Here is a 72,089-nt window from a genome sequence, read left to right on the forward strand (position 1 = left end):
CTGCAGCACAGCAGGCCTCCCTGTCCATCGCCAACTCCTGGAGCTTGCTCAAATTCATGTCCAGTGAGTTGGTGATGCCATCCAACCATCTCATCCTCTGTCATCCCCTTCTCCTGTCCTCAATCTTTCCCAGCATCAGGGTCTTTTCCAATGAGTCAGCTCTTCGCATCAGGTGGCCAAAGTATTGGAATTTCAGCTTTAACATCAGTCCTTCCAATGAACACCCAAGACTGATCTCCTTTAGGATGGACTGGTTGGATCTCCTTGCAGTCCAAGGGACTCTCTAGAGTCTTCTCCAACACCACAGTTCAAAAGCATCAATTCTTTGGTGCTCAGCTTTCCTTATAGTCAAACTCTCACATTCATACGTGACTACTGGAAAAACCATAGCTTTGACTAGATGGACCTTTCATTATGGAATGAAAAATATTGCCTGCCATATCAGTAAACAAAGGATGTTACAGCCATTGAGCCATCACATTACAGCCCGTTCTCTGGTGAGCCCTGAGGGACCTCAGGACGGAGACAAAGAATGCCCACCATCTATCAGTCAGCTGCTACAGCCACCCCCAAGGGTGCACCCTGAGGAGACCCAGGATGAGAAAGCACAGGATGCTGGCCCCAGATAGCTTAGATGCCTGTCAAAGGAATGGATTCAGACAGCCTAGACTTTGTGTGTCTTCCCATGTATAGAAAAGTAGTGCTAGCTTCATTAATTTGAGATGCCTGGTTTTCTTTAATTAACAGCAATATTCTGATATTTTGATTACCTGTTCATAGTTGCAATAACTCCTATAATCCCCTGACTCCTCCCCACCTCTTGCCTCTTCAGAACAGTCTCTCAGCGTTATCTGAGATGCTGTGTCCTAGGCTTGAAGTCCTCGGAATGTCTGCTGAATAAAACATAATTCTCAAATTTTATGCTGTGCAATTTTTTTTTTCAGTCAACATTCTTACTGCTATTGCCTTCTTCATCCACCCAGTGACCTTCAGAACATTTTATAGGCTGATACTCTGTGTATATGTGTAGGGGAGAAGTTAATCCTATTTGAAACGCACGAATTCTGAGTTGGAAATGTATAAATAAATCATAGGAAAAAATGTGATATAAATAGGCAGTCTGAATTGCATCAGTTCAGTCGCTCAGTCATGCCCAACTCTTTGTGACCCCATGGACTACAGCACTCCAGGCTTCCCTGTCAAGCACCAACTCCCAGATCTTGCTCAAACTTATGTCCACTGAGTCACTGATGCCATCCAACCATCTCATCCTCTGTTTTCTCCTTCTCCTCCTGCCTTCAATCTTTCCCAGTAACAGGGTCTTTTCAAATGAGTCAGCTCTTCGCATCAAGTGGACAAAGTATTGGAGTTTCAGCTTCCAATGAATATTCAGGACTTATCTCCTTTAGGATGAACTGGTTGGATCTCCTTGCAGTCCAATGGACTCTCAAGAGTCTTCTCCAACATCACAGTTCAAAAGCATCAATTCTTTGGTGCTCAGCTTACTTTATAGTCCAACTCTCACATCCATACATGACTACTGGAAAAACCATAGCTTTGACTGGATGGACCTTTGTTGGCAAAGTAATGTCTCTGCTTTTTAATATGTTGTCTAAGTTGGTCATAGCTTTTCTTTAAAGGAGCAAGTGTCTTTTAATTTCATAGCTGTAGTCACCATCTGCAGTGATTTTAGAGCCCAGGTAAATAAAGTCTGTCACTGCTTCAATTGTTTCCCCATCTATTTGCCATGAAGTGGTGGGACCAGTTGCCATGACTTTAGGTTTTTGACTATTGAGTTTCAAGCCAGCTTTTTCACTCTCCTCTTTCACTTTCTTCAAGACACTCTTTAGTTCCTCTTCACTTTCTGCCATAAGGGTGGTGTCATATGCATATCTAAGGTTATTGATATTTCTCCCAGCAATCTTAATTTCAGCTTGTGCTTCATCCAGCCCAGCATTTTGCATGAGGTACTCCACATATAAGTTAAATAAGCAGGGTGACAATATACTTTGGCCACCAAGTGTGAAGAACTGACTCATATGTACTCCACATATAAGTTAAATAAGCAGGGTGACAATATACTTTGGCCACCAGGTGTGAAGAACAATGCTGGGAAAGATTGAAGGCAGGAGGAGAAGGGGATAACAGAGGATGATTGTATGGCTGAGAAGGAGAAGGGGACAACAGAGATGGTTGGGTTGCATCACCAACTTGATGGACATGAGTTTGAGCAAGCTCCAGGAGTTGGTGATGGACATGGAAGCCTGGGGTGCTGCAGTCCATGGGGTCCCAAAGAGTTGGACACAGCTGAACGACTGAACTGAACTGAACTGACAATATACAGCCTTGATGTACTCCTTTCCCAATCTGGAACCAGTCCATCATTCCATGTCCAATTCTAACTGTTGCTTCTTGAACTGCATACAGATTTCTGAGGAGGCAGGTAAGGTGGTCTGGTATTCCCATCTCTTGAAGACTTTTCCATGTTTTGTTGTGATCCTCACAGTCAAAGGCTTTGGCATAATCAATAAAGCATGTGTACTTTACTCCAAATATCTCCCTCTGTCTACCTGCCAAGATTCTGCCAATATTAAGGTGTTCAAAAATCCATTGCTGAAACATGAATACATTTTGGGGAGGAAAGATTTAAGGAGATGGTGGTGAAGTTAAAGCCCAATTCACTATTTGCTCCAGTTTAGAATCTTAGAAACTTCTAGGAGAATGATACATAAGAGGTTAGCCTCTTCAAACTTTCGCCTAAGAACAACATGTCTTACATTTGCTGAAATTATTCATCCAGCTTCAATCCAAACAAAGCAAAGACCTTGTAATTCACCATGGAAAGAAGTAATTCCTTCCATAATTACATCATAATAATGGTTTTTATCTTAGTAAGTATTGGGCTATACAGTTTTCAGCACTCTTTTATGCCTGTATTTTCTCATTCATTTAATGTAGTCATATCAAGACAGCTTCTGAGTGTTGAACTATAATCTACCTGCATATAGCTTCCATCCTGTGATCTCATCTGCCCAGAACAGTACATAAAATATGGTTTTCATGAATACTCTTCATATTAAAGATCATTCTGAAGACTTTGTAAGACAATCTGGAGAAAGAAGAGAAAACACCAAGGGAAAAGAATTGTTGACCCACCAACATCAGTAAGTGTTTAGAGAAAAACATGAAAAATTATATATGTATAAGGTTGCTTCTTGAAATTCAAATAGAAAAGAAATCACCAGTTACTAACCCTGGGAGATTAGTTAAGAAAATCACAGTGTGTATATCATGTGCTATGATGTAGTTATTGACAATGATTATCTCATGATACATTTTGACTAGGAAAGCTATTCATGGCATATTGAGTGAAAAAAAGCTGCTTATAGAAAATATATATGATCCCATTTCACAAAATTATAAACATATGTACTTTTAAATACGCATGATGAGACAGCAAATGAATGGTTAATAGTGGTTGTATTTGGATGGTGATATCTGTAAGATTTTTTAAGATTTTTGTTCTTTAGATTTTTCAACAGGGACCCTTTATCATTTTCCCCACAAATCAATATTTCAATACAAAATAAGAATAAATGGCTGACTGGTAAATAAATTGGTATTCAATATGTTTCTTTTTTTGCTTTGTGCCATGCAGTTTATTTTATTTATTGTGGTAAAAGTCACATAATACAAAACTACTTTAACCATATTTAAATGTACAGTAAGTGGAACTAAGTATAGTCACATGGTTGTGCAATTCTTACCATCATCCATTTCTTGAATTGTTACCTTTCCAGATTGAAGCTCTACACCCACTAAACACTAACCCCACTTCCCTCCTCCACATTCCCCACCCCTGACATCTACTACTGTACTTTCTGACTCTATGAGCTTGACTTTTCTGGGTACTTCATATAAGCAGAATAAATATTTGTCTGCTTCCATGCATGCTCAGTTGCTTTAATCCTGTCTGACTCTTTGCAACGCTATAGACTGTAGCCTGCCAGGCTCCTCTGTCCATGGGATCCAGGCAAGAACACTGGAGTGGGTTGCCATGCCCTCCTCCAGGGGAACTTTCCAACCCAGGGACTGAACCCACACCTCCTACATCTGCTGCGTTGTAGGTGAATTCTTTGCCCACTAAGCCACCTGGGAAGCCCCATATTTGTCTGTACTTAATATATATTGGAATGAACTTTTAAAGTTAACTTAATATGTAGTACATTTTTTTGAGTTGAAACTTGAAGGTATAAATGAAACATTGCCTAAGTCTTTTAAAATCAAAGGGAGAGAAAGAGCAAAAGAGAGAAGCATGTGTGTGCATGTGTAGATGAAGACAGAAAATACAGAAAAATATGTTCTGGGTGGTCTAAAAGAAGCAATAAATTAAATATAAAAATAAAAAAAACAAATTAAGGAAAAAAAATGTCAAAGCTGAATTTAAAGAAGTAGAATTCCCAATGAGAGACGCATTGGATGGAGAACCAGAACCACAAGGGAAGTGGCAGGAGTCATTATTTGAGTCATGTTAGAAAAACACACACACACAGAACCCAAACCCACTCTTTCGTCTTTTCCGGTTTCTAAACATGTTGACCTTTCAGGGACCCATCCCCATCTCTTCTTTTCATTATGAGGAAGTTGAAAAGGGCTATAATTTCATGTTGGATTTCTCCTAGGTGACTGAAGCTTTAAGGTGAAACATCTCAGTGTTAAAGAGGGACCACTTATTACTCAGCAGTTCTCACACAGTGTGACTAGTTCTTTGTAAATTTCTAGCCTGGAGCCTCTGCAGCTGGCTGAGCCCCCACCCTGTGGGGGTACATCATGGAAAAAGAGGGCCTGCATTAGTGACACGTGGGCTGTATTTAAACAGTATGTTATGGCCTCCTGCCTGTGTGTAGGTTTTGAGAAGGTTACAACACATCTGGTTTTAGTCTGTCCCTACAGTTTGAGCAGGAAGTAAGTAGGCTCTGAAGATGCTGGCTTCCAGCCAGTTCAAAGGGGGATGTGAGGCTGCCTTTCACAATGAAACTGAGTCCAAAGAGTAGCTGAGCCTCTCTTCCTTCTCCCTCTTGTTAATGTGAAACACATCCTTAAAACTCATCATTTCAAGCCACAAGCATAAAATCAAAAATCAGCTTACAGCAGTAGACCCATTACAAGGTCCATCACGGCACCTTAGACTACTGTATTTCAAAATAGGTAGCCTCTCAACTCCAGGTTCAAAAGCTTTCCTGAAAAAAAAAAAAAAAAACAAAACAAAAAGCTTTCCTGAGCCCTAAGAATTCTGAGTCCTAAAATAAACACTTTCAGACTCCCCGTAGTGGCAGTCTCCTTCATACCCTGCAGTTTCTCCCTTTTTCCTTGTCTCCTCCCAGTCCACTTTCAACTGCTGTGTTGTTTTTTTTTTTAAACTGCTATATTCTGACTTCCACTCTAACCATTCCACTAACTGCTCTATCCAAGGTGACCAATTCTTAAATTTCATGTCCTTGACATTGGTAAAACGTTTGACTCTGGTATCCATCTCTTCCTACCTGTCTTGTTTCCATTGAGTCACACCATTCTGTTTCTTTCCTACCTCTCTTCTTTTGCCTTCACTCTGCTTTCATGGCACATTTTTTTTTCTTCAATTCAGGGCCTTTCTTTTTCCCTCTGGTCTTCTCTCTCATTCTAATTTCCCTGGAGAATTAACCACTATTGATATTTTTATCTAGTTGACTAGCATACTCCTCACATAGTCAACTGAATACAACCAGCTGGATGTCCTACAGTCATCGCAAACTCCACACTCCCAAATCAAATCAGTTTTCCTCACCTAAATCTAAATGCAAATTACAAGCATTTCCAAAGAGCTTACTCTGTCCACCATCTAAGTTTTGAAGGCAGGAAGCTTTGCAGTTATGTTCTTCTGTCTCTGCATATGCCTGTATTTCCACCAAAGTTTTCCTCTTTCTTTTAAAGCTTGAATTACTGTTCAAGTTTCTCTCCCTGTCTATTCCTCCTCTTATTGCTGTACTTCTTGTTGCTGTTGTTGTTTAGCCTCTAAGTCATGTCCAACTCTTTGTGACCCCATGGAGTTTAGCCTATGAGGCTCCTCTGTCCATGAGATTTCTCAGGCGATAATACTGGAGTAGGCTGCCATGTGCTTCTCCAGAGGATCTCCCCAGCCCAGGGATGGAATCCCAGTCTCCTGCATTGGCAGGCAGATTCTTTACCACTGAGCCACTACATAAGCCTACTGCATTTCTGCTTAATCCCAATTTTGTCCTCTTTGTACACAATTCAACTTGCATACCCTTATCAGGCTAATTATCTCAAAATGCTACATGTATTGGGTTATTTCCTTTACTATTGATGGTTTCATTTACTAAGGGATGATTTACTATTGATAAATGAAAAGCAGTAACTTTTCAGTCTAGTTTTCAAGGCTCTCCAAAATCCAAGCCTGTTCCCACCTTTTAACCCATCACCCCACCACAAAAATCAAGTAAGACCAGTTACTGGGTTTCTTGTCTAGTCTTTCTAGCCAATGTCTTATATACTCTCTTGCCTTAGAGACTCAAACCTTCTGCCTAAGCATCTATGGTGGTCAGATGGGACTGAGTCCAAGTAGAGGGCACCCCTTCCATGATTTTTTCAAAACTCTAAAGTGATTTTAAACTCAAAAACCACAGTGAGAAGGAATTTTACTTATGAACTGTGGAAAAGAATTCCAAATGGGGAATGAAGTACTTTCATCTTACTTATTGCCCGAAGCACCCAAGTATAAATCACTGCTTAGATTTCATATGAATAAAGTATTTTCTTCCTCACATCTGAATTCACATTGACTTTAAACTGGAACTAACAGTTATAAATGTGAGTTTTTGGAGAAAAGAGCCCAATTCAAAGAGATTTAATAATAAGGTCCCTACTCATCTATATTCTCAGTAAGAAATGAGTATAAAACGAGTCTAATAAAAACATTCCTGTTTTTATCCTTGAAACTATTCCCCATTGCAGGTCAATCTCAAGGGGTCTTTTTTCACATAAGTCAGGGGAACTTTCTGTTTAGAAAATAAATAGAATGCCAAACTTCATCCACCTTGGGTTTTTATAAGCATTCTACATTGTTTCTAGAACAAAGATTAATTTCAAATGTTCTTTGCTTTTGAAAGCAAGGGAGATGAAAATATGGTAAGTATTCTCAAGCTAGATATCTTAAGGTTATTTTACAAGTTGGCAATAGTTTTGAATTTGCATTCATTGAACTATAAAATTTCCTGTTAGTGATTAAGGACTCTTTTAAGAAGATAATAATTACTTATTAAAAACACTCTTGGCTCACAAATTGATTTGAGATAGCAAATAAGGATGTTTTGCAAAATGAAAAACCACAATCTGGGCAATCTTCCCCAATATTTTTTTTTCTGGTTACATTATTTCCTAGAATATTGCTAGCTAATTTACACCACTTTCCCACACTCCTGACAAGATCTGAAATAAAGGATGAATCTTTCTATCTCACAATCCTAGTCTGAAGATTACATAGCAGAGAGTTCATGGTAAAATAATGAGTTAGTAAAAAATTCTGCAGAAACAAGTCTTTCCAAAAAGGGGGCTATTAGGGACACTCTATTTATACTACAAAGACAACCAATTGCATTCCTTATGGTTGAATGTTACCTTATCTTCCCCTCTACCCAGAAACGGGAACATTTTGGTGCTTTTGTCCTCTTTGAATCTGTCTCTGTCCTTAGACCCAACTTCTTTCTACAGTCTTTCCTTCAAGAAAAAAAAAAAGAAAGAAAATAATTTCTTCTGGAGTTCCATAGTAACCAAACAGTCCCTTGGATGGTTTATGGTTCTGACACATTGCATTAACAAAGAATTTCCAACAGCACAGAAGGACCAGTTCCTCTTAAAACTTGAAGATAGTCATAAAAATAAATCATGCTAATCAGATACCAGCAACTTAACAAGTCAAGTGTCTACTTAAATGTAATGTAAAATTGGAAAGTTGAAATGTCTAGAACAATCATTTTCTTTTGGAGAAATCATGGCTTCCTAATAGATAGTCTCTTAACAGTCTCTATCACTTACACTTTCATGTCGAGTGGATGGATTGTTGAGAAATGTTTTAAACCCATGGACTTTGGGGCTCAGATTTTAATTTTTTTATTGTGGTATAGTTGATTTATGATGTTGCATTAGTTTCAAGTGTACGGCAAAGTGATATAGATACATATGTATATGTCTCTGGGTTTCCCAGATGACTCAATGGTAAAGAATCTGCCTGCCAAGCAGGAGACCCAAAAGATGCAGGTTTTATCCCTGGGTTGATCCCCTGGAGAAGGAAATGGCAACCCACTCCAGTATTCTTGCCTGGGAAACCCCATGGACAGAGGAGACCAATGGGTCTCCTCTGCAGTTCATGGGTCAAAAAAGGTCAGACACAACTTAGCAACCAAACAGTAGCAACAGCAAGTTGTATGTGTTTCTGATTATTTTAATTGTAGATGTTTACAAGATAATGAGTATAGATTTCTGTGCTATACAGTAAGACCTAATTAAATTATTTTTGTAATATTCTAATTTAAACAAGATCTACCATAGGGTTGTGATCAAATACCTAGCTTTTGGCCTCAGTTGTCTCAAATGTAAAACGTTACTGAATGATCTGACTGTCTCAAGGAAGGAGTCAGGACAAGAGATTCCCTTCAGATCACTTCTCAAAACCCTGTGAAAGTGACCCTCTGGTCTGCCTTCTTCTGTTGAAGAAGCAAATCTCGTTTCTAGTATGGCTCATTTGCTGAGTCAGAGTCCAGCTGGGGTAAGTGAACCAGGAGACTCTTTACATCTTATAACTGTAGCAGAACACTTTTAAAATATCTTTTTTTCTCTTTAATAACATACAAAGCCGTGATCCAGCCCACTGTTACAAAGGTATAAAAATGCTAATGTAATCTTTATAAGCCTGTTATTGCTTCTTTGGGAGTAATACAAGGTAAATCAAACCTATAGTGATACAGCGAAATCCAAGGCATTTTGACAGAAGTTAATTTTCCTTGGTTGCCACCAACAATAATGGTTGTAAACAGCATATGGCAAACAGCTGCATCTTATGTTTGGAGGGTCTGGCCTACTTTTCGTCTCTATTTTTGATTCCAAAAATGAGTTTATCAGCTTTCCCAGAGAAGTTACCTTTTAATTGTTGTTAAACATAAGTAGCACAGAATTCAACTACCCGTTTTTTTTAATTTGACTTAATTTATAGAAAGATGAGACATTTTTACACTTTTACTTCCAAGTCTGAGATTGAAAATGTGTGAAATGCCTAGCTTTCTTTACTTTTTAAAAAGAGTTTGGTTCCCAAAGGGGCTTAGAAATTTCATCTTGAATTGAATACACCCTCCCATCTGTACTGTTTTCTCATCTTTGAATATCAGAGTATAGAAAACTCTCCCTAGCTTACAAAGTTATTATGAAACTCAGTGGAATAATAAAGTTAACCAAAAGTAGCTAAATTTATTGAACCTTGTTGTTTAATTAAAAGTAGCTAAATTTATTGAAACTTGTTGGATAATAAAGAATTTGACTGGTATTTGTCCCCGGTTATACTTTGGCAACCTGATGCGAAGGGCTGACTCATTTGAAAAGACCCTGATGCTGGGAAAGATTGAGGGTAGGAGGAGAAGGGGATGACAGAGGATAAGATGGTTGGATGGCATCACCAACTTGATGGACATGGGTTTGGGTGGACTCCAGGAGTTAGTGATGGACAGGGAGGCCTGGCGTGCTGTGGTTCATGGGGTCGCAAAGAGTCGGACCCAACTGAGCAACTGAACTGTCCCCGATTTCTGGGAGGGAGACTCTAAATCCTTGGACATTTTCAAGTGATAAAAATGTGTTTGTTATTTGTGGTAGAGCCCCTGGGATCAGACATAAGTGACTCACGAGGACCCTCTAGTTAGTTTCATAGTCTATCCATCATGGGGCTGGACATGAGGGAAAGATCAACCTTGAGATTATGAGCCAGGTGAGGCCAGGCCAACCTCCCGACCTCAAGAGTAAAGGGGAGCAGAGATTCAGTTGAACCATATGGCCAGTGATTCAATCAATTGTGTCTGTATAATTGTTACAGAGCAAGGGCCTGTGTGTCAGAAGTCAGAAAGTCAAACTCTGACAACAGGGGTTTGTAGCAAAGTCAGGGTACCAAGCAAATAGAAGGGTCAACTTATGCTCAAAAGACCTGAACCCCCTAATGGTTTTCAGGCAAAGGTTTTTAAAGACAGTGTTAGGGGGAGGATTGTAGGGTGGATGATCAGTTTATGGGCCTTCTACTCATTGGTTGGTGGTGAGGTAACAAGGTGATGTTTCAGGAACCTCAAACTTCTGGTCCTAAACAGTCTGGGGTCTCTTTGCTTGTGGTCCTCATGTCAGCACCATCCTCCACCTGGGTCGGTGAGGTGGGGGGGTAATTAGTTTTTACTGAACAACTGAATAACTATATGCGATAGATTGTTATTTATATCTATTAGGAGGAACTAGGCGTCTTGTCTGCTCCCCTGGTGGCTCAGATGGATAAAGAATCTACCTGCAATGCAGGAGACCTGGGTTTGATTCCTGGGTCAGGAAGATCCCCTGGAGAAGGGAATTGCAACCCACTTGAGTATTCTTGCCTGAAAAATCCCATGGACAGAGGAACCTGGTGGGCTACAGTCCATGGGGTGGAAAAGAGTCTGACACGACTGAGCGACTAACACTTTCACTTTCAGGAGTTCTGTGGTTCCATTGTCCTCATCTCTAACTGCTTGAGTCTGCTCTTTGGAACTGTTTTATTCTGGGGACAAGAAATGGGGAACACAGAGGGGCTTTTGTACCCGGGGAGGCCCCTCAGGGTCCTGCCTGGTTTCCAGATAAAACCCAATAAAATTTTGGACACTGAAACTCCCGGATTTTCCTGACGGGTGAATAAATCAGAACACATAGTGAACTACAGCAGAGAGATTGCTCTTCTAATTCAAAAGGATAAAAAGGCATATTGAAAAGTTGGAAAGAAGCTGTATTTTTTTTTTTTTCCTAGCAGTGAAGAGGTCATTCTTCTCTGTGTTTCCCAGACCATTTTTTACTGAGCTGAAACCCACTCAGTCTTAGCATTGGCAATTCAAACCATGTCAGTCAGACAGCTTTAATGACAGCAAAACTTTTTCATTTTAAAACTGACTTTGATGTGAGAACAAGACTCTGCGATATATAAACTACATGCAAATTACAAAGAGAACACGCAAGTTGAAAAATTTCAAAACTAAAAGTTCACACACAGCTGAAACGTTCTCTAAATTAAGAATGAAATCACCATTTCTTTTCCCATTTGAGAAAATTAATATCTGAAGATTTGACCAGGTTATTCCTCAGATGAGCGGGTCTTACATTTTAAGTCCTTGAGGAAAGGTATTTTGTACAGTAATAAAGAATATAATTGAAAATTATTGTATTTGAGCCTGTTGGCCTTTGCACGCCGGGAATTCCGACAGCCGTGAGTGGCAATCAAAGGACCCAACAGACAGATACTGGAAGATTTTATAAAATTTTTCTCAAAATGACAGAGAGACAGATTTCACACAGGGGTAGCATCACGGGAAATAACCAAGATACCAAAGAAGAAAGATCAACTCCTCAGATTTCATAGGATTTAAAGGATAAATCATTGAACCTGAAGAAATAAGCAATAGTACTGTAAACAAAAATGAACTGGGGAGACACAACAAGGTCCTTCTTTAGAGTACAGAGAATTCAATACCCTGTGATAAAAAGCCATAACAGAAAAAAAACACAAGAAAGAACACATATGTATAATTGAATCACTTTTCTGTACAACAGAAACTAACTCAACATTTATATGTCAATACAAAATAATAAAAGAATTAGGTGAAAGGAATAACAATATAAAAAATAAACTGGGCAGAGACAGAAACAACTCAGAATGTATTCAAAGTTATCAAATAACCAAACTGGGGACAAAAATCACTGCCAAGTGCAAATTGTTTGGAGCAGCTGAATTGGGAAATAAATAATGCAATGGACATAGCAACAAGCTCAGTTTATTTTATGCGGACCTTTTAATGACGTCCCTGTATGTACATCTTTGTCAACCAGCAGCAATCTAGGGCATGAACCAGAGTTTGTTTATACTGACTCACTAATTTAGAACTAGTGGAAAGTACCTTTGTTGTTGTTGTTGTTTAATTGCTGAGTTGTGTCAGTCTCTTTGCGACCCCATTGACTATAGCCTGTGGCGCTATTCTGTCCATGAGATTTCCCAGGCAAGAATACTGGAGTGGATTTCCAGATGATCTTCCCAAACTGGGGATAGAACCCTTGTCTCCTGCACTGGCAGGCAGATTCTTTACCACTGAGCAACGAGGAGAGCCTAGAGGAAAGTACCTAGTTTAAGTTTAAATGACACAATGACTTTTTATACAGAGTGAATGACCCATCATACAGAGTGAAGTAAGCCAGAAAGATAAAGGCCAATACAGTATACTAACGCATATATATGGAATTTAGAAAGATGGTAAAGATAACCCTATATGCAAAACAGAAAAAGAGACACAGATGTACAGAACAGAATTTTGGACTCTGTGGGAGAAGGCGAGGGTAGGATGTTTCAAGAGAACAGCATCGAAACATGTATATTATCTAGGGTGAAACAGATCACCAGCCCAGGCTGGATGCATGAGACAAGTGCTCGGGCCTGGTGCACTGGGGAGACCCAGAAGAATCGGGTGGAGAGGGAGGTGGGAGGGGGGATCCGGATGGGGAATACATGTAAATCCATGGCTGATTCATGTCAATGTATGACAAAAACCACTACAATATAAAAAACAAAAAAATAAATTAAATTGTTTGACCTGTATCAGGCTGTTTTTGCCATCATGCTCTTTTTTTTTTTTTTTTTAAGATGAGAAGGAGCAAACTGCAGTGAATAGCTGAGAAGAAATTCTTCATCCGAAATATTAGAGGATTACAATCAATAATTTATCTTTTTGTTCTACCAGTTTCATCATTCTGTAATGTAGGCAGAGCATCTTATTTGTCTGAAAATAGATTCTTTAATGTAAGTAAATCACTTATCCTTTTAAGTAATTTTAAACACTCCCACTTTAAATTTTAATTCGATGATTCATTTGCTTTGTAAGCATGACATTAATAATGAATGAACATTTGCTAAGTTTCTCTTCTTAAACATTGTTCCACCTTGTCCCTGAGCATCTCTAAGAGTTTGTCTGTTTCCTAGTGTGTGGAGCCCAACACTTTCCATAATGTAGCCTCACGCAAAGGATTTAAAACACTGTTAGTTCTCTTTTATTGCAAGACTTTTATTTACTGTTCTCTGCCAACATGCATTCAATTTTGATTCCAAGCTTTTGCATATCCTATTTCTTGCTGGAATTGATTTTGTTTTCCCTCCTACTTTAAAGCTACCTAAACTTTAACCCCTCAAGTCCCTCAATACCTTCTTGGTGAATTCCTCCCTGGCCATAATCCACATAGATGGAGAAATTAGGTAAGCTCCCGGATGGCTCAGATGGTTAAGAATCTGTCTGCGGTATGGGAGACCTGGGTTCGATCCCTGAGTCAGGCAGATCGCCTGGAGAAGGGAACGCAACCCACTCCAGTATTCTTGCCTGGAGAATCCCATGGACAGAGGAGCCTGGCGGGCTGTAGTCCATGAGATCACAAAGAGTTGGACACAACTGAGAGACTAACACACAGACACACAGACACACACACACACACACACACACACACACACAAGCCAGATTATCCTCTAGTTGGTTATCTTCTGTTTTCCATCCATCTAAGGCAGACCTCATGTCGGAAACTTTTCTGGTTTCTTTCCTGTGCGTTACTGAATACAGCACTGGAAGCCTGATATTGCAAAAGATTGACAATTAATAGAGTGCTTCATTTATATGAGGAAATATATAATGTAATCGATGCAGAGTTTTCCTAATATGATGGAAAGACTGGAACCAACTCTACTGGAGAATCACGGGTGAACAGGGCAGGAGGTTCCCAGGAAGACCTGGCTGAAGTGTCCCAGGTCAGTAGAGAGATGTACACGTGCCTGAACACACAATTCTACCCAGTATCCAAACAATAGAAGAATAAAAATTTATGTCCCCAAGTTCCAATGGCATGATTTATAGAGGCCACCTGGAACTTGGCACACGCCTGTCTGGAAGAGTGACACCAAGGCTCCAGCAGAACAATAAAGCGCCTGCCTCGCTTAAGCAAGATTAAATCGAAAGCCCCAGAGAGAGAAATACAGGATTTCCCCCTGGCCGTCAGGAGGGTGAGTCAGCGTCGCCTGCCCTAAACAATGGATGGAGACACAGCCACTTGGAGACCTTTCATCTTTATCCTTTTTTAGCAAAGCTTGTGCCCTATTTTCATAGGTAGGACGCCTGACGCCTTGCCCACTGCCCCTCTCCACTATCTTTTATTAAACAGGAAATCAGGAAGCATTCTTTTCAGGAATGGGGAGGGGTCTGCTGTCAAACAAAATGAAGGCAAAGAGACAAAACATTTTAACTCAGTTTGAGTGACATCCTGAATCACTGAGACTTCTGATAGGCTATTTTAGACAAGATTACCAAAAAGCAAAGGTATGACTCTAAAACCTAGAAACCCACCTCCTGATAAGAAATATGTGGGCCCAATTTTCAGCCAAAATTGTTTTATTTTAAACCTAGTACATGAAAGAAAAGAACGTTGTTTCTTAAACTCATACTTTTATTGATTCAAGGTCATTACCCATTAGGACCCAATAATCACATAAACCCACACCTCAGAGCAGAGTAAAACCCCACATTCCTCACTGTAACTCGTCACTTTCATTTCTAAGGAAAGGTCAAAAGTCTTGAGCATATTTCACTCTAGGACACACTAGACAGTCCTAGTACCCAAGAGGACCTTCCATGGGTCTGTCAGTTAGGGATTGCATTTGGCTGCTAGCAAGAAAAATTCCAAACTCACTGGCTTAAACAATGTAGGGGGTACTTATTTTTTCCATTGAAAGTAGACAGCCCAGAGTTGGTATGGGGGCTTCTCAATTCCAGCCAGGAGTCAGTCTCCTCTGACCTTTATGCTTCTCCATCCTTAGGGTGTGACCTTGTCCTCAGATTCTCAAAACCTCCTCAAGAGCCATCGTGTAGGGCAAGAGGGAAGGAAAACAGTATGCCAACTCTGCTAATCCCCTTTAAAGAGTTTCCTGGGGAGTCCCACTCAGTTCAGAGCTCAATCACTTTGGCCACGTTTTACTGTTGGCAAAGCTTGGAGTGTGTATTTTATCCAGGCTCTGTTAGAAAGGAAAAGATGGAGAAGGGATATTGTACAGGTAATAGCCTCCACTACAGCAGAGAAGCCATGGCCGTGGCTATTCCTGGTCAGAAGCCAGCCAAGCAAACAGCCTCAAGAGACTCTCTGTCTTCCCATTAATTCATGCTTAGCTCACAAGCAGAGTGAAAATATGAGTAACTGCCATGAATTAGACACGACACGCATGACTTTGTATGTCCTAATCGTAACTTTCATGATACTTCTTCTTTTCAACAACACCTCTAACCACCCTCAAAACAACAAAACTCTTTGAGTATCAAATGGAGATAAAAACACAGGCATCACAGAGTGTTTCTCTGCTGTCTTATGTTCATTGCTTGTGGCTGTGTCGCTTGATATTAGCAGTGCTTGTTTACAGACAGCTTGGCCTCGCTCCGAGGAGCTCTTTCAAATAAAGTTCTGCACTGAGACTTATTAGGACTCTTTAGGAACTCAACCTAGGGGCAGTTCTATTTCTCTGGAGTTTTGGGTTGTTTTTTTCTTTTTCTTTTGTTTGGCCTTATCCAAAAGCAAGATCCAGATTTCTTGTGGTTTTGCCCAATTAGAGGATCATTACCTCACCTTCAGAAACAGTATCCAGTATTTCACAGTGGCCAAGGGACACCTCCAACATCACGGAAGTAGCAGTTCCCTAGAGGAACTTCGTTGCCCTGTTCACCTGTGAAATCGGCATTTCATATTCCCCATTTATGCCACTGGGTGTAAACGTTCTAGGCAATTTTAGAAAGCATTCTCATTGCTATGTGAAACAGGCCTTAGGAACCATCTCTTTCTGCTTCCTCCTGATACAGAATAGTCGTGATTGTAAGCATGGAACCGAGAATTAGATTCAATCTGAGGCATCTCAATTTGCCCACTAATGTGTATACAGTTAACCCTCCTTATTCATGGATTCTGTATTGTCAGTTCATGGACTCACTAAAATTGATCTGTAACCCCGAATCAATATGCAAGGCACTTTCACAGTTATTTGCAGACTGCAAGTGGCAAAAAAAAAAAAAAAAATGCATCTGAGATTGAATAAGGAGATCCTCTGCCTTTTTGCTGCAATGCTCCGACTGTAAACAAGTGTCTTTTTTTGGGCTCTCCTTGGTGGCACATGTTTGTACTTTTTATCGGTGATTTTGTATTTTAAAATAGTTCCCATATTTGGTGCTAAGCGCTGTCCAGTGTGATCTCCATTAGAGAGAAAACACACACTAAATAATCTTCCTTTGCACATGAGTTAGAATATCGTTGATGGTGAGTTCAATGTTAATTAATCTATAATGCATGTTAAAAGCTGTTGAGCAGATATGTACCATAAAATCAGGTATATGTTGATTGACTGATTGGTAAAAATGTGACCAGAGGCTCTCAGGAACCTAACAGAATATTTCCTCTAGAAGCAGTGATTCAGTATTCTCTCACTGGGTGTCCACGGGGACTTCATAGACCTTAACGGCAGAGAATAATGAGAATCAATTGTATTCTGTTCCAATTAACCCCTAGAGTGGATCTTTCTTCACACAATCGAACCAGAGTATTTAGGGGTTTACTACCCTTGATTTTCTGTCTCTGTGGTTTAACTGCCTATATTGTTGAACCTGAAAAGTTATTCTTTGCTTTATAGAGATAAGGGGGGGAAATGTTTTCAAATCTATTTTTAATAAATCATCAGAAAAAAAATGAGACAATGTAATTTTGTGCTCTACAATTCAGTCTTGGAATCTGTATTTAATTGCTTTGGTTTTCCAGTTATTATCTAAGTGTAGCTGATTTTCAGAGACAAACCAACTCATTTCCTAAAAGCAGGTGTAGATGCACTCCAGCAGTCAAGGACATCCAGTGGTTCTAGCTGATGATATCTCTTGGAGCAGTAAAGTGTTACGAAAGTGTTAGTAGCTCAGTAATGTCCTACTCTTTGTGATCCAATGGACTGTAGCCCACCAGGCTCCACAATCCGTGGAATTCTCCAGGCAAGAATACTGAAGTGGATAGCAATTCCCTTCTCCAGGGATCTTCCTGACCTAGGGATCAAACCCAGATCTCCTGCACTGAAAGCACGTTCTTTACCATCTGAGCCACAAGGGAAGACCATTCATTTGTCTCCCACCATGATACATTTCATGGTGTCTGCTTCGATAAATTTTCCTCTCTCTCTCCTTCCCCCTGCCCCCACACACCACTCACAGAAACACACAAGGTTTTGGATGATTAAGACAATTTTGATTCAATATCATTCATTCCTTTAATTACTGTGTATTTAGCATCTGTGTTGGACTATGGAAATCATTGTGGAAGATGAATGAATGGCTGAGATCCCAATGAGGTTCTCAGGGAATTCCAAATATAGTGGAGCAGTAACTAAGAGAGATTGGGGAATACTAAAAAAAATAAATAAATAAGGAGGAAAGGCAGTGGTCTGTGCTTATTCCCGATCCCCTTGGCATTACTGAGACTTGGCTAAATGAAGCTAGATGCCTGGAAGCAGAAATGTGTGCAAAGTGACAGTTGAGAGGCTGTGTGTGTTTGCATATGTGTCTGTGTGTGTGTGTGTGTGCATGTGTGTGTGTCCTCAACCTCCCATTTCTGTGGCTGCTACAATATTATCCCTTGGACTGCAAGGAGATCCACCGAGTTCATCCTAAAGGAAATCAGTCCTGAATATTCATTGGAAGAACTGATGCTGAAGCTGAAACTCCAATACTTTGGCCACCTGATGGAAAGAACTGACTCATTTGAAAAGCCCCTGATTCTGGGAAAGATTGAGGGCAGGAGGGGAAGGGGACGACAGAGGATGAGATGGTTGGATGGCATCACTGACTCAATGGACATGAGTTTGAGTAAATTCCATGAGTTGGCGATGAACAGGGAGACCTGGCATGCTATAGTCCATGGGGTCACAAAGAGTCGGACATGACTGAATGACTGAACTGAACTGAACAATATTATTCTACACAAGGAGATCTTTTAAAAAAAAAATATGAAGCAAGACCCATGTGTAGGTTCACAGCTGCCCCTTTCTTCCTCTTTACTTGGGAGTTCTTTCATGTGGCCTCATGAACACTTTTTAAATGTCACAACTTTCAGCTTTGTTTTTCAAGATGAGCATAACTCTGTCATTTACTTAAAGACACTAGCAATGTATCTTGTCCTGTTCTGCAGTGTCAGGAAATCCAGAGATGACTCAGAATTTATGGGAAGTACCAGAATTTTAAGTCTCAATGAGGATCTAACATTTACCATATTCCTTCTTCCTGGCTTTGCATAATGTGATTAACTTATGATTGTATAAGATAAAGAAAAACTAAAGACTGGTTGACATATCCAAAACATTTGCCTTGTGATGTTGCTGGAAAAGCCATGCTTTTTCTGGTATCTTTTAGTATTTTCCTCATTGTATGTAAAACTCTGTTGTATGAAAATGAGACCTTAGACCTTGTCCCCTTGGAAAATCATATAAGAACACCTGAATTTAACCCAAGTTCTCCTTCTCCATTCTAAGAAGTAAGGTGTGCACACAAGAAAGAAGAAAGAGAGGGAGACAGAGAGAAATGGAGAAAGAGAGCCTCCCAAAGAGAGATAGAAAAAAGAAACAAGAGCTTTGCAGCCAATGTACAATGATCACAATAATACCTTCTATTTACACTCAACCTACTTGCAGGAGTTATTTGAGATGGCCTACAAAATTAAATACTAAATAATTAAAATAATGAGCAAATTTTTTAAAAGAAGAAGCAATAATGAAGGGGAAGTAGTTATGAAGTCAGAGGACATTGAGAAAAGGTAATTATAAAAACTGAACATCACAGTTTAACTCTGAGCTTCCTGCAACTAAGCAAAAGTTGAAAATCCATAAAAACAAATCCTTCACTATCCTATTAATGGAGAAAAAAACATTGCACTAGGAGATTCTACTTCCTCTTGAAGTTTGGTGTCCTAATAAAAAGTGCATTGTGTGAAAGAACACATACAAGACAGCAACAGACATAGAATGTCTATAGACATAGACACAGACACACAGACTCACGGACTCACAGACTCACAGACTCACAGACCTAGAGAACAGATTTGGGGTTGCTAAGGGGGAGGAGGGAAAGGAGAGGGAAGGATTGGGAGTTTGGGTTTAGCAGATGCAAGCTATTATGTAGAGAATGGAAAAACACCAAGGTTCTAATGTATAGCACAGAGAACTATATCCAGTCTCCTGGGATAAACAATAATGGGAAAAAATGTGTTAAAAACAAACATATATAAGTATATAACTGAGTCACCTCACTGTACTGCAGAGACTGGCACAACATTATAAATCAGCTACGCTGCTGCTGCCGCTCTTTAAAGTTGTGTCCGACTCTTTGTGACCCCATGGACTGTAGCCCACGGGCTCCTGTGTCCATACGATTCTCCAGGCAAGAACACAGGAGTAGATTGCCATTTCCTTCTCCAGGGAATCTTCCTGCCCCTGGGATTGAACTCACGTCTCCTGTATTGCAAGCGGATTCTTTACCATCTGAGCCACCAGGGAAGCAAATCAACCATACTTCAATTCTAAGAGTTTTTTTCAAAAAAAGTGAATCGTGTGAATCATTACTGGAACCAGATTTAAATCCACGTGTGTCCCCCTACTACCTTGGGCTATATGAACAAGGCACAGTCACCCTCCATTCAAGCATATTTTATTAGAAGGGGGAAGGACCACAGTGGCTCTGACTCTCTAAAGGTGTGGGGTGCCACGTGAGATGGCATCTCACACACCCCACTTCAGTCTGAGGACTTACCTCTTGAGCTGGGGAAACAGCTGTGTCTGCAGCTCCACCAGCCCCTTCAGCTTCCACTGGACCTTGTTTTTCAGCTTTGAGTCCTAATTGGAGTGTGTGTGTGTGTGTGTGTGTAGTTCCATGGAAAAGGTCAGTGATTTCAATCCCAGACCACTGGTATCATCAAAGTCAGCAGAGGTGGGTTGGAGTTTGTAGTCTGGATCTGTCCCCAGAGGTTCTAATCTGTCCTCACTCTTCCCTGGTTCACTTCTGGTTTTATTTCCTGTCTACGGGTCTTAGTGACCCTATGGGATCATTTTATTCCCACTGGTAGAATCATAGACTTCTTCACATGCTTTTATAAATAAATAAAGTCTAATTCCCATATTAAATCCCTTAGGCTGTTCCATTCTTAGTTCTGTTTTGCTTGATCAAACTTTACCTGATACATGTCTAGTGCCTGAAATTGGGGTACTGCCAAAATGGAAGCCTAAAACATGTGGCATTCTCTTCTATACTATATGGTGAGCAAAATCTAGGATGTTCTTGATGACTAATAAGCTTTAAAGACTGAGAAAATTGCTATTGGCTACGAAAGAAAAAGAAATTTGTGTTACATAATGGCAGAAATTTTGACAGCCCTATGGTCTTTAATGAGCTTCCTTGGTAGCCCAGCCGTAAACATCCACCCACCAATGCAGGAGACACAGGAGATGCGGGTTTGATCCTTGGATAAGGAAGATCCCCTGGAGAAGGAAATGGCAATTCACTCCAGCATGCTTGCCTGGAGAATCCCATGGACAAAGGAGCCTGGCAGGTTATACTCCATGGTGTTACAAAATAGTCAGACACAGCTTATCGACTATACAACAATGTTCTTTAATAATGTGGAAAATAGAAAAGATACCTAATGAAGTAGAGTGGTTGGCTAAGGAAATTTCTAGGAAGAACTTTGAAAATGCCAATTAATATCTTTTGATCACATATGATAAGATATCCATAGATACATAAGCTAAAATGAAGTAGTAGATATGTTTGCAAGCAGAATTTTGAAGCAATAAAAGAGTCAGGTCTTGCTGGATCTGAAAATAAAACTAGCTCTTATTTCCAGCTTCTCTAGATGGCAAAATATTCTCAAAGTGAAAAATAGCTTCAGCACAAAGAACAAATCCAGGACTGTGGCTGTAAGACCCTTTGTTAAAACTTCAAAATGATTTAAGGGTATGTCTCGTAAACTCTCAACTAGACCCAAAGGATTTCAACCAACAGAAGGGTGTTATCTCACAGAATCGGACTCTCTGTCCAAGCTGGAGAATTGTGGGCATAGACTTTGTATAATGGAATAAATGCTAGTAAGATTCATAGCAAATCTATAAAATGTTTTAATATAATTACACTAGCAGAAGCTTTGTATACTTGGATTAAAGCAACAGAGACAGGGTTTCAGGAAGCAGGATGAGAAAGCTACTAAACTGGAAAAAGTGAGTCATGTCTTATGGCAAAGAAAGTACGTTCCAGAGGGAAGAGCTTACAGTTCTGAGAGCAGAGCTGAGATGGGCAAAAAAATCATACCCAGGGAGACTCTAATTAAGAAACTGTTGTACGTGCCCAGGTAGATTTCAGTGTTTCTGTGGACCAATGTGTCCTGTACTCCTCCCCTTCCTGTTCTTATTAAAGGAGAATGTCTATTTCAGTCCTTCTTGTATTCATTTACTAGCAAGTCATAACAAAGTACCACACAATGGGTGGCTTAAGCCACAGAAATGTATTGCCTCATGGTGCTGGAAGTCCAAGATAAAGATAACAGCAGGATGGGTCTTCCCTGAAAACTGGGGGAGGGATTTGTTGCAGGGAAATCTGCTGGGCTTGTAGCTGGCTGTTCTTCTCTCCGTTTTCTTTGTATTACCTTCCCTCTCTGCATGCTTGTGTGTCTCTTTAGTCATGTCCAACTACTTGCTACCCAACCCAGGGTCTCTTATATCTCCTGCACTGGCAGGCGGGTTCTTTACCACTAGCACCCCCTGGGAAGCCTTCCTCTCTGTATGCCTCCCTCCCTGCATGACTGCATCCAAATCCCACCCTTCCTTTTTAATAAAGTCTTGTAAGAACAGGTTAACTCTTGACTTTATTAGTTATTTTTAAATTTTTGGCAGCTTTGCCTGACTTGTGGGATCTTAACTCCCTGACCAGGGATCAAACCTGTGCCCCCTGCAATGGAAGTGTGATGTCTGAACCACTGGGCAGACAGGGAAGTCCCTTCCCCTTTTTTCATAAGTTATATTGAATTAAAGACTCACTCTCCCTCTTGTATGACCTCATTTTAATCATTCTTATATGAAATGGCCTTGTTTCTAAGAAAGGTCCCATCCTGAGGTACTGGGGGTTAGGACACCACCATGAGAATTTGCAGGAGACAGGCTTCCGTCCATCCCTGTATCACCATTGTAAAATAATGTAAAGCAGTCTTTATTCAAAAAATGAAAATCATGGTATCTGGTCCCATCACTTCATGGCAAATAGATAGGGGAAACAATGGAAACAGTGACAGACTTTATTTTCTTGGGCTCTAAGTCACTGCAGATTGTGATTGTAGCTGTGAAATTAAAAGGTGCTTGTTCCTTTTAAGAAAAGCTATGACAAACCTAGACAGCATATTAAAAAGCAGAGACATTACTTTGCCAACAAAGGTCTGCCTAGCCTAAGCCATGGTTTTCTCCAATAGTCATGTATGGATGTGAGAGTTGGACCATAAAGAAGGCTGAACACCAAAGAATTGATACTTTTGAACTGTGGTGTTGGAGAAGACTCTTGTGAGAGTCCCTTGGACTGCAAAGAGATCCAACCAGTCAATCCTAAAGGAAATCAATCCTGAATATTCATTAGAAGGACTGATGCTGAAGCTGAAGCTCCAGTACTTTGGCTACCTGATGCGAAGAACTGACTCATTGGAGAAGACCCCAATGTGTGAAAGGTTGCAGGCAGGAGAAGAAGGGGATGACAGAGGATGAGATAGTTGGATAACATCACTGACTCAATGGACATGAGTTTGAGCAAGCTCCAGGAGATGGTGAAGGACAGAGAAGCCTGGTGTGGCTCAGCCTTTGAGGTCACAAAGAGTTGGACACAACTGAGTGACTGAACAACAATAGCAATCACCACTGTACATCAAGTGTGTACATTGGCAATGGGGAAGCTCACTAACATATTTATAGGTTTAAAAACTGAGAGGGAATGTTCTTGAGTTACTGAACCCAAGTAACCTCCTCTGCACCTGTATGTGATTTGGATGGAGAGAGACCAGACTTCATGATGATACTGAAAGTGCATCAGATTTTAGGGATCGTGAAGGAAGTGTGAGTGTAACTTGTATATGACTGACTGTGACCTAGAATAGTCACGACAGTGTCTCTCAACCCACACAGTCTTCTGGAACCTGACCTGGCCATTCCTCCATCAAAAGATGGAACAAAGCTGGGGATAAGAAGCAATTTTATTTTCAAATCCAGCAGAAGCTGACTTCTTTATGTCTTTCCAAAATCCTGTTTAAAAACAGACATTCAACTTTATTTCAGCTTCTCACTTTCTTGAATTCTCCTTCCCCTGAATCTGTGCTGATTTTAGTGACTCAGCTGGGAGAATGTGGGAGAAATGAAACTTGAACTCACAAGCAGCCTTGTCATTTTCGTCTGGATCTCTTAGAGCATCAGGAGAACTCTCTCTTGGAAAACAGTTGCTATGGTGGGAAAAACTCATGGAATGACCATGTTCCAAAGCGATAGCCCCAAAGATTTACAGACAACAATCTTTACGGAAACATCATTTATAAATTAGCAATAGGTAACACTTTCAACAATAGACTGCTGATTTACATAGTACTCATGTCATTAAATATTGGGCAAACTTTTAATGTCATATTCACACATTAAAAAAATTCGCATAGACTGTGAATAAAAGAAATCAATATTTATATAACCACCAATGAAAGTAAAATACAAAAGCTATATACTGTATACCATATGTTCTTAATTTTATGAGAAACACATCCATATTTCCATGCTCATATTTGATTTTAAATATGTAGACACAAAACCAATTGGAAGAAAATAAACTAACATGTTAATAGCTGTTATTTGAAACTGGTAAGACTGGAACTGATTTATATTTTTGGTGTTCTATTTTTTGCATTTTCTATATTGTTGTTTTAAACCTCTATTACTTTGATGATGACTTTTAAAAGAAAACAAATGCCATGAAAAACAATATGTCATGCTCAGAAAATTAAGGTTATTTTCCTGTGATTATGTGGTACATTGTGATTGAAATCAGAGGGTTTTGAGTCTTGAAGCCTAAACTTTGCCAAAGGGAACAAACTTGATTTTTCTACATTAGGACTCATCTATTGATATGATACTCAATACATCTGCAAGGTTTTATACTTAGGAAACAAAAGTGACATCAGAAGAAATTTAATTAAGCACATATGAGGAATCAGAGCATGAACTGCCATATTCATTTTAGCCAAACTCAAACTCAGATTAAAAAATGAACTTATTTTTGCCATGTCACAGGAAAACTCATATCCACTTGGGCCTGTCCTGTTTGAATTCTTAAAACTGGAGACAGTTAAAAGTAAATTAATCATATTTTCTCACTTGATACATGTAACTCAATTTGGTTTTTCAATTTTTTATGAATTATTTTTATTGGTTCAAATTCAGAACTTTGTTGTAAGATTCACATTGAAACATATTATATATCCCTTAATGAATACAAAATCTTATCTTTATAACACTCTGCACCTCTCTGGGAGCTTAAGTAAATGGAACAAAATTAGGATTATTAAATGAAGCATTGGAACAGTACTGAGTTCCATGTTCACAGAATTAGGTTTATCAAATGAAACATTGGAACGATATTTTGCATTGAGATAGCCTAGCTTTCAATGAGGAAAGAGCTTTACAATAAAGGCTTTTGTTGAGAGATTATCTGAGCATAGTTCTATAACTATACTCACAGTTTACCCAGTCATTCAACAGATGTTGATATAATGTTATTGAACACAGAAAATCTTCTAAGTGTTCAGTGAACCAGATAGATGCATTTTGTGCTTTGAAATATCCACATAATAAACATACAAACAGGTACAAACACCATAAGCATTAGTAGTATATAGGTATAAACATTGTTAATGTATTAATTGCATAGATAATGAAATAATGGTAATTTCACAGCGTGATTAACGCTATGGAAAAACATAAGATTGGGCTATGGGCCAGGGAATTAGTTGGGGTGACCTTTTGATTGAATTCTGTATTCATTTCCAGGATTGCTATACCAATTATCACAAAATGAGTCAGGTAAAACAATACAAATTTATTCTCCCATGAGTCTGGAAGCTAGAAGTCTGAAATCAAGGTGTTAGAGGATTCACGCTGTCTCTACAGACTTCAGGGTGGGAATCTTTCCTCACCTCCTATAGCTTTTGAAAGGTTCTAGCAATGCCTGGCATTCTTGTCTCCTGTGGTACATCACTCAGATCTCTACCTCAGTCTTCACACAGCCTTCTACCCTGTGTTTCTCTGTCCAAATGCTCCCTCTGCTTATAAGGATACCGTCAGTGGGTTAGGGCCCACTCAAATCCAGTGTGTCTTCATCCTAACTTGATCACATTTGTAATGATTCTGTTTTCAAAGGAGGTCATATCCACAGGCACTAGGGTGTTAGAACGATAGCATGTCTTCATAGGAGACACAATTCAACCCATAATAAATGCTAAGAGAAAGCCCTTATGGAAAGAGTACGTTAGAACTAGAATCTGACTGATGGAAAAAGGAAGAAAGTGAAAGTCACGTCTGACTCTTTGTGACCCCATGGGCTATAGCCTATGGAATTCCCCAGGCCAGAATGTTGGAGTGGGCAGCCTTTCCCTTCTCCAGGGGATCTTCCCAACCCAGGGATCGAACCCAGGTCTCCCGCATTGCAGGCGGATTCTTTATCAGTTGAGCCACAAGGGAAGCCCACTTAGCAATCTGCGAAGAAGAAATGGGTCTACACAAGGGGCATAAAGTCCTGGAGCTGGAGCGCTCCTCCTGACACAGAGAGAGAGAGAGAAGGAGAGGGAGGAACTAAGAGCGTACATGGAGCACGGACCCTATCAGAGTGAGCTTCATACGCTCACATAAGAAGCTCAGGTTTTACTCTCTTCAGCATGAAGCTGTGTGTGTGCATGCGTGCTAAGCCATTGCATGTCTGACTCTTTGTGACCCTGTGGACTGTGGCCCACCAGGCTCCTCTGTCCATGGAATTCTCCAGGCAAGAATACTGGAGTGGGTAGCCATTCCCTTCTCCAGGGGATCGTCCCAACCCAAGGATCGAACCTGTGTCTCCTGTATTGCAGGTGGATTCTTTACCGACTGAACCATCAGGGAAGCTGCTGAAGGGCTTTTAATCCACAGAAAAAAATTAAGATGAGATCTATGCTGTAAAGGAAACACTAGATGTTACACACAAGAAGAGTAAATACAATTGTGTGGCAATCCCAGAGGAAAATGACTGGTGTTGAAGCTGGTGGTCGCAGAAGTTAGTGAGATTTGCTCTGAGAAGCTGGTGCATCAGAATCCACTGACCTGGGTGTAAAGAGACAGGAGACAGGCGGAGGGAAGTAGAGCCCTGGGTGTGGATCCTAGTACGGTTGCCTGAGAGAAGATGGACGTGGACAGAAATAAGTTTGTGGAGCGGAGGTCAAGTTTAGCTCTTTTTCCTGGGCTGTCTTCTCCACTGGTACATACTCTTGAGTGGAGAAACTGTGGGGCTGTGATATGGAGGAAGCACGTGAACAGCATTTGAAATAGGTGTTCTCCATCTCCTTAAACCTTATCAGATGGTCCATCTGGAGCACAAATCTCCTTCCCTCCTTATTCCACTGATGTGTCTTAACACAGTGCCCTGCCCTCCATGCTCTCTTGGGTTTAGTGCAGCTGCCAAATTATTGACATGTGTTACCTGCTCTTTCAAATGTCAGAACCAACGCAGCAGGAAAAGGCAAGCACTAGAGTCACACAGGAGCTGGGACTGCCATCCCATCTCGGCTGCCCAGTGTTCTGTGTGATACTCGCTTCCCGAAGACTTAATCCTCATGGGTTCAACAAGTTTTTGGGAGGATGATTTCAGATTTCATACTTAGAGATCGATAGATGTTAAAGAGAGATGATAGCTCCTCTGTCCATGGAATTCTCCAGTCAGGAACTCTGGAGTGGGTGCCCATTCTCTTCTTCAGGGGATCTTCCTGACCCAGGGATCAAAACTGGGTCTCCTGCATTACAGGCAGATTCTTTACTGCCTGGGCCACCAGGGAAGCCCTGATATAAATAGAGGTATACACATAGATAGGCTTCCCAGGTGGTATTAGTGATGAAAAAAAATCTGCCTGCCAGTACAAGAAATGTAAGAGATGTGGGTTTGGTCCCTGGGTAAAGAAGACCCCCTGGAGGAGGGCACAGCAACCCACTCTAGTATTCCTGCTTGGAGAATCCCATGGACAGAGGAGCTTGGCAGGCTGCAGTCCATGGGGTCACACAGTTGGACATGACTGAAGCATCTTAGCACGCACGGGGGCTCAGTGAAAAGAATCCTCCTGCAATACAGGAGACCCAGGTTCAATCCCTAGGTTGAAAGATCCCCTGGAGAAAGAAATGGCAACCCACTCCAGTATTCTTGCTGGGAAAATCCCATGGACAGAGGAGCCTAGAGTCCATGGGGTCGCAAAGACGTAATGGCTAAACAACAACAATAATACATGTGGATATTTTAGCAACTAAACAGTAGCAACAATACATAGGATATAAATATAAATATGGTAAAGCCTACCATGAAAGTAGGCTTATGAGAAAAGTAGAGGAAGAAAGAAAAGCCAGCACCAAAGCTATATGGTGGCTGCAGTAGTTTCATGCACAGGCTCTCTGTGGTTTCGGAAACAGATAGAACCAAATAAGAAACAAGACTCTGTGCATGACATTATTAAATTAACCTCACTTTCCCCAAGTAGCCAAGTCCCAATTTTACAGGACACTGTTGGTTTGTAAAGAGTAGGAAAGTGGCTTGGAATGGGAGGAGCCTCTGGAACGTGACTTCCCTGCCCTCTTCACTCTGCCCAGAGCCCTGCCTGCCAGAACCCCGACTAGTTCTGGTCATCATTTGGGGCTACATGTCACATAGTAATTTTTCAGACTTTAACCTTTCTCCAGAATTTTTCTGAAAGAGAAATGAATGTGCCTTCTCCCACCTCTTTCATCAAAATAAAAAAAATTAGTGATAAGACAACACAGAAGCATTGCCCAGGCATGGAGGGACAAAATCGGGAGAACGTCCAGCTTCCTGTTCACAGTGGTGACAGAGGAGCCTGAACCAGGAGCCGCACACAGCTGGTCAGGTGTCTCATGATCCCTTGTGGTCCAAGGGAGTCTCTGAAAAGCTGAGTCCTGGGTCCACTACAGCCTTGCAGGGCTCCAAGAGCTAGCAAGCTTTGCAGACAGAGAATGAATGGAACCCGAGGGCCAGGACTCTGCCTTACATCTCTTTTCTGATAGATTCTGCAACCCCTCTCAGCTCTAAAATGCAATGACATATTTGGCTTTAAGTGTTAGGGGTTCCACGACAAGGTCATTCTCAAAATCCTGTTACATAGACAACGCATCTGATATCTTTCACAGTGTTCGTGGCTTCTAGCTCAGATGGTAAAGAATTGGCCAGCAATGCCGGAGACGTGGGTTGGACCTCTGGGTGGGGCAGATCCCCTGGAGAAGGGAATGGCAAACCCACTCCAGTGTTCTTGCCTGGAGAATCCTATGGACAGAGGAGCCTGATGGGCTACAGTCTACGAGGTCGCAAAGAGTTGGGCACGACTCTATGACTAACACTAAGGCAAGCTGAACATTAAACTAAATTCAAGATTTAGGCAGCATTCCATGATTCTTTATTAATTTTTTTAAGTGGCAGCATGTGTCAGTGACTTCCTGCCAGGAGTGCAAAGAGGAAGGAAGGTGAGGAAGCCAAAACAGCAGGATTCCTTTTTGCACAGTATGAACCTTTCTGATGGACCCCAGGGGTTTGGGAGTCTGAGGGGAGCACAAAGGGCCAGTGAGCCATAACCTCACAGCTGCTGGGGCTGCAGTCTCTGGCCGTGCTTCCAGCTGCTTCCTTCTGGGCTAGAAGCCGGTGGACACGCCAGCCAAGAGCTGAAGTCCCCTCTGGGATGTGGAGCCAGATTGGACCAGAGGGAGGTCCGGGAACACGGTGTCCTGAAGTGCTTTAAGGTTAGACAAACAGAAGGTTGGAGGGAGCTGGGAATTGGAGACAGAAGCCCCATAGTTCAAGTGTGTGTGCATCCTGGGGCTTTGCATCTTTTCTATTAAAAGTAAAAAAAAAAAAAAAAAAGCAGTGGACAGCATGGCTAGACACTTAGCTTGATATACTTTGTGATTTATTGATAACCATCACTGCTCAGGTGTATAATCCTATATGGACACTAGCCAAGCAGCTGAGGAGAAACTGAACAGGAAGGAGAACTGACTGTGTGTTTCACTGACGCGTTGATTTCAGGAAGGTCTGCATGATGTCGGGAGGGAAACAAGGTGTAAATGCAAATACCTCTCTCTAAAAAGTACACAGAAAGTTATTCTTTATTGCTTGGAAGTATAAAGTGCTGATTCTCGATCCTGTTGGAGAGTAGCTTTGAATGGAAGGGGAGGCATTTGTTACCTGGAAAGAAACAGGAAGGAGCATCTGAAATAGTCTAGACAAAACTGTCCACAACTCCAATTCCAGATCAGCCACTGGTTTGCTTTAACCTTTGCTGAGCCACCGAAAAGAGCTTATATCCCTCAGAAAGTTGTCTCCCCTTCTGGAACCCCATCTGTGAAATAGGCGAGGGGCTGCCAATCTATCTGCAATGCTGGAGACCCGGGTTCAATCCCTGGGTTGGGAAGATCCCCTGGAGGAGGAAATGGCAACCCACTCGAGTACTCTTGCCTGGAATATCCCATGGACAGAGGAGCCTGGTAGGCTATAGTCCATGGGGTCGCTAAGAGTCGGACCCAACTGAGCGACTTTATTGCTGTCAGTCTGGCCACAAGATCTGTAAGATAGAGCAGAGGACATGCTCTGACAGCACGTCAGTTCAACTCACTTTTATCACTGGAAGGTTTATTTAATGCGCATGAGAACTTCAGACGTAATTAACCAGAAACAAAGCTTGACAAGATTTGAGAGCTCGTGTAGAACACTGTGCCTTAAAAAGAAAAAGAAAGCATGGTACAATGATGCAGGTTTGTTTTTTTTAAAGGTTGATTATAGGAAGGTTAATACAGTCTAAGGGACTCGGTAAACATTTAGTCAGTCTTCTTCAATGACTGTGGACCGATTCTTCAAAGTTCAAAACAAAAACTGACAACGTTCAGGGACCATGATCTGTTTTCCTCTGCATTTGAGTCATAAAATCCATCGTAAATTCTTACTGAGTCCACACGATCCTGAAACTCATGTGAATACACTCAATGCTGTTTTCCCTCCCTTTCTGGGCTGCCTGAAAACTTAGATTTGACCTGCTTGAGTAGAAAAGTAAATTTATCTAGAGAGACAGGAGCTTGGATTGTATAGCAGCTGGGCAATTTTTCCAGCATTTTAGAAACTCTCATATTCAAGTGTCAACAAGCAGAAAATTAACAAAGGGTCAGTTTTTCACTTCATGCGTTTGAAAATGGGCTTCAAGTGAGATCACTTTATTAATTTTCACTCCAGGTTATTTTTTTTTACATTTTTATTGGAGTGTACTTGATTTACAATACTTGTTAGTTTCTGTTGTACAGCAAAGTGAGTCAGTTATGTTGTTTAGTACCTAGGTCATGTCCAACTATTTGTGGCCCCCAGGACTGTAGTCCGCCAGGCTCCTCTATCCATGGAATTTGCCAGGCAAGAATACTGGAGTGGATTGTCATTTCCTCTCCAGGGGATCTTCCTGACCCAAGGATCAAACCTGTTTTCTCCTGCATTTGCAGGCGGATTCTTTACCACTGAGCCACCTGGGAAGCCTGAGTTATACATACACAAATATCCACTTTTTTAGTATTTTCTCATATAGGTCATTCACAGAGTATTGAGTAGAGCTCCTTGGGCCGTGCAGTAGGTCCTTATTAGTTACTACAGCTACACACACACACACACACACACACACACACACACACACACACACGCACACAGAGTTTTTGGTAACATCTTATGGAAAAACTTGAACGAACATTTTGACCAACCCCATAATAGTGTGTATACGCCAATCCCAGAATCCAAGTTTATGTCTCTTCCACTCAAGGCTATTCTTGACCTCTACCCTACACCCAGCAGTACCATCCTTATCCTGCATCGTGGCTCCCTTTTTAAATGCTTGGTACTCCAGTTTCTATCTTCTTATCCCTGTAAAATGGAAGAGGGGATACTTTGGTATGTTTGCAGGCAATAGGACTAATAAGCAAATATAGTATTTGTTTCTTTAGAACATGGCAAAGTGGCCAGGAGGCTTTTGAAATAAAATAACCTTATGTTGCATTAAATGAACAAAGAAATGAATGAATGATTACCCTCGGGATTTAAACTACTGATATATTTTTATGTGATTCTACTACCTAGTTCTAGAGACATTAAAAAAAACAATCTATTCCCCAAATAATTCTAGTGATGGCAGCTCTACTGGACTGTCTACCATTTCAGGGAGTTTATGCTGAAATCTTTCCCGTATGCATATTTCAAAAACAACAGCACAGCCACAAAGCAACAACTAGATATGCAAAAGTTTATTGAACCAGAGGTTACAATTGCCTCTGCTTAGCATCAAAAGAGTCATTAAAATTGTCTAGTCCAGTGGTTTTCAAACTGTAACTTGTGACATTAGTGAGTTTGAAATCAACTTAATGGATTGTAACCAGCCATTTGTTAAAGAACAGATGCAATAAAATAGAATGAAAAATTGTTATGGAACTGTACACTATAGTTTATTGTAAAGACCTTGGTAATGTATACACAAGATTTTGTTTCCTCTTGCTGTTGCATTTAGTTTATGATAAGCTTTTCACTGTGTGATATTTATCCTTCTAAATCACTATGCAAATCTGATATTAAAATATACATTGTTAAAAAAGTGTTTCAGGGGTAAATGTACATTACTTATATATACATGAAACATATACATTTCTTATATATAATAACTGAAACAAAAATGTTACACACTTTTGTATGTGTGGGTAACTTGGTAACACAAGCTATAGATCATATAGAATAAATAGAATAAATATAAAAATAGGCACTGATCTGTTCTCACTACTTTCAGTCCTCTATGATATACCTACCAAGTGGTCATCCTGACTGTACTTGAATTAAATTATTTAATGTAAAGGCATTAAATAAATTCCTTTAATTACACTGAGTCAAAATCTGTCTTCCTGGAACTTGTCTATTGCATTGACCATATTCCTACCACTAGGCACTTTTCAGATAAGCCTACTTTTTCTTACACTTAATAACCTTTCAATATCTAAACTGAGATATGTCGTGCCTGCTAAGGGACCTTTGCTCCACCTTATGAAGAATTTCAAGGGTCCAGTTGTCCTTCAGTGGCCTTGAGAAGTTTTGTGGCTAGATTTCTCTATATTCTTCATGGGTTTGGGCTGCATATAGTTCTCAGAAAGTCAGACAGAATTAAGTTAGTTCGGGGAGAGGGGAGCCTGGTGTGACTGTATCCTTCTCAGGAAACGAAAGTCGAGAAGGGCCTTTCAGAGTGGCCATGTGTATCCTTTGCTACGCTACTTATAAAACCTGAGAAGCACATGCCACAAGTTCTCCTTTCTCTGTGGAGCTCCATTTAGAGAAAACCCGAAATCCACCAGTGTCTCAACTCTAGCTAGAAGCACGCGCTGAACGGGAGGGAGCAGCAAGTGGGAGGAGATGGTTGGTAAAGACTTATTTTAGCTTTAGTCATAGATTACAGCAACACACACTACTATAAATACATATAAATATCTCATGCTCACTTCCTGAGAAAAACATGTTAGTTTATGTTCACAACTGTTTCCTTTTGAAAGAAGCTATTAATACCAGGAGCTCAGTATCTGAATCTGAACAGCTAATTAAAACGTTAAAGAAGAAAAGCTTATCTTCAGTTCCTTTTTTAGGAGACTGTGCAAATATAGACAGTGGCTTAAGTAAAGACAGCTGTTTCATTTCACATGCAAAGGCACCCTTTAAAAAACAGCACTTTTAAAAACTGGTCTTGGCAGTCGTTCTTTGCAATAAAGTTGTGGATTTTCTTTCCCCCCACGTTTCAACTGAAAGGTTTTGGGAAAGCATTTGTCTATTTTGTTTGGATTTTTTTCTTTCTTGAAATTTTTATTGCTTCAGAATGTTTAATTTGTTCCTGCTGTATGATGGAAAGGAAATGTCAGAATCAAAGTTTCTTTTTTTTTTTAATACTTCTTTTTTTTCATTTATTTTTATTAGTTGGAGGCTAATTACTTTACAATATTGTAGTGGTTTTTGTCATACATTGATATGAATCAGCCACGGATTTACATGTATCCCCCATCCCAATCCCCCCTCCCACCTCCCTCTCTACCCGATTCCTCTGGGTCTTCCCAGTGCACCAGGCCCAAGCACTTGTCTCATGCATCCAACCTGGGCTGGTGATCTGTTTCACCCTAGATAATATACATGTTTCAATGCTGTTCAAAAAAAAAAAAGAATCAAAGTTTCTTAAAAAAAAAAAAACTGCCATTCTTTCTCATCAGCAATAATTAAAGACTGAAAAGACATTTAATAGAGTTTACGAAAATAAAAAGTGTCTCCTGATTAATTTTTAAAGGGATTAACCGCAACTACAGTAGAAATGGAAATCTAGTATAGGTTTTATGCAACCATATGTAATACAATAGGGCTTCCCAGGTGGTTCAGTGGTTAATAATCCACCTGCCAATGCAGGAGACAGGAGTTTAATCCCTGGGTCAGGAAGATCCCCTGGAGAAGGAAATGGCAACCCACTCCAATATTTCTGTTTGGGAAATTCCATGGAAAGAGGACCTGGGTGGGCTACAGTCCATGGGGTCTCAAAGAGTCGGTTGGACATGACAGAGTGTACACGCGTGCACGCACACACACACACACACACACACACACACACACACACACACACACACGCATGCATGCACAGAATAAAATAAAGGCCCTCAAGGCAATTACTGAAGAGAATGACCATTTCAGTTGTCAAGTATAGAAAAATGAAGGGAATTTCAGTGTCCAGTGAAAACAAGTCACGCACATGACCATTGACCATTAACCATTGTTTTCACATGTTATTCAGCCCTCTCTTGGGCTCAGTAATTTTCCTTATGCAAAATAATTCTACAACTATTTATATGAATTCTACCTTGTGACAGACATTGTTTTAGATTCTGGATTCATGCATAAATAGGATAAAGAAAGCTGCAAGCAATGCTGATTTCTTGACAGCTATTACTGAAAACAAAATTTAAAAAGTTACATTTCAGACCTCTCTTCTGAGCTCTAGATTCATATACTCAACTATCTTCTTGGCTTTTTCCCAGGCATTTCAGATTTACTATATACAGAACTGAATTTGTTTTTTCTTCCAAAAACTCTCCACTTTCACCTTCTCCAGCTCAACCATCCCCATCAAGGAGCCAAAGACTTAATCTGGGAGTAGCACTTGATACTTAGCCCATCCCTTGTTCAACTCATCACCAAGTCCATTTGAGTTTATTTCCAAAATACATTTAGAAAAATCTGTTTAGCCATCTGAAACCATAATTGTTCTCTTTAGTTGTCGCTGATGGCCCAAAAAGTAATTCAAAAAGTTAGGTTACAAAAACACAGCTGGTTCCCTTCCATGCATATAACCTTTTAAAGACTGCCCATTGCACTTTGGATAAAATTTTAAATCTTCAACCTGGTCATCAGCCCTCTCCATCGTTTGGTCCTACCTACCAGTGCTGCTTCACTGTCTGCTCCTGGCCTTGCTGGTTTCTATTTCCCACCTGCTTTGTCTCTTGTGTCTGTTTTCCTGTCCTTCAAACTCATTCCCACCCCAGGGCCTTTGCACAGGATTCCCTCTGCATACACAGCTCCCCACTATGCCCTCTCCTTGTTCATTCCAACATTCATTTCAAGTCTCAGCTTAAACGTTTCTTCTTCAAAAAGACTTCTTACGACTTAAACAATTTAAATGAAGCCTCACCTTGTTTCTTCCTTTATATCACCTGAGGCTTTTCATTTTCTAGCACTTATACAATCTTCTCCATATAAATACTGATATATTTACTTATCCATCTAAAGTATCTTTTCTTCTCTAGGCCTCACGTTCCACACACACAGGGACCATGTCCATTTTCCCCAGCCTACTTATTCCTCAAGCTCATGGCACACAGAATTCAATAATGTGTTTGTGACTGAATCTATAAATCAGTGAATAAAGGCATAAAAAAACATGCAGCACTGTTTACAATAGCCAGGACCTGGAAGCAACCTCAGTGTCCATTGACAGATGAATGGATAAAGATGGGGTACATATACACAATGGAATACTACTCCGCCATAAGAAGGAATGACATTGGGTCATTTGTAAAGATGCAGATAGACCTAGAGTCTGGCATACAAAGTGACTTTAGTCAGAAAGGGAAAACCAAATGTCATATATTAACACATGTGTGTGGAATCTAGAAAAATGGTACAGATGAACTTATTTGCGGGATAGGAACAGAGCCGCAGATGTAGATAATGGACGTGTGAGCATGGGGGGCAGATAGGGGAATGAACTGGGAGACTGGGATGGATAGATACACACTACCATGTGTCAAGCGGATAGCCAGTGGGAACCTGCTGGATAGCGCAGGGGGCTCACCTTGGTGCTCTGTGATGACCTAGAGGGGTGGGATGGGGGGAGGTGGAAGGGAGGTCCAAAAGGAAGTAAATAAATGTATACATATAGTTGGTTCACTTTGTTGTATAGCAGAAACTAATATACCATAGTAAAGCAACTATATCCTAATCAAAAAAAAAATAAAGTTGAAAAAATTTCAAACTATAACAAATAAATAAATAATGAGCAGTAATTAGGAAACCATACAATGGTAGGAAAAAAAAAACACATAAGATTTAAAGATTAAAAAAATGAGAGTTCCAGGGCTGATTCTGTCATTTAATTAGCTCCAGGATTTGGGAAAACTTACTTAACTTCTGTTATACTCAGTTTTCGCATCTGCAAAATAGGGATGATAATGCTAGTGATGTTGTGAAAGTCAAATGAAGAAATGCATATGAAAGCACCTGGTAAATTATAATGCAGTATGAAATTTTTATTGTTAAAATGTCCAGGGATAATTCAATGAAAGCGTAAGGTACAAACTTCTAGCTTCTGGCTTCTATCTTTTTTTTCAGGAGATTGCCAGGGAGAAAAATTGGAATACAAAACAGAATTGAGGTAAATTCTGTATGCTTACTTTCATTCAATTCTTCATGTAATAATTCAATAAGTATCCATTATATACATTCTCTGTACCAATCACTATACTGAATATCTTTGGCCCTTTAAAGATATAATTAAAGGAATTATCCGGTTGTCCAGTGGTTAAAACTTTGCCTTCCAATGCAGACAGTGAGGGTTCAATCCCTGGTCAGGAAACTAAGATCCCATATACTTTGTGGTCAAAAAACTAAAGCATAAAACAGAAGTAATATTGTAACATATTCAATAAAGACTTTAAAAATGGTCCACATCAAATAAATGTTTTAAAAGTTATAAATAAAATAATTTATAATATTTTTTATCTGTAAAGGTAAATCTAGAGTCTTGTTGAAGCAAACAATAGTGGCAAGAAGCCCAGAAAAAGGTCAGGAAAACCTTCCCCTGAAGAGATTTTGAGGATAAGAAAAAAAAATCTGGAAATGAATTCCGTTTTTGCTTTACTTTGGACAGATTGTTTAACCCAATTCTTTGTTTGTGGTGAAAATGGAGGTCAGTAAGAAGTATTTCCAGTATCGTTATGAAGAATAATTTAGATATATGAAGAAAACTAGGTATGTAGTGGTGGTTTAGTTGCTAAGTCGCTTATGACCCTTTTGTGACCCCGTGGGCTGTATCCTGCCAGGCTCCTACATCCATGCGATTTCCCAGGCAGGAATACTGGAATGGGTTGCCATTTCCTTCACCAGAGGATCTTCCCAAATCAGGACTCGAACTCACATCACATGTCACTTAATACATTTTCTTCTTTCCCTTTGTTTGCCCAAATCTTTTCATTATATACAAAACTAACCAAGCATACTGTTCACTGGCAAACAGATCCCTTTGTGTGATTAAAAAATAAAAATAAGAATACTGGAAAATTGGTGCTTGGAAGAACATACACTAGCCTAGAACCTGCTTCTTCTAAACAGCCCTCCTTATGTCCTGTCTTGACTACAGGAAGCAAAAATTCTGGAAGGTACCTACCTATATGGTACCATCCCATCCACATGCAGCCTGTGAATCACTGCCCATCATTTTTTAGAGTCTGTTGTCCACATCATCCACTGAAAATATTTATACAAAGACGGGAAAGAACAGAGTGACAACAGCTAAAGTCTTTCCGAGCACATATGGAGTTACCTTTGGCAAAGAGCATCAGCAAATCACAATCTAAGGGCTTGTGTCACATTTCTGGGAAACAGAAACTGGCCTTGCTTCGCTGTGGATGGTCTTGTCCTCTAAACAATTCTGAAGCGCCTTAATCTCAGATTCATCTGAATGCTCTTAGGCAGTCGTCAAGGAGACCTGCTCAGTGTCATGTGGGAACATTACTTGGGTTTTTTTTTTTTTTTTTTGAAGAGAGAGCTTGCAGTTGATCTGATAGCAATTCCAGTAAAGAGTTTAACATCGTGGGCTCTGGAGTCAGATAGCCCTGGGTTCAAGCCGTCTCATCACAGCTGAGGGGTATGCAGAGTGAATTTGTTTCCTTTGGCACTGTACCAAACTGCCACAAATTTAGTGGCTTAAAACAATACAGACTTACTGTCTTACAGTTCAAGAGACCTCCAAGTCTAAAATGGGTCTACGGTGACGTGCTTCTTCCTTAGAATCTACAGAAGAACCTGTCTTTTTTATTTTTCCAGTTTCTAGAGGCTGCCTGTCTTCCTTGGCTCATGGCCCCATCCCTCCATCCTTAAAGTCTGTCACATCTTCTCTGCCCTCTGACTTCCTTCCTCCCTCTTATAAGGACATTTATGATTACATGGGCCAACCCCGCGGTAATCAAGATAACCTCCACATCTGGAGATCTTTAATTTGCCTACACCTACAAACTTCCTTTTGCCATTTAAATTCCTTTTTCAATATAAAGTTACCTTTAGCCTGTACTTGTAGGTTCTAGGGTTTAGAACATGGACACTTTTGGAGGGAGAGTAGGACATTCAGCCTACAGCAGGGAGCAAAGTACCATCGCCTCATTTGTTGTACTGGTCTCACGAGGATTGCAATATTTCCTACCTCGCAGGGAGCAAAGTACCATCGCCTCATTTGTTGTACTGGTCTCACGAGGATTGCAATAGTTCCTACCTCACAGGGCTGGTGTGAAAATTAAATGGAATCACACATATTGCTATTTAACACTACTATGGAAGCACATTAAGGGACCCAGGAGCTTCAGGCACATTAAAAATAAGGGTGGATCTGATCCCTGCTCTTGGTTATTTTTGTTGTTCAGTCCCTCAGTTGTTTCCAACTCTGCGACTCCATGGACTGCAGCACGCCAGGCTTCCCTGTCCTTCACCATCTCCCAGAGTTTGCTCAAACTCATGTCTATTGAATTAATGATGCCATCCAACCATCTTATCCTCTGTCGTCCCCTTCTCCTCTTGCCCTCAGTCTTTCCCAGCATCAGGATCTTTTCCAATGAGTCAACTTTTCGTATCAGGTGACCAAAGTATTGGAGATTCAACATCAGTCCTTCCAATGAATTAAGGGTTGATTTCCTTTAGGATTAACTGGATTGATCTCCTTGCAATCCAAGGGACTCTCAAGAGTCTTCTCCAACACCATAGTTTGAAAGCACCAGTTCTTTGGTGCTCATCCTTCCTGATGGTCCAACTCTCACATCTGTATATGACTACTGGAAAAACAATAGCTTTGATTATTCAGACCTTTGTCAGCAAAATGCTGTCTCTGCTTCTGAATAAGTTGTCTACGTTTGTCATAGCTTTCCTCCCAAGTAGCAAGTGTCTTTTTTTTTTTTTGCAAGTGTCTTTTAATTGCATGGCTGCAGTCATCATCCACAATGATTTTAGAGTCCCCCAAAATAAAATCTTCCACTATTTCCACTTTTTCCTCATCTATTTGCCATGAAGTAATTGTGCAGTTAGTTAAATAAACGAGTCTATACTTCAGAGGACAGTGGCATGTTGGGAATCAAAATTTGTGATTAATTAATAAAAAGAAGATAAAAAGCACAAGCCTACATGAGTCACTTCAACAAAGGGCAGAGCATGAAAAGGTTTATGGAGCCTTGAGCGATGACAATTAACACAGGGAATGTCCATTTCTTGGCACTGTGCTTGCCATGAAATGAAAATTCAGTAAAAATACTATTGCTATAATAATAACTATTTTTATTTTTTAATGAAATGCAATTGATTTTCAATGTTTTGTGAGTTTCAGGTGTATAACAACGGGATTCACTTGTACATATACATATATCCACTCTTTTTAAAGATTCTTTTCCTGCATAGATTATTACAGAATATTGAACAGTACTATATAGCAGCTCCTTATTGGTTGTCTATTTTATATATAGTAGTGTTTCCATGACTAACTTCTAATGTACCCTTCCCCCCTAATTTTCTGCTTTGGTCACCATAAGTTTGTTTTTGAAATCTGTGACTCTGTTTATGTTTTGTACATAAGTTCATTTAGATCATTAAAACATCAGATTCTGCATATGAATAATATCATATGCTTTGTCTTTTTCTGTCTGACCTATTTCAATTACCATAATCTTGAGGTCCATCCATGTTATTGTAAATGACAATATTTCATTCTTTTTTGTCATTGAGTAGTATTTAATTGTATTTATATATATATAAACTTCTTTATCAATTCATCTGTCAATGGACATTTAGGTTGTGTCCATGTCCTGACTATTGTAAATAGTGCTGCAGTAAACACGGGTTCATCTGTTCTTTTGATTTATGGTTTTCTCTGGATATATGCCCAGGAATGGGATTGCTAGATCATATGGTAGTTCTATTTTTAATTCTTTGAGAACCTGCCATACTGTTTTCCATAGTACCTTCACCAATTTAGATTCCCATCAACAGTGTAGGAGAGTTCCCTTTACTCCACAATCTCTCCAACATTTATTGTTTATAGACTTTTTGATAATATAATAATGACCATTTTTATATTACTGAGGCTGCCACAAAGATGTGCTGGATATGCCACTAAATCCCTAGTCATGGGGCAGCAGACCATATGCTTCTTCTTTGAAAAACCCAGAACAAGCATCAGCTTCCATGGCTGGGGAATTGAATACAGCTGGCCTAGAAATATCTCTCAAGGAAGCATCTTTCAGGAAGAATGTGTGCTGGGTCCCTGTCTGTCTTATTCCCCATGATGAGGTTGTCAGCAATCGTTCCAACTTACCCTTCACAACATGCTCAGAATCTGATTTCCTTCCCTAAAATCTTTACTAAGAAGTGATTGCTATTGATTTATTTATTAAAAAATTTGATGTGCCTTTAAGCTTTATTGGCATTGCATTTATTTGCTTGTTTCATTTCTGGCCATGTGACATGTGGGAATCTTAGTTTCCTGACCAGGGATTGAACCTGCGTCTCCTGTGTTGGAAGCACAGAGTTTTAACTGCTAGGCAGTCAGGGAAGCCCCTTATTTTTTTAACAATAAGTTAAATCATGCTATTTCTCAGCTCCAAACTCCCCAAAAGGGGTAGCTCAGTTGATAAAGAATCCACCTGCAACAGAGGAGACTCAGGTTCAATCCCTGGGTGGGGAAGATCCCCTGGAGAAGGAAACAGCGACCAACTCCAGGATTCTTGCCTGGAGAATTTTATGGACACAGGAGCCTGGCGGGCTACAGTCCATGGGGTCGCAAAGAGTCGGACATGACTTAGCGACTAAACCACCACCACCGACCTTTTACAAAGTAGAAAGGAAATTTCATGAGAAAGCCTGCAAGGATGTACTCTGCCTGCTCCACCCTCCCGCCCCTGTCTTCTCACCCCAAGTCACCTTCTCACTCTTCTCTGTTAGTTCTGCCCCAGTCACACTGAACTCCTGGCTGTCTTTCCTCATTCCACTCCTGTTCTTATCTTCAGGCCTCCCCACTTGCTGTTCCTCTGCCTGTAACACCCTTTCTCCAGGTGTCTGCATAGCCTACTCCCTCAGGTTTTTGCCCAAGGTCACCCTGAGAAGCTTCCCCTGAACTTCCTAACCAAATCCCAACCCTCCTCCACCTCTCCTATAAAACCTGCTTCATTCATTACCTTCTGATGTCATCTAGACTACAAATGCACCCTTTCTTATTGTCTGTTTCCCAGAAGAATGTAAACTGGAGTGGGTAGCCGTGCCCACCTCCAGGGGGATCTTCCCGATGCAGGGATTGAACCTACAGCTCCTGTTGCTCTTCTGTTGCAGGTGGATTCTTCACCACGGAGCCATGGGGGAGGCCCAGCTGGAAGTCAACTTTGAATAAATATTGATTAAATAAATGAGTGAATACGTGAAAAGTGCCCCTCATTCAGTTTGCTAGGAAGGTATCTTCTCCACACACTCTCCCTTTGTGATTTTTTTTTTAAGGTTGTACTGTGTGGCTTGCAGGATCTTAGTTCCCCACGCAGGGATCGAACATGTACCCACTGCATTGGGAGTGCAGAGTCTTAACCACAAGAACACCAGGGAAGTCGATGGGCATTTTTCTAGGTAACTAGATGGGAGGAAAATGAAGGCCAGCTCTGTATTTGAGAGTGCCAGGGCCTGGCAGGAGGTCCCTGAAGAGGAGCCTCTGGGGCATTTTGAAGCTCACTGAACTTTGGGCGAAATGTAAGTGTTCCCTACATTACTGGGGGCAGTGGCTGGCTGAATGTGGTGGAATGTGGAAAGCACAGATTTAAAATCTTGCAAAGAATGTATTGCTTTGACTGTGTCTGACTGATGCCAAAATAAATATGAAAAAAAGTCGATTCATCCCTTTTAAGTGCTGTGTACATAAAGCGCCTTTTAACTCTTCCTCCTGGCTTTTTTGACCTTGCTGTTGATATATACACAAGCCTAAGCAGAAACTGCCTATTGTCATGATTCTTATTAAATTACAGCTTTATCCAGTAATTGCAGATTAGCTCTTAGATGCAGTCTCTGAATGGTCACTGACTCAGGCTGTGTCACGTCAGCGTTTTGGAGTGTCTGAGCCCCAGACTACAGTCAGACTCCAAATCAACGTCTTTGATTGTTAAGCTTTCTCTCAATAGCTCCGGGGTTGCCCTGCCGAGGGAAGTCCAGAGGGCACTGATGTGGGTTGCCAAATGTTTGGACTGTACTTTTATAACTTCTCTGGGAATTAAAATTTTCCTGTGGCTGGCAGAACCTTTTGTTTCGGTTGTTTGGGAAGATTTTCAGAGGCTAAAAGATTTCACCTTGTGTGTTTCTTCGCTTTGCGCTGTTCTGGTTTAAGCTCTTTTTTTTTTTCCTACAGAGGAACCCAAACCTGTAATTCTCTTGCCACAGATGCATTAAAAAGAACTCCCCTCCTCATTTCTGCCCCGTCGTTGAACACAGCTTTCAGTAACAGAGCACAAGAACAGGATATTGGCAACTCAACTGTTAAACTGGTCTGCGATTATGCTTCCTTGAGATCACTCTGATGTCATCAGTGTAATCTGAGCCTGGAGCTTTTGTTCACACTTTAAATAGCAGTCCTGGAATGATTTTGCTACAGACTCTCTGGAAAGCCTGGGAGCTGAATTCCCGAAGAACCCCCCATCCATGAAAGCCAAGCCAAGCCAGCCGGCCTTCAGCATGTCCACCTCGCTGCGAGTCAGCCCGTCCATCCACGGCTACCACTTCGACACAGCCTCACGTAAGAAAGCTGTGGGCAACATCTTCGAAAACATAGACCAAGAAGCATTGCAGAGGCTCTTCAAAAACTCCGGGGACAAGAAAGCAGAGGAGAGAGCTAAGATCATTTTTGCCATAGATCAAGACCTAGAGGAGAAGACACGAGCCCTGATGGCTCTGAAGAAGAGGACAAAAGACAAGCTTTTCCAGTTTCTGAAACTGCGGAAATATTCCATCAAAGTTCACTGAGGACCAGAGGATGGATAAGGACATTATCCAAGAACGGACATCTAAAGACCAAGTGAGTCTGTAAGACCCTGACATGCACAGCATCTTGCTGTTGCCTTGTAAGTTTCTCTTCCGTCAGGACTCCGGGACTCGGGGCAGGAGAGGAACAGAATGAACTGGTGACAAGGACTTCAACCAATTTCACGCCTGTGCTGTTCCAGTGGAGAAGCACTTTCAGCAAGGATTGGAAAACTCTCCCTGCAGGAGAAAGACTGACGCTGATGTCAGGAGGAGAGTCTGAACAGATATAATGAGAAGATGACAGATGGCTGAGAAAGACTGGCAGCCAGGGTCTCCTGGTCAGGCCCTAGGACTGAAATTCAACCTGAACTTTTTTTTCCTTAAACAAACTGTGCAGGGAGGAGGGAGGATGGAGAGGGGGAATAAGAGAGAGAATTCCATGCTGCAATCATTTACTGAATTTTTTATTTGAATGTTCCCAAGTGTTGCCAAGATTCAATGTTGTCTATTGGTAGATTTTTTTTTCTTTTTAAAGATCAGTAATTGATTATTTATTTGCATTTGTGACAATGCCTTAAAAAGTGCACCATATGATCTAAGAACAGATTCAAGGAACTGCAGTATTTTCAGCATCTCGGTGAAACTGTATGCCACCTTCTGGTTCGTAAGGAGTTTTTATGCATTTCAAACTGGTTACCCAAAAGTTAGAATAATGGGGTCCTTTATAATTCCGAACTACTGTGAACAAATTTTATAGTTTTTTTTTAATCTTCTAACTAATGGTAAAACATAATCTAAATTTCTTACAGTTACTGCAGTAAGCATTAGGAAGTGAATATGAGACACTTATTAGTTTATAAAGATGCTATGGTTTCTATAATTTATTATTCATGACAAATGATATGCAACCTTAATAAATTAATATAAACTTAACTGCTCTTGGTGTTGGTGATTGATCTCAGAGGAAAAAGAAGATGGTAATTTTTATTATAAAGTTTTATGAACTTTTCTAAGGATTTTACTCTAAGAGTAAGAGGTGATTTTATATTCCTTGCCACACTTATTCAAAGAAAATTCTTGCCTCAAGTATCTAGGAAGTTTCTCTGTCCCAACTTTAAACTATAAAATACAGACATAGAAATGCATAGACTGGCTCATCAATATTGTTGTTTATGTACCATAAGAGGTAAGTTGTAAAGGGTTGTTCTCTCCATATTTTTTAAAATTTTCCTCTGTGGCTATAGAGTTGTGTACATTTATTTCTACCAAAGCAATATATTTGAGGGTCAAAGTCTGAATTACCATCAAGATTTTGCAGCTTATCAATGTTTATGTATTACAAACCAACATGGGAATAACACTACAGTCTCTTTGCTTATTTCCTCATAGAATTATAATAAAATATTTCTAAGAAGGCATATAGCAATGCCTGCTGCACTTTCCTAGCAGAAAGAAATGAAAAAATTCCCTAGAAACTAAGTGTTTCAGAAAAACACCTTAGAATGTTTTTGAAACTGCTGATCATAGTAAAACAAAAGTGAAAGATCTGAAATCTTTTGGGACAGTTATATATTAGGTTTTTAAATAACATATTTTATAAAAAGAAATTAAGCAGTTAGGTCTTTTAAAATATTAATTGATTTGTTTAGTACAGATAAATCATTCCATGAAAAAGGAATTTTTTACATGACAGCATCCATGAAAACCACAAATCAATAGGCAAAATTCTGTGCATGCATGTGTGTGCATTTTTCTTGGAGGAGTATTTATCATTTCTGTCTGGTTTGCAAAGATATTCATGAAACCAAAATAAGAACAAAAAAGAAACAGTTTTGACCAATGGGAGGCTTGGTTAGTAATGGTATTTGGAAATTATCAAAGTGAAAGCTCTGAAAATGAATGAGTTTCCTATCTCTGATAGGGTCTGTTAGTGACACATTTTCTCTGTTCATCCAGGATCCCCCAAAGACACTGATGAACTGCTTGAGAAAAAAAAAATTTAGTAACTTAACTCCTCCAGAGAAGGTATCCTATTTCATGGTCCCAGTGAAAGCATTCAACTTATTTTCTACTCAAGGACTTTAAACACATCTCAGATGCTGAACAGTTGTTCAAAGGTTGCATTTATTACACACACTCATAACTATATTCTCTGCCTCTGTTGTTTTCAATAGAGTGCATGCGTATCTCACCACTTTTCACATAAGCGTGCACTAACTCAGTTATCTCACAGGATATTGACATTATTTTCCGATTGCAAGACCATAGCATGGTGGGGGGTGCAAATTAAAAAGCAGTTGGATATGATCATGATCCATGATGGTGTAGAGAATAATTCCTCTTCCTGTGGATTATTATTCAAATGTGCTATCTTCCTTCATGGAGAGCAGAAGTTGGCGTCAGTGCACAAGGATGATTTTTAACTTCATGCTATTTTTTATTACTTCATATGAGGTGAAGGGATCCATCACTAGAACAGGTGGGATTAACTCAGTTCAGAAATCCTTCTATGGTGCAGGAATGACCAAATATATCTCAAGACATCTCATTGTAACTGAAGAAATAAAAGCTGCAGAGGTGAATTCGTTCCTTAATACTTTCGTATCATTAGATCGTAATAGTAACAACTAAATGTCACTGAATGTTCACTATTCAGCAGACAATTTTCTAAGTGTTTTGTGTGTGTGTGTGTGTGTATCTGTGTGTGAGTTAAATTGCTTCTTTAGTACCGTGGTATAAAAGAAGGTTTTTGCATGTGTGTGTCTATGTATGTGTAGTCATGAAAGTGAAGCATGAGGAAGTACAGTGAATTGATCAGTGACACGCAGTGAATGAGGATAGGAAGCAAACCAGCGAGCCTTCCTTCCTAACCACTAGGTTAGACTGCTTCTCTATGAGGAGCTAAAATTCTCTTTCATCCTTTGAAGTGGCAAGTACTTATATGCTATTAACAGTAAGAAAGACAGGAAAGCAGCAAGGCCTCTGAGAAGTCTGACCTGTGTCTGTTTGTCTATTTATTTGGCACCTGAACTCCATGAGGAATGCTTCTCAATCATTTAAATTGTATCAAAGATTTCTCAGATGGAGCCTTTCAAATCTACAGTTACAGTGGCACCTGGTTAGCATCTTGGAACATAAGGTCACATCTCTGTTCTCTTCTGAGTTGACAGTCAAAGCTCTGGGTCTAGATTAGCTTGTTGGGGGAAATCAGAAACTAGGGCTTCATGGTTTTACTCCCTCAGTGTAGACCTCCTCAGCCACCCAGTCCTGGCCCACAGCAAAGGAGGGTTTATATCTATAGGAGTCTCCAACAGATGAATTTTACTGAGAAAAGGCCCAGGATGTGTGACTGCCTGATATTTTTTTTCCCCATTGTCTGAAGGCAGTCGGAGAATGTGACTGCTGTTCCCTTGGAGAGTCTTCCTAACAAACAGATGATTAAGCCCTGGTCTAGGAATCATGTCAGCTTTCAGAATGCCTAAATCTGCTCCTCTGAACTCCACATGAGGGCTCCCCAGAAGGGCTTGTAACTCAGTTGACTCCCTTTCCCACACTCAGGGAGCTCTAGAGTGGAATCAGGGTTTCTAACTTCTTCATTTGTGCAACAAAAATGTAGTAAGTATCAGTGTGTGGGTCACCATGGTCAGAAAGCATCTCTAGTCTCCTTGTCAGGGAGCCAGAAAGTGTTTTACAATGAATACAGTGAGATACACGATAGCAGTTTCAACAGGAAGCAACGCTCAGGTGCGTGTGTGTGTGTGAGTGTCTAGAGAGTAGCAAAAACATTGAAGAAAACCTATCCCAATCTGAGGAGATCCCAGAAGATTCCATAGAGAAGTTTCAAAGTAGAAGTTAGGAGGGTGAAGGGGAAAAATTTCATTCTGGCATTCGGGTCTGGTATTTGCAAAGGCAAGGAGGTAGGAAGACAGTAAATTGTGTGAGAATTTCTGGGCAATTCCTGGTTAGGGGGCATAAGCATTTGGAGCTATCATTTGAGAGGCAGTTGGGTCTTCAACGCAAGCCTGAGTATTAATTTACTCCAAAGGGAGAAGGAACCATGAAGGACTTTCAATAGAAGAGTAACATTTACTGCCTGACCATGTTTGTGTAACACTATGTATTGGGCCTCATGAAAGATGCAGTTAACATTTTCAAAAGTAGTGCATAGCCTGACAGCTGAACACATGGGGTCTACAGTGATTTTGTTTTTCCCAGAGTTGTCTCACAGTTGGTCTACTCAGGTGAAAAGCCCTACATGACTTTCACAACTCAATGATAAATGAGTAAGTATGTGGAAGCTGAAGATGAAACAGACTTTAGAAAAAAAGTGTTGGAGACAAGATTGAGGGGACCACAGACTAATTCCTAATTAAATTTGTAAGAAATTGTGTGTATGTTTGAATCTTAGAATGTGTCTAAGACTCCTAGCGCATTTTAGAATATCATTCAACAAATATTATAGATTAACGGCTACTAAGCTCTTTCTCCCTTTGAATAATTCTTCTTCAAACAGAGTTTCTGGATATTCTCAGTGATCATTATAGACACACAAATGTGTCCTGGTGAAATGTATCCACATAGTGACAGTGGATTTGGTTCAGACATGTATTGACAAAGTACCTTTTAGAATTTTGGAAATAAAAATCCTGTCCCAATAAGGCACAGCAGTGCTTTTAAAAAAGTGGATAAATAGTTGGAAGACTTTTGTTGTGGGCACCTTCTTCCTCCGTCTGCCTTACACATACACACACCATACAGAGTCCCAGGAGGAACACAGAAGTTTGATTCCTGAGCCTTTAATTCCAGCTCCACGGGCAGCAGCATGGTATTGAGCAAACACCCCCAGACGGAGTCTGATGTTCTGGGGTTTTTCCCAACTCTGCCTGAAGCAAATTCCTTTTTTTAATCTCTGGATTTCATCTGTAAGGGGAAAAAAAAAACAGATCTGACTGGATGATGGCTGTGACTCTTTTAGATCTCAACTTTACAGGGGAAATAACAGCTGTACCTACCATCTTACATGATAGGATTTCTTTCTGGATCTGTTTGTATTCCACATATGATAAGGATTTCTCTCCACTAAACCAAATGTCTAATTTAGAAGTCTTGGTCATTACTAGTGGTTGCTGAAGGCAGAATGTGAGGGAAGCAATTTTGTGTGGATTCTTCTTTTTTTGAGACTTCATTTATTATGTAAGTTTCAGGTACGCAGCATCATAGTCTGACATTGGTATCCACTACCAAGTGATCATCATCGCAAGTCTAGTTGCCATCTATCACCAAGCAGGTGACCCCCATCACCCGTTTCACTTGCTCTCAACTCTCTTCCCCTCCTAGATCCCTCATTAGTCTGTTCTCTGTATCTGTGAGTTTGTCTTCATTTAACTGTGAATGTTCTTTTGTTTTGCTTTTTTAAAGTCCACATATGAGTGACATTATACCATATTTGTTTTTCTCTGTTGAGTTATTTCACTTAGCATAATACATCCGAGGTTGATCCACAATATTGCAAATGGCAGCATTTCATTCTTCTTTGTGGCTGCATAGTATTCCACTGTGTGTGTGTGCGCGCGCATGTGTGTGTGTGTGTGCATGTGTGTATGTGTGTGTCTTCTTTTAGTATATGACTAAAAAGGACTTGATTTGATGGCATTGGTCAGATATCTTCTTAGCATATCAGTTCTATCATTAATTGAAAAACAGACCCCAAAAGGGATATATTTTGAGGGGAGTTTAATTTCTCTTGGATTTTAATAATTGTAGTGTGTGTAGACTAAAGTTTCTGCTATTTTTCTGAGATTTCTTGGAATTTCCTTGAATTTCAGTCTGATATTTCTCTGCTTTGATACATACACGTTTTATCAGGAGAAAAACATCTGTCCCCTACATTTTCTTTTTATTCTCCTGCAGTTTGTCCACGTTTATTATTCAAGCTCAGGTTTTACCATCTGAAAGATTTTGGAGAATCCTGCTGATTCTGGAGTCACAGGGGCCACAGCATCTGCAGTGCTATTACCAGAGCATCTTCTCCAACCAGTTTCATGGGATACCTCCAGGAGGGCAGTCATTTCCAAACCTGCTGTTTTCAGCGTCTCCCAGTGGTGGTGGTGGGGGATTTAAAATCCAGGTCCTTGAATTTAATGATTCAGAATTTCTAGAGCTGGTCACCTGTTACCTCTGTTCTTAAATCACTCCCTAGGTGATGTTGTTGCAAAGTCAGAACCAGAATCACTGACCCAGATTAAAGTCCCCAACCGTGCACAGTGAGGCTGGGGCTCATTTCAGTTCACTCACGAATCCCCAGGTACATTGCAGGCCTCAATACAGTTTTGACTAAACCCACTGTTGACCCAAGGTGTGTCTGTTACCTCATTCTGGAATTACGTGATGCCTCTGATCTCCTATTCAAATAATACCGTCCTTCTGACTTTGCTCATAAATTCTATGCTCTAAGAAATCTTACCCAATCATCATTAGCTGAACTCCCTTAAGACATACAGTCTTAGTAGTGCAAATACACATTTTCAAGTGGATGGAAGGCCTTTCTTCTCCGAAATATATTCCCCACTTGCCCGCTATCCTGAAGAATTCATTCCTTAAACCAGACAAGTCAGTCTTTTCAAAAAGAAGGTTCGGCACTCATCACTGACAATCACTTATATAATCTAGCATCCTAACATGTGATTAAATGCTTTTGTCCTAAAAGCAAGTATCCTCTGTTGAGAAGATGTGGTTTTCATGTTAAGGGGAGAATGGGCAGGGAGGAAGACTGAAACCAGGGACAAGAGAGCATCTGAACTGGGGAAGAACGCACAAGGTATTGGTGATCTGGGGAAAAGCAACGGGCCCCGACTTTCTCATCACTGGTCTTGGCTGTTAGAAAGCTGCTAGACAGATGTGCTATGTGGTGGACAGTAGGAAGATTAAATAGTGTTTTGGGTCTAAAAACTGTAATCTAATCCAGCCTCAGCCATTCAGTACCAAGTGCAAATTCTAGTAAATTATTTAACCTCTTTTCCTTTATCATCTATAGACTAAGACTATATACCTCCCATGTTAGTTTCCTAGGCCTTCCCTAGTAGCTCAGACCGTAAAGCACCCGCCTGCAGTGCAGGAGACCTGGGTTCAGTCCCTGGGTGGGGAAGATCCCCTGGAGAAGGAAATGGCAATCCACTCCAGTATTCTTGCCCGGAGAATCCCGTGGACAAAGGAGCCTGGTGGGTCACAGTTCTTGGGGTCGCAAAGAGTCGGACACGACTGAGCAACGAAGCATGCACACACACATATATTAGTTTACTAGGATGGTCATAATAAAGTATCACAGGTTGGGTGGCTTAACAATTGATCTCCTCGCGATTCTAGAGGCCAGAAGTTCAAGTTGTCAGCAGGGCTGATTTCCTCTGAGGCTTCTCACCTTGCCATCTTTTCTCTGTGTCCTCAATGTCTCTGAAGGGTCTCAGCACCGTGTGGAATCTTAGTCCCCTGACCAGGGATTAAACCTGCACCCCCTGCTTTGGAAGCACAGAGTCTTAACCACTGGCTGGCCAGGGAAGTCCCTAGACTTATTCTTTTGACTATAATAAGCATGAAATAAATGATTGGGAGTTAAGTATCCATAAGCTCAAGATCCTTGGGGACACGTGTGGCACTACGCCTGTGGTTGAACGATGTAAACGTTTCCAGCACAGTGCCTAACATGCGGAGATAGTTAATAACATACACACAGCACATAAGCACACGGTATTTGATTTATCACCCGATCAGTCTCTGAAATCAACACGCACTCCTCAGCATCCTTTTTACCTCCTTTTTATCTTCCCCACGCCTCAAAGAGGGGCTCAGCTGGAAGGGGTCCACTGGTGTTGAGTCACTGAACCATACCTGGGCCGTGATCGTGTAGAAAGAGTTGGGAGGGGAAGGGGTTTCTGCCACTAAGCACTTTCTCTGCTTTTCCTCACACGTGAATGGTTTCAAAATGTTCAATGGAAATGAGCACGTTCTCTGAACATCTGTGAACAGTGTTTGCTGATGGCATCTAATTCTGTTGTTCTGGACAAAATTTGGGGGCCTCTGGTTATGGGTGTAAGGCTGAAAAGTGTTGTTTTTCCGTGACTCCTTCCAGCCTCAGGCATGGATCATGAATCACTGCCAGGTCATCGCCATCTCATCTGGGCAAGTTTGAAGAAGGGAGGGGATGAGAAGTTCAAGGTTTAAACACCCCCAAAAATAGACATACTGAAAAAAATACTGTGCTGATCTCCAAAGTGATTCTCTACCTTGTACCATGTACGGCAAGAATTTCAGAAAGAATGGCACAGATTTTATAGGGTTTTCTAATCTGTACTGGAGAAGCGTGGGAACCTCTGTGGAATAAAGCCCTGTGGTATGTTTTTAGGAATGGAATGCCATGGGTTATTGTCTGGTTTCAGTTGGGAAACTGAGGGGAGGAAAAAACCTAAATGTATTATCATACCAACAGCTAACATTATATTAGTGCAACATTAAGCAGGCTTTTCATGACATAATTTGACTAAAATAAGTCACCCCAGTAAGCATGGGAAAATATGGAGGCAAAAGAGCAATCCGGGTGTCTGGTTTTTAAGTTCATCAGAATCATACTATACAAGCGGGGACAAGCATTATCCTTTCCTTTTTGTTTATTCGGCTGCACAGGGTCTTAGTTGAGGCAAGTGGGATCTAGTTCCCTGACCAGGGGTCAAACGTGGGCCCCCTGCTTTGGGAGTTTGGAGTCTCAGCCAGTGAACCACCAGGGAAGCCCCAACTTTTCATTCTACACACCTTTGGATGTTGAAGATGTCAACGTCTTCACCCTTCTGATGGGGTCAAAGGGCACATGGATTTGCCATCATCCTCAAAAGATGTCAAGACCAGATCCTGTATTAGCTTGATTGGCTTTCACGCCTGTTACAGTGAACATTTACTCTTTTACGGAAGCCACGGTGGCTCAGACTGTAAATGTGGGAGACCCAGGTTTGATTCCTGGGTTAGGAAGATACCCTGGGGAAGGGAATGGCAACCTGGAGAATCCCATGGAGAGAGGAACCTGGCAGGCTACAGTTCATGGGATTGTAGAGTTGGACACGACTGAAGTGACTAACACTAACTTACTCTTTTATAACTTTTTCTTATTATTTTGAAGCTGATGTAAGAAACAGATTCATTTTTCAACTCTAGAAATTCAACATCACTGTTAGGGAGGCTAGTAACCATTCAAGCACATGGGACAGGGCTGGTTGCTTGGACAGGACAGGGACAAACTGGACATATTACTGCTCAGAACTCCACTCCTCAGCAAAGAAAGGTCAGAAGCTCAGCGTTGTGGGCACCAGGGTTGAAAGACAGACTCACTCACCTTAATCAAACTCACCACCTGTGTGTGAACAAAGTCACTCATTTATTCCCTCGTGGGAGGAACTGAACTGCCCAGCAGGAGGGCAAATGGTAAATGAAAGCAAAAGGGAGGGTCAGAGTCTGGAGGGCACTTGTCAGCTTGGCTTTGATAAGATTTGAAGAGCTAGCCTCACAGCAGAAATCTCTTCTCTGCTGATCACTGCAACATTAAGCTTTTGCTGTGTAACAAACCTTCCCAATACTTAGTGACTCAAAACGACAAACACTCAATTTAGCTCAGAATCCTGTGGGGCAGCCTGGGGAATCTCCTGACCTGAGACGACTCAGCCATCCTTGACTGGGTTCTCTCCTGTGTCTGTGGTTAGCTGGCAGGTCAGCTGGTGGCTGGATGGTGTGGGATGGCCTCATTCACACGCCTGTTGATTGGCAGGCTGTTGACCGATGCACCCACCAGAGAAGCGGATTACCCTCCACTACTTTTTTTTTGCAATATTAGCTCTCAGGGGCTCTCGCCATGAAAGTGCTAGAGAAGAAATTGTCAAATTCTGCTTTTCTGTCTCTCCTATTTGTACACACAATGCCCAGGATTCATCTTCTTTTGCAACCCAGTATAAGATTTTTTTTTTAACCTTATTTCTGGCAGTCACTCTGTAGGCTCACTTTCCAGTGATCAAATGCAGACTAGTTCACAAAACTCAGTCACTTATTTAAAAATACTTTTTTCAGCTCTTTCTGTTAATTTGGTTCACACAAAACTTAAGACATTCATTTAGAACTTTGGTTCACAGAACTCATTCATTCATTTAGAAATTTATTTTTTTTTTAAGGACTCCTATGGCTAGTTCATGGACTTCCCAGGTGGCTCAATGGTAAAGGATGCAGGAGATATAAGAGACGTGGGTTCAATTCCTGGGAGGGGAAGTTTTCCTGGAGGAGGGCATGACAACCCACTCTAGTATTCTTGCCTGGAAAATTCCATGGACAGAGGAGCTTGGTGGACTACAATCCATGGGGTCACAAAGAGTTGGACATGACTAAAGACTGAGCAGACATGGCTAGCTCATTCACTCCCTAGGAGTGAGTTTTACCAAGGTCCTACGCAGCGCATATTCATTGCTAGCTTTCTGTAATTCCTTCGTGAGTCAGGAAAGATAGAGACTTGACTCTCATCCCCACGGACCCCACGGTAGGGCCAGAGAAGTTGATGGGTGTAAGCAGAATACAGAAAAGCCCTGACTGCTTGAACCATACTCTTCCATTCTTTACTAAATAAATAAGTGCATTGTCCCTGAACAACTAAGCCGGTCCCCCTCCTGAAAACCACAGTATTTGGAAAGGGTGTAAAAGCAACTGCTAAAAATGCCTGTCCTGTTCTCTGGGACAGTGGTCCACGAGCCCGGGGGAGACAGACTGACTCAGGGCGAAGAATTAATGGAAGCCCGTGGCTCCTGCAGGCAGGAAGCGCTTTGATAGGCCCTTTCCTCTTTTTGTTACCAGGAGGGCCTGGACAATAGTCTCCACCTTGGAGCAGCTGTCCACTCCCCGTGTGATGATCACAGCACATTTTCCTTGTCAGACTTGCAGTCGGCACCCGGGAGGGAGCAGGAAGAGACACCACAATGTTGGGGATCTGCCCTTGAGCCTTGGAGCAGCGTGATGGGTGGAGACGTCACCCTTAAGACACACAGCCGGCCCTTTGGCACACGTTTCCGGAAGGCCATCTGCTTCTGTGGTTCCTCTGACCTTTTGTTAGAACGCACCCGAAATTGGAAAGAAAGAACCAGAATAAAACTAAGGCGAAGGCAGTCTGAGACCCTGTTGCTTGTGAAAGCAAGTCAAACCAACGAGTCTTGGTTTAGCACCTAACGTGAGCCCACTATTAGGGCTTCCCTGGTGGCTCAATGGTAAAGAATCCGCCTACCAATGCAGGAGAGGCCGGTTGGATGCCTGGATGGAGAATATCCCCTGGAGGAGGAAACGGCAACCCACTCCAGTATTCTTGCCTGGAGAATCCCATGGACAGAGGAGCCGAGCAGGCTACAGACCATGGGGTCGCACAGAATCAGACGTGATTGAATCACTGAAGAGCAACATCCATGAGTCCACTATTAGGCTACATCTTGGCTGATGGAGGGAAAATGAATATGTTTTCAATGGCTACACAACTCAGGCACTTGTAGGATGCTGGCTAATTTCTTGTAATTTTGTCAGTAGCTTTGTAAGGCAGGTTTTAGTATCACCATTTTATAAATGAGGAAACTAAAGCTTTGCGAGGTTCGTCAACTTTTCCAAGGAGGTTCCAATTGCATAAGAACACAGGGAAGGACAATGTAAGAATTCTGCCTTGACCTCACATTTGGTTTGATTTGAGCCCCCATGTGTTCCTTACTCTAATGCTTAACAGTTTTTATTCCCCACTTTTGTATTCAATGTCCAAGAGGCTCCATGAAACACTGAATCAGGAGACTCGGTTCTAGTCCCTTTCTGATAGATGCCGTGGGGTGAGTCACTTACTTGCTGGGTTTCCACCTCCTGATAATGTAAGGGACCAGGACTAAGTGAGATCATTACCCTTCTAAATTCTAAATTTAGGCCTTCCCTGGTGGCTCAGTGGTAAAGAATCCACCTGCCAAAGCAAGAGACACTGGGTCAATAAAAAAGGAAGTTAAAAAAACATGGTCTGAATCCTTTTTTTTTTTTTTTTAACAAAACATAAGGGTATTCTTTTTCTTGAATGTGAGCTTCATTCAATTTCCTAATTATTTTCAGGGACTTGCCAAATATTACAGATTTACAGGTCTAAACTCACTTGCAATACAAGCCACGGTGTACAGGAGTAGAAGCCATTTTGACAAAGGATGGAGAAGAAAGAGTTTCAAAGAATGGGACTAATTCACAGCTAGATTTTGTGTTGGGAAAAGCATGGATTGTCCAAGAAAATGAGAAGGAGTTGGTGTTGCTGGAGCCCAAAGAGTAGGGGTGAGAACAGCTTGTGCTGGAGACGGAGGCAGGGCTGAGTCACCCGGGGGACCAGTGCTACGGGTGACAGAGTTTGCACTGGGTCATGTGGAAACAGAGACAGTGACCGATTTCACACCAGAGAAGGCACTGCTCCGGCCTGTGTTCTCAAAAGGTCAGTCTGGGAGCATCTAGCAGAAAGGGCCAGTGGGTAGCAATAGCTTGAAAGGGTACATGTATGTCTTTTAGGTGGCAATTGTCATTGCACGTAAGGGGTGGGATGGAGAGAAGTAGATGGATTTTAGTGGTAATTGAGGCAGAGCCATCAACAGGACTTCAAGGTGCATTGGCTTTATCCTTTGTGCTATTTCTCTAACCAGTCATTTTCTCCCAGCGCCACGGTCACCCTACCCGGGGGTCTGTCACCATCCACTGGAGCACTGCTGTTATTGATGGAGTTCATTGCCTTGGGCTCTTACTCCTAATGGTGTCCTTGACATTATAGCTAGACTTAGCTTTCTAAAATGCCACTCTTCACACACAACTTGCCAGCTCAAAACTTTCAGTGTCTGCCCACAGCCTCCACATCAAGTCCCACTTCCTTAGCCTGAAAAACAAAATACTTTATGATTCTGTCTTTCTTTATGTACCCTATTTAATACTTTAGCAGGGACTCACTAAAAATTATTTATTCAGCACCTATTACGGGCTGGATTAACTACCGCCAGCAACTTGTTGTAAACCATTTCTCTTGCTTGAACTTGCACTCATCCTGTCTTCTGAGGATGCCCTCGCCCTTCTCATTGTTTATGGAAATGCTCCTCTTCTTCAACCTGGACCAGAACTCATTTCTAAGGAAGCTTCTCGTGAGCCTTTAACTCAGACTAAGCATAACTAGCCATTGTCTCCACGCCCCAGGGCATCAGCATGCCCTGCCGTTAATTGTTAGTAACCTTTAACGTGTCAGTGGAAGCACAAACCTTATTTTCGATTGAGAAGGTGCAGAGCTTGTTGCTGATGACATGATCAATAATGACATGCTTTGTTCAGAGCAGTAAGTTAGACTTGGGAGCTTCAGATGCTGACAGGCAATAGAAGGGGAAAACATCCACATCAGAAGGGAAGGTAGAAAATGCCTGGCATTCAGTAATTATTGAATAAATAAACGAACAGATGATAGACAGCTTCATCCAGCTGCAATATTGAACTAAGTAATTTGGGACAAGCCAGCACCTTTTTTTTTGGTTCATTTGATTTTTTCTTTTTTGTTGGACTGGGTCTTTGTTGCAGCTTGGGGGCATCTCTAGTTGCAGCTCAGGGGCTTACTGCCCTGTGGCATGTGGAACCTTACTTCCCTGACCAGGGATGGAACCCACGTCCCCTACATTGGAAGGCAGATTCCACCAGGAAGTCCCCAGTGCCTCACTGTTAATGACTGCATAACTACAACTTAGATAGTTCTTTCCAATCATTTCTTAAGTACTTGGTTCAGGAGACGCAAAGACAAATATTAGTGGTGGATTTGGGAGAAGGTGGGAAGTGGGCAAACCTCAAAACAAATAAGATAGGGCAGTAAGTTAGAAAAACACACACAATAGCAATAACTCGGAAAAGAAAGAGGTAAGCCTCCCGGGGAGATACAGATGGACTAGAATTTGCTCACATCCCAGTTTGATTAAAGGTAGTACCCTGATTCCGCTGCAAGCTTTCTCACTCCTTGTGCAGTGTCTGCCATCCATACCCTCTGGGCTCCAGACACATTGGTCAAGGTGACTGTCTTCAAACAGGCCCGCAGCTTACCTGGGAAACTTGTTAAAATGCAGGAGGCTTAGGAGGTCTGTGGTGAGGCCTGAGGTTCTGATTTATCAAAAAGCTTCCAGATGACATCAAGGCTGCTGGTCTGTGGACCTGATTCAGGGTAACAAGATTTCTGTAGTCTCCCTGAATATATCTTCCCCCATTTACCCAAGTCTTCTACAGTTTTATGGGCTAAGTCAAACGTCTGCCCTATGAAGGTAGTTCCTAAAACTTAGGACTGTGCTTCAGTGCTTTTTTTCCCCCCTGCACTCCCTAGCAGGTATTTCTCTCCAAGTCTTGTCCCCCAGTTTCTCCCCAAGGCATTAACTTTTTAAGGGAAGGGCTTGGTCTAATTCATCCAGACTTGACCTAATGCACCCAAACTCCATGATGGTATCTGCTACAGACTTGGAGCTTCATAGATATTTGCTCAGTTGAATTTGAATTGAACTTAAATTATGACTGTGTTTGAAATAAATGTGCACATGTTCATGAGTATACCCTATTCAATGTAGGAACGTGTTAGTCGCTAAGTTGTGTCTGACCTTTTGTGACCCCACGGACTATAGCCTGCCAGGCTCCTCTCTCTGTCCAGGAAATTCTCCAGGCAAGAATACTGGAGTGGTTTGCCATTCCCATCTCCAGGGGATCTTCCCAACCCAGGGATCAAACCCAGGTCTTCTGCATTGCAGGCAGATTCTTCACCACCTGAGCCAGCAGGGAAGACCAGCCTCATCAAGGTAGGAAGACCAGATCCAAGTACATAGAAGAACCAAGTCATTTTAACATTGTGTCACTGTGAATTACAATAAAATATGTATTCTAGTTATCAGAGTGGGAGCAGTCACCCAGAAAATAAACTTAATGAAAGCAAGACCATTTTTTTTTTCTTGTAAGTCAGTAGGTCCTCAAAGTCTAAGCCTGGACCTTGCACCTAGTAAATAATCAATGAGTATCTGTTGAATGCTCAGTGAATGAAGAGAGAAGATATTAAATCAATTTAATGAATAACCATAATGCCAATCCCTAGAAAATGAAATAAGTCAAGCCCTATTAAGATCTTTATGTTTCTGAAATAAAGTAAAACCAAACAATATTTAGGCCATTTCCACTCAAGAGAAGAAAGGTCAACAATAATTTGAAAATCTTCCCCTATAGTGAATACACATTAAGTAATAACAATTTTTTGTTCACTAAGTGTGTCTGCATACCTAGCAGCAAAATAAAATCTAAAACATTTTTCCATTTGAATTATCTTTTCCCTAAAATACCAAATTGTTTTAGATCAACAAAAGGCTTTGTTTTTTTTCACTATTAAATATCGAAACCCACTTAATTGCAAACATAAACACTTTTTCCTTGCCTCTCCCTTCAATTTTGCTGATGAGGACGATTTTGCAGCCTTACTTGGTACCAAAATAGCTCTGTTTTGCTGACCATTATCATCTTTACAGGGAGGAGCAATGGTAATGAACTTAAGACACAGGAAGTTTACCATCTCACAGGATAAAAATAGAATTTCTTGTTACCAAGATACCTCTCCCACAAAGGAAAAGCAACTAGAATTTTTTTTTTCTTTTTTTTTTATCAATTGACAGAAAGTTGATTTTCAATATTATATTAGTTTCAGGTATACCCCATAGTATTCAGTATTTTTACAGCTTATATTCCATTAAAGTTTCTTACAAGATAAAAGTTATAATTCCCTGTGCTATGTAATATGTCTTTACAACTAGAATTTTTATTTTCTTCAACTCATTCACATTATTATTCTGTATTCTTATATTAAGGTATTCATGTAATCAATACTTGGTGCATATTTTTATTCTAATGATGATTTTTTTAATTCAAAAATTTTCGTTGCCTATTAAGCATTTTAGTCACCATGGCTTAGCTGAAGCCATTGTTACAAACAACAAACATTTTAGGACTCCATGTTTTCCTCTAAAAATTAGGTAGCAACAATTATTTTTATATGGTAATCCTTTCTACTGTCATATTTTACTTTCACTTTTTATTTTATTAAAAAAAGTTTATTGGAGTATAATTGACTTAGAGTATGGTAGTTTCAGGTGTACAACAAAGTGACTCAGTTACGTATATACATGTATTCGTTCCTTTATAGATTATTTTCTCATATAGTTTATCATGGAATATTGGGTAGAGCTCTCTGGTCTATGCCGTAGGTCCTTGTTGGTTATCTGTCTTATGTATAGTAATGTCCATGTGTTCATCCCAAGCTCATGATTTATCCCTCCAGCAACCCCACTCTAAGCAAGCTTATAACCAGAGAAAACCATAAACCAAAAGGACACAGGCGCCCTGATATTCATTGCAGCACTGTTTACAATAGCCAAGAAATGGAAGCAACCTAAATGTCCATCAACAGGGGAATAGATAAGGAAGATGTGGTACATTTACACAATGGAGTACTACTCAGCTATAAAGAGGAACGAAATAATGCTTTCACTTCTCAAATGGTAGCTTAAGAGTAAGGGTATGAGTCTGGAATACCATTTGCTGAGTACCTAGGGTACGAGTGTGTGCTAGGTCGCCTCAGTCGCGTCCGACTCTTTGTGACCCTCCAGACTGTACAGCCTGCCAGCCTCCTCTGACCATGGGATTCTCCAGGCAAGAATACTGGGGTGGGTTGCCATGTCCTTCTCCAGGGGACCTTCCAGACCCAGGGATCAAACTCGCGTCTCTCATGTCTCCTGCACTGGTAAGCATATTCTTTATCACTAGTATCATCTGAAAAGCCCAGGGTAAGAGTGGTCCATTCCATCTCCAAAGCTGTCCATGCAGGGATCAACTTCCATTTCTGTCTCAGAAATGAGAAAACTCAGGACCAGAGTGGGTAAGTCACCTGCCCAAGGTCTCACATAGTGGGCCCTGGAGGGAAAAATCTGATTATCTTCCTGACTCATCTTCCTGACTCCAAAGTCCAAGATGCACCAAGATGTCTTTAGAAAGCTAACTTCTATTTTATTAAAATGCTATATCTTTGCATAAAAAGTGTAGCAAGCTGGGATGTCTGTAGCTTTGATAATATAATTTGGTTCATTCCTTCAATAAACATTTACTGGATTTCTACCATGTAATTGCCAATATGCTAAGCGCTAAAAATAGAGATAAAATATTGTGGTGTCAGGAGAGACAGACCGTTCAAAGACAAATGCAATTTGAAACTGCCAACATTTAGCCGCTTTTGAGTTATAAAAATGTCCATTTCAAATGACTTATACTAAAGCTCATTATCCAATAAAGAGACTAGCACACTTTATTCTAATTATTCTAACTTAATATTTAGAAACGAAAAGATTTACACGTTATTGCTCAACATTTTGATGGTATTGGTTGTATACTGGATAAGTAAATAAGCTGTGTCTGTGTGTTGTGTTGTGTGTGTGTGTGTGTGTGTGTGTGTGTGTTCTGGTTAATTGAAAGCCTGGATTTCCCTGAGAACATTGCACTCGGAGCAGAAACAGGACCTGAAGGAGTCCTTGCACTGAGCTTCTATCCCAGTTCCATGACTTTGGGCAAGTCATTTAACTTCTCAGCTTCATTTTCCTGATTCAAATAATGAAGAAAACTTCCCCTATTTCAGAGGTTCATTCTTTAATTAATGAGCTGGTGAATACTTACCCCAAAGTTTGTATTCCTCCCTGCTCCCAATCCCTTCCTCCTGACTTAAATGAGAAGACATTGCAACAGAAACAAGCAACCTTTCAGGTTCCAAGTACTTCAACTGTCGAATTTTATTATCTTTCAGATCCTTCTGAATGAATTTGCCCTGTAATTTTGCCATGGCTTAGTGAGGGAGAAAAAAGACAGTCTATCACCAGGCAAATTATTTTTTCAGAGGACCTCTCTGTGGCAGGGAGTTTTAATCCGCCTAGAGCTGACTCACCAAGTCCAAACCCTGGGGCTTCCCTGAGAAATGCACTTGAATCACGGAGGTCCTCTCCTCAGGACAGGACTGACGTGCTGGAGCCAAATCACCCTGCCCAAGCCAGTCTGGTTCTGCACTCAAGGCGTCTCCAGAGCTGACAGGAAATGATTCAAGCCCAAGGTTGGTCAGAACAAGTGTGACCATTTCCTCCGTGCATGAGATGACAAAGAACTTGCATCATGGACCTTTCCTGAACAGCCTACTGATTCAAAGGGTCCCAAGTAGTATGAGATAAGGCACATCTTTTACGTGGTATACTTTTGTCTTCTCTACCTGAGGACAAGCAGTACCTCAGACTGTAAATACACCACTTTCTACACCTCCCCCACCACGCTTAAATGGGATGAGGCAACTTCACTTTAACTGGTAAGTGTGTAGCTACTACATAGTAATATGCGTGTAGCTGTGTTAGGCGGTGGGTATAAAGTGACCCAACATAGATTCCTGTCACCTTGAAGCTGAGTTTGCAGGCACAAACATGAGTCACACATGTAACTAGACGTTATTGCTCCAGAATATGCTAGAGGATCTAAAATACAGGGTGGGGCTCTGAGGAAGATGGTCAGGGAGCACCCAGTTTAGATTGGTCCTTACGCTGAAAGGGACTCTCACACTGGGCTCTAAAGGATCCAGGAGAAGAATGGGAGGAAAAGGTAGGAGAACCTGGATGGACAGAAGCTCTGAGACGAGGCAGGTAGCTTGGCGGCTTGGAGGAGGAAGCAGCCTAGGTATCTGGGATGGAGTCCGTGCTCTTTGAACTTGAGCAAAGCAAAGTCAGTGCAGTGTTTCAAAGAGAAGGGTGCGGAAGTGGATCCATGTTTTTCAGGACTCAGCCTGGCTGCTGGGAAAGATAAGGGGCAAGAGAGGATGTCATGAGAGTAAGGGAGGGACTTCCCTGATGGTCCAGTGGTTGACTCTGCACTTCCAATGCCGGGGACGAGAGTTCTATCCCTGGGCAGTAAACTAGGCTCCCACATGCCATGCCGTGTGGCCACAAGACAAGCAGAAAAGAAAACCTGAAAAAAAAAAAAAGAGAGAGAGAGAGAGAGTAAGGGAAATATGGTGACTGTGTGCATTAAGGGGAGCCGTAGAAGGTGAGAAGGATCTGTCAGAGTAAGGAGTTGTGCACAGTCTTTGGGATACAGCAAAAAATGTCAGTGAAGGCAGAGAGGCAGGCTCGTCTGAAGCGACTTGGAGCAGGTATAGGACAGGGGTGGAGGGGAGGGGATGAGCAGGCTGGTATTTTCTGAGCCTCAGACTGTCCGTCTCTCAAGAAAATCTGGATATACCTGTGGCTGATTCCTGTTGATGTATGACAGAAACCAAGGCCATATTGTAAAGCAATTATCCTTCAATTAAAAGTAAATGAAGATAAAAGAATGATGGACAACAAAAAAATAAATAAATAGAGGACATGAGGTTGCAAATGAAAAAAGAAAAATCTGGAGCAAACTGCTGCATTCTCTTTCTCATACCACTGCCACCCTGATTGAGTAGAAGTAAGGATCTTTGCCTTTTCTGGGTTCGTCCCAATCTCTTGGCAACATTTCCAGTTGAATCTTAATAGCCCCTGGGTTTACTTTGAGAAATATACACTTTAGAGAGATGCTTGACAGATTTTTTTGCCCCTTGAACTTCTTTGATAATAATACTCAGATACACCCTAAAAAAAAAAAATCACTGTCCATGTCCCAGACCCCAATCAGCCGCACAACATGATCAAACAGTAATAATTTGACATTCTGCAGCATCCAGGTGACGCCCTTTGACCACGGGAACTTTGGAGGGAGCAGCCAGGGGTGAATAGTAGGGATCCCCAGTGTTCCCGCAGATGAATCAATACAGCCCCTCGGTCACTGATGGAAATGGCTTTGTGACTGAGGAAAGCGTTGCCCTTTGCGTGTCATTAGTGTGTGATTAGTAAGACAGAGATGACTCTATTCTTTCAAAGTCTCCCCGTGACCAAATTTGGCCTCCGGAGAACGGGGTAGAAACGTTTCACATGAGTCATGCCTGGTTGGCTCATGTTCTGTCATTAGTTGCTATGGAAACCACTCAGCACAGCCCATGGGTTCAGAATTCCTGCAGTGAGCCTCCAACTTAGCCCCACTTTGTACAGCAAACAAGTTTGCTTACTTTGTTAATCTTTAGCTACTTCCTGCCTGGTTCATATTGGAAGCTGAAGAGCTCAGAACAGCCCAGAACACAGCCTGCCCTTTTCAGGTGAATCGCAATAAGGGGCATGCCCTTGTGTTCTGCCTCAAGGTTGGTACAGATATTTAGAAGAATTTCAGATTACTTTCTGGGTGATCAGGTTGTTAGATCAAAGCGACTCCCTTGTTAACCTGGACACTGTACATATGTGAAAGGCATTTAGGGATTCCTCACATTGTCTTTTCTGGGTTCATCCCAATCTCTTGGTAACATCTCCAGTCCAATCTTAATAGCCACTGGGTTTACTTTGAGAAATATGCATTTTAGAGAAATGCTTGACAGATTTTTGCCCCTTGAACTTCTTTGATGATAGTACAAATCTTTGAAGCTCAGCTACAAGAAAAGTTTATATGCAGGGTGCCTCCTGGTGATTCAGAGACTGATGGTACGCTTGTAACTTATTCAGCAAGGAATTTAAATCAAAGACCTGGACTGGAGGTAGGGGGTGGGGGAGGGATGTATTGGGAGTTTGGAATTAGCAGATGTGAACGTGTGCGTGCTTGCTAAACTGCTTCAGTCACGTACAATTCTTTGCACGATTCTTTGCGATCCCATGGACTATAGCCAGCCAGGTTTCTCTGTCCATGAGATTCCCCAGGCAAGAATACTGGAGTGGGTAACCATTCTCTTCTCCAGGGGATCTTCCAGACCCAGGGATTGAACCTGGGTCTCCTGCATTGAGGGAGTTTCTATACTGCCTGAGATAGAGTGGATAAACAACAAGGTCTTATTGTATAGCACAGGAAACTATATTCGCTATCCATGATAAATCACAATGGAAAAGAATATGAAAGAGAGGGCTTCTTTCTATAGCCTCGTCTGCATAGAACTCATGACCAGTTCAGAAAAGAGACAGATATTGTCTCAGATCCACCTGCTATGTGTATCCCTCTCTTTAGCCCAAAATATCCATGAAAATAATCTCTGAAGGCCTTGTCCATTATTTATTAAACACATTCAAACATGTCAGAATATCAGTTTTATTTCCTGTTAGGACCTGACACTAAGGAAAAATAGAACTAATTTAAGTGAAAAGGACACTTTAGTTGAATAAAAATTAAGACAATATTATTGTGAGTTGAAGAATACATGATAATTCAAGTCTTAAGAAATCATAAGAAATAGGGCCAGATTAGCAAAAACAACAAAGTTGGTGAGTTTATACTGAATCTGACAGGCCATAGAATCACTGTAGATGAAACAGAAATAGTTGAAACTCAAGTCAATTTCTGTATTCCATTTTTTAAGCTTAATGATTTAGAATTAAATCCAAATCTACTGAGTGCTACCTTTGCGTAAACAATGTACACTTTTAAAGCATCAGTTTGTTCTTCTGTGATGATGGGGTAATTTTATTAGGTTGGTGTAACAGTAATAGCGATTTTGCATTGTTGAACTCTGTCATTTGATATTGGAATACACACTTAAATAAATGTGGTTATGTTATACACCATTTTAATGCACATTTATCACTTTTTTTTTTGCTAGTGACTTATTACTAGCTGTTTATTTTATACTTATTTTAGTCTAGGGAAATGATGTTAAAGAAAAAGCAAATATGCACAATTTTCTTATTTGAGTTCAAAATGGATTATAAAATAGCAGAGACAACTCGCAACATCAACAAGGCATTTAGCCTAGAAACTGCTAATGAATGTACAGTGCAGTGTGGATTCAAGAAGTTTTGCAAAGGATACGAGAGCCTTGAGTGATGAGGAGCAGAGTGGCCAGCAATCAGCAGGTGACGAGGCCCAGTTGAGAGGATCATCAAAGCTGATCCTCTTACAACTACACGAGAAGTCGCCAAAGAACACCATGTCAAGCAGTGCATGGTTGTTGGGGCATTTGAAGCAAACTTGAGAGGTGAAAAAGCTTGATAAGTAGGTGCCTTATTCACGAGCAGATCAAAAATTTTAAAAATCATTGTTTTGTTGTGTCGAAGCGCAGATTTTTATGCTACAGGAACAAACATAGTTCTCATTGACAAAAATGTATTGATTGCAATGGTTCCTATTTTGATTGATAAAGATGTATTTGAGCCTAGTTATAATGATTTAAAATTCATGATCCTAAACCGAGATGAGATTACTTTTGCACCAACCTACCAACATTGTTAAGGATTGCTGTAAGGAGTAAATCACATGATGTGAGTAGACTCAGTTGGTATAGAGCCTGGTGCATACTGAGACCTCATTATCTGTGTCTTTTGTCTTTTTTCTTTTTTCTTAGCAGATGATGAAGATGAACTTTTACCTTAAAAACAGCAAACTTTAAAAACATCACCTTTTAAATGACTTTATAAAAAATGAAGTTTAAGAATTACCTATATTTTCATTATTCACCCCTCAATGCCAGTGGTCCCAGCCTTTTTGGCATCAGGGACCAGTTTCATGGCAATTTTCCCATGGACGGGAGGGCAGAGGGTTTGGGGGGCTGGTTTCAGGATGATTCAGGTGCATTACATTTAGTGTGCACTTTATTTCTATTATTATTACATCAATTCCACCTCAGATCATCAGGTACTGGATCCCAGAGGTTGGGGACTCCTGATGTACACCATCAACAAAGACAACTGAGAGCAATTGTACTGTCAGAACTTGAGTTAAAAGGCAAGGAGGATAAAATTAGTCTTCTGACCATAAAGTGCTTTTCTTCTTTCATCCTCTGATAAATCATACCTAAATCCATATGAGGCTATATTATTGAAATGCAACAAATAAAACTAGTAATAACAATAGCTTCTCTTTGAATGGATGTGATATTACTAGAAAATGAATTTATCACATTTGCTTCCTCTGACCCATTACTATATTTTTTTTAAACTTAGTGTGTTCTGTTCTGTATTTTATACACAAAATCAAAGATTTAAAAATACAGCAGTGTTATTGAAAAAGAATTCACATTCCATGCAATTCACTGACTTAAGGTGTAAATTTAGTGGTTTTTAATATAATCGGAGCTGTACACCGCCACAGTAAATTTTAGAACATTTTCATCACCTCCCCAATACCTCTCATATCTTTTATCAGGCACTCCCTTGCCCCACCTCATCCCCTCCCCTCCCCTACCCTGAGCAACCATGAACCTACTTTCTGCCACCATAGATTTCCCTATTCTGGACTTTCCTATGAATGAAAATATGTGAGTCTATTGTGTCTGGCTTCTTTCATTTAGCATAATGTTTCTGAAGTTCATCCAAGTTGTCACAGCATCAGTACTTTATCACTTACAATAGTCCATTGTATGGATATACCACATTTTACTTATCCATTCATCATTTAATGGACATTTGGGCTGTTACCAGTTTTTAATTATTGTGAATAATGCTGCTATAGAATTGTAGAATTTTAAGCCCAGAAAGTGGCATATGGCTTATTTAGGCCATTCACTCTCAGTTGACAGAGATTCTAATGAAGCTGCAGGAAAGGTAGGTGAATAGGCCAAGTCATTGCTTTTCAGTTGCAAAACTTGAACTCAGGTCTTCTAATTATCCTATGAATGCTATTTCTATCTCCACCAAAACCTGGCAAAGCTTTAGGAAGAGGGCCCTGAGCTAGCCGTTTTTTCAGAGGCAACAATAGGTAAAAGCCAGCCTCTGTGACTTCAGCAATGTCTAGTTCAGTGAAAAGATGCCTGTGTCTGATTCTATGCATCTCTGAAACACTTCTCTGAGTGCAGTCCACATAATGAGTATATAATAGGAAACTGTGTAATTGATGCATTGAAAGATCTCATCTCATAGAGTGTAAGCAGATAAGCAACTTTGTGCTTGATTTTTATTTTTCCTTCAAGCCAGTTCACTGTGGTAATTTTCCCCATTCTCCTAGATGAGAACTTCGATAGGCCCCAAGAAATGAAAAGATCTAGAGTTTCTTCATGTCACAAAACTGTCTTGATTCAGCATGGAGAATGCCTAGGCTGTTCACCGGTGAAAGGTTCCATCCTCACTGGAAGCAGTCTTGTCTCCCATCTAAGGCATCAGGCCAGCAATTTGTGCAGGGGATGGGGAAAGTGCCCAGGGGGAGCTGGAACATTCTGACAATTCTGTAAGGGCCTCACCTGTGTTCCCTGGGGCAGGCAGGGTCTTCACACCTCTGTCTTTCATGATTGCCTTTGGAGGTTCTTTAGAGACCTTCTCTCTTGCATCACTGGGACATGGCCAATTTATACATTTCTGGCCATCACTTTTTCCTTTCTTAGCCTCTGGGAATACAGAAGCCAGATATTCCTGCAGCAGATTCATCTGGAACAATATGATAAAGTTGTCATATATTTAGAAGCTTTCAATGGAAAAGACAGGACCCCATCCCCCCCAAAAAAATTTGGCTTAAATAACAGAAACAAGTATAACCCTACATAATCCAGATGTAAGACAACTCTGGAGTTGGTTAACTTAATAGTTCAAAGACATGCCCAGATTCTGGGTTCTTTCCACAATTCTGTTCTGCATCCCTGGGTTTAAGCCTAGGTTCATTGCTTTCATGATCACAAGACCGGTGCCACATTTTAGAGATCACATCCAGATTAGACAATGCTTAGGAGAAGAAGAGCTGTTTTCTCCCTTTTAGGAAAAACTTTTGCCCAAATCCCCACCCCAGCAACTCAGCAAAGTGACATTCTACAGCAAGGAAGAAAGTGGAAGACTCACTTTAGATGTAGGATGGGCAACCTTGGCCACTAAGCTTATGCAACTTGCTTTAGATCACTGTGATGGGATTGAAATCTAGGTTTGTTCAGGTGCAAAGTGCATGCTCTTGTGAAGGCTTTAATGTAAGCTGTGTAACCTCTATATCCAGAGGGATGGGTAATTTGGGTTCTATTTCTTGTAGTTATGCAAACTTAATGGATTGTTAACTTCTCAGATCCTCAGTTCTCTCAACTATAAAACCAGAGTTGTGTTCTGGTGACGGTCTGTTTGTTTTATAATTATACTGGGACTGACAGTACTTCTTTTTTTTTAACCGTCCTTTGAAAGAAATATTTAAGTGCATGACTTCAGGTCTTTAACCAGACTGGTCGTTGTCCTGCAGGTTAAAAAAAAAAAAAACACACACATTTCAGTTATAACGATTTTCTGTGTTGTTTTCAGTGATGAATCACTACATAATTTTTCCAAATAGTTTAGAAGCTTTAGCCAAACAGCCAAATACCCAGAAGCTTTGTCAAAATCCACAGAACGTGCAACATCAAGAGTGAACCCTAATGTAAACTATGTACTTTGGGTGTTGATGTGTCAAAGTAGGTTCGAGAACTGTGATGAAGGTACCTCATCAATCCGGATGATGATAGTGGTGGAGGCTGGGTATATACAGAGGATGGAAGGTCTGTGGAAACACTATGTGCGTTCCACTGAGCTTCGCTGTGAATATAAAACTGCTCTAAAAATAGTGTCTGTTAATTTTACATATAAATAGCTGTTCCTGAGTCCTTTTGTTGTCAGTGGTAGTTGTCCTCACCATGTAAACCAGTTCTGTGGAATGCATAGCTTTAAGACTGCGTGGAGAAGTATGGTACAGTCAAGCCTCAGTGTCAAACCATGGCCAGCGATAATCATACAGGCTATACCTGCCCCACTACACGGGCACATTTCTCATAGGCTGTGATGTGATTTATCTCCTCTGGAATTTTGCAACCTGGCAGCTCTTGTTCAAATCCATCCACTTTTAGTGAGCTAGCTCTATGACTTTGGTCAATACAGTTAAGCTTTTTAAACCCTTGCTATTTCACTTCCTATAAAATTGAGATGACATATACTCCATAGAGAATATGAAAAAAATCCCCCCAAAGAGATCATTTCTATGTGGAGCAGAGATCTATTAAGATAAGTGATGCCCAATCTAAGCATTGCCAGAAATGTGATTTATCTATCAGGGTAAATCCTCTAAGTCTTTTCCCTTAAGCTGGAATTGGAAACTTCTTGGAAAAAGAGACTCAACACTTCTGCTTAAAAAAAGAAAAAGCTAAGCTTGGTGAAAGAATTGCATTATCAGGAATAAAGACAGAAAGTGATATTCTAAGAAGATCTCTAGCTACCCACCTGGAAGTATGAACTACAGATCAGGCACAAGGAGTTCTCAGCCATGCCTTGATTTCTCCACTTTTGTAACTTTTGATATTTTCTGTTGCTTTTTCTTTCAGAGAGTAACAGTTCAATCTTCACTCTGAAGTGCCTCAGGACCTCCCTAGGGGATGCTGAGAACATCCTAGGAGAACAGACCCAGAGATTACGTGATGACAGCCTAGAAAGAGGAAAAGAGAAGCAGGCTAAGTATGAGCAAATGGTCTGCACCTAAAAAGAAAGAGGTTCCTTGGTAGCCCTCTAGGTTCTAAGAGAGGGAAGTCACAGGCATGTGAAAATGTCCAATTCTTAATGGGATCTCGGTAAAGTCAATTTTCTCCCCTTAAAAGACAACACTATCAGGTTTCTTAGAAAGTGCTTTTTATCTTTCTAATTGGGCTATTCATTCTTAAATGTAAAATAAAGCTCCTTATTTTTGGTAATATTTTAAATTTGTCTTTATATAAAATGTCTTCCCATGGTTTGCCAGAATAATAGAACAGAGTAGTGGCATCTACAATTCAGTGGCAATTTTTTTTTTAAACTAGTCCAACTTGATGGTATATTTACTGACTATTTAGAGCATAGTCCTTTTAATATAATCAACTCGCGCTGGAGTAAGAAGTAAATCAACAGAACAAGAAAGAAAATGTCTTTCCTGTTTGCCTCAAATGCTGAGAATCCTCCCTAATTACAAGCTAAGGAAGTAACAGTATTGAAAGGCACTCTCTCTTCTCATTCCAGTCTGAAGAAACTTGCTCTATGTATTATGCACATGTTTCTTTCCTAGGTGAAGTGACCATTTGTTTAAAAAGACATTCTGCTAGGATGAATTCTTCTTGAACTGACCAAGGAAGAAAAAAGCAAATCCATTAATTTTATCAAGGACTTAAAGCAAATTTTGCGAAAAGTATTACCCGCAGATAATGAAAGTGAGAAGTGAAAAGTGCTAGCTGCTCAGTCATGTCCAACTCTTTGTGACTTCACGGACTATTGCCTGTCAGGCTCCTCTGTCCATGGAATTCTCCAGGCAAGAATACTGGAGTGGTAGCCATTCTCTTCTTCAAAGGAGCTTCCTGACCCAGGGATCAAACCTAGACCTCCTACATTGCAGGCAGATTATTTACCATCTGAGACACCAGGGAAGTCCACCCACAGATAACCAAGAGTTAACTGTATTGGAAACACTATATTGGGAAACCTCCATATTATTGCAAAAATGATCAAATGATATTGGCAACTGGGCATGGGTGTCATTTAATCATAACCAATAGATGAAACCTCAACCTTTTTTAAAAAATAAAGAAAACAGCAAACTAACCCTTGGAGAATTTTAGAATCAAATCCATCGAATCTTCATTGATTCTCGGGAAAGTGGAAATAGGCATGAATTTCAACATGAGCCAAACAATCATCCTCAATATGAAACCTACACTTCTTCCATCCGCAAACACATTTTTTTTTCCAACACATATTTTCTTAAGGACACTGATCCAATTAACACGTAGATACTGAACTCTGCTGTGCACCAATCTTGTATTTGAAACTGGGATGGATACAGTTGTGGTTAAGACAAACTCCATCCCTTCTTGTGGAATATTTCTCTTTCTTGGGAAAAGAGACAGGAAACAAGTAAACAGACCACAAACAATAAAACGAATATAAATCATCATCTCTGAAGTTAATAAATGAGAGGCTATGCTTACAAGTGATGGTAGGGGGAAGGTCTTCCTGATGATCTGGACTTCCTGAGACCTAAATGATCAGCTGAGATTCAGAGGATCTGCTCAGGTAAGGAAAAGGATAACTTTTAAACTCGTGATTTACTTTATGCAATTCTAAAAACTCTCTCTAGAGTGTCCTGTATGGTAGTAAGTCTTAAATGTTAACACATGTCTGATCAACTCTTACAAGGCTTGTTGAAACAGATCCCTGGGCTTCACCTTCAAAGATTCTGATTTCACAGGTCTGAGTAGGTCTGTTCGTCTGCATTGTTTACAGATTCCCAGACGCTTCTGTAGCTGCTGGCTTTTGGACCACGCTTTGTGTAGCTTCAGGTCAAATGCTTTTTGTCAACAAATTGCAGAGAGGTATAAGTTAACAAAATTAAAGTATTTTATGCTTGTATTAATACTGCTTATATATCATTTGCATATAGGTTGTCTCATTTGATCTGCATAGTCACCATATGAGGAAGAAAGGG

General features: G+C 40.7%; 1 protein-coding gene and 1 long non-coding RNA gene across 2 annotated transcripts; one reads left to right on the forward strand and one right to left on the reverse strand.

The window, feature by feature from the left end:
- Nucleotides 1–802: 802 nt before the first annotated feature.
- Nucleotides 803–20,264, reverse strand: LOC122688069. The gene is made up of 3 exons (XR_006339318.1): nt 20,157–20,264; nt 2,999–3,109; nt 803–890 (listed from the first exon to the last, which is right to left on the reverse strand). It is a non-coding gene; the product is annotated as an uncharacterized LOC122688069 (long non-coding RNA).
- A 22,696-nt stretch (nt 20,265–42,960) lies between these two features.
- Nucleotides 42,961–44,468, forward strand: TCIM (transcriptional and immune response regulator). The gene has a single exon (XM_043893847.1). The coding sequence runs from the start codon at nt 43,215–43,217 to the stop codon at nt 43,533–43,535; it is 321 nt and encodes a 106-aa protein (XP_043749782.1). The 5' UTR covers nt 42,961–43,214; the 3' UTR covers nt 43,536–44,468.
- The last annotated feature ends 27,621 nt before the right edge of the window (nt 44,469–72,089 follow it).

This window comes from Cervus elaphus, chromosome 32, assembly GCF_910594005.1.
Source record: "Cervus elaphus chromosome 32, mCerEla1.1, whole genome shotgun sequence".
NCBI classification, from domain to species: domain Eukaryota; kingdom Metazoa; phylum Chordata; class Mammalia; order Artiodactyla; family Cervidae; genus Cervus; species Cervus elaphus.

What these genes read in the sequence shown, in the direction of transcription:
- TCIM (XM_043893847.1), top strand. Translation starts at nt 43,215, where the DNA reads ATGAAAGCCAAGCCAAGCCAGCCGGCCTTCAGCATGTCCACCTCGCTG.